The sequence below is a fragment of the Dendrobates tinctorius genome, unplaced genomic scaffold (assembly GCF_039654945.1).
Source record: "Dendrobates tinctorius isolate UK_male_01 unplaced genomic scaffold, ASM3965494v1 ptg000060l, whole genome shotgun sequence".
Taxonomy (NCBI): domain Eukaryota; kingdom Metazoa; phylum Chordata; class Amphibia; order Anura; family Dendrobatidae; genus Dendrobates; species Dendrobates tinctorius.
The window spans coordinates 54,476,995-54,549,083 of record NW_027361728.1 but is presented as its reverse complement, the minus strand read 5'-3'; the positions used below and the strand labels follow the sequence as shown (position 1 = coordinate 54,549,083).

The 72,089-nt window shown below is 44.1% G+C and overlaps 1 protein-coding gene across 1 annotated transcript; it reads left to right on the top strand.

Annotated features, from left to right (window-relative positions):
• The first annotated feature begins 30,507 nt into the window (after positions 1-30,507).
• OTOL1 (otolin 1) lies at positions 30,508-64,003 on the top strand. Its single transcript, XM_073578950.1, has 4 exons — positions 30,508-30,865; positions 45,384-45,473; positions 52,916-52,987; positions 63,102-64,003. Exons 1-4 carry the CDS (start codon positions 30,508-30,510, stop codon positions 64,001-64,003), a joined length of 1,422 nt encoding a protein of 473 aa, XP_073435051.1.
• The last annotated feature ends 8,086 nt before the right edge of the window (positions 64,004-72,089 follow it).

Genomic DNA, 72,089 nt, shown 5'->3' with positions numbered 1-72,089 from the left:
ATATCAGTGGGCCTCACACAATCCACAAGTGTCCAGTGTCCAAAAGTGTGCGCAGAGATTCAAAATCTCCATTATCCTCTCGTCACTTTGGTCACAGGCAGCTGTGCCATCGAGCGTGTCACATAGCGCTCAGATATCAGTGGGCCTCACACAATCCACAAGTGTCCAGTGTCCAAAAGTGTGCGCAGAGATTCAAAATCTCCATTATCCTCTCGTCACTTTGGTCACAGGCAGCTGTGCCATCGAGCGTGTCACATAGCGCTCAGATATCAGTGGGCCTCACACAATCCACAAGTGTCCAGTGTCCAAAAGTGTGCGCAGAGAATCAAAATCTCCATTATCCTCTCGTCACTTTGGTCACAGGCAGCTGTGCCATCGAGCCTGTCACATAGCGCTCAGATATCAGTGGGCCTCACACAATCCACAAGTGTCCAGTGTCCAAAAGTGTGCGCAGAGATTCAAAATCTCCATTATCCTCTCGTCACTTTGGTCACAGGCAGCTGTGCCATCGAGCCTGTCACATAGCGCTCAGATATCAGTGGGCCTCACACAATCCACAAGTGTCCAGTGTCCAAAAGTGTGCACAGAGATTCAAAATCTCCATTATCCTCTCGTCACTTTGGTCACAGGCAGCTGTGCCATCGAGCGTGTCACATAGCGCTCAGATATCAGTGGGCCTCACACATTCCACAAGTGTCCAGTGTCCAAAAGTGTGCGCAGAGATTCAAAATCTCCATTATCCTCTCGTCACTTTGGTCACAGGCAGCTGTGCCATCGAGCCTGTCACATAGCGCTCAGATATCAGTGGGCCTCACACAATCCACAAGTGTCCAGTGTCCAAAAGTGTGCGCAGAGATTCAAAATCTCCATTATTCTCTCGTCACTTTGGTCACAGGCAGCTGTGCCATCGAGCGTGTCACATAGCGCTCAGATATCAGTGGGCCTCACACAATCCAAAAGTGTCCACTGTCCACAAGTGTGTGCAGAAATTCTAAATCTCCCCTGTCCTATAGACACCTTGTACCTTGTTTTACATTACTATATAGTTTGTTGGATTTTGTCTACATTTCTACCAAAAATGAGGAAGGCTGGTGGAAGAGGCCGTGGAATTGGGCGGGGGTTGGCAGCTGGTAATGATGGTGTTGGTGGTGGATCTGATGGTAGTGGCAAGAGCAAAATAGGACCGAATGCAGGAGGTGCTGACCCTGCGTCATCGTCTGGCTACATAAGGCCTCGAACGCTTAGTTTTCTAGGAGTTGGCAAACCGCTTTTAAAGGCAGAGCATCAGGAAAAAGTTTTGTCTTACATTGCTGACTCAGCCTCCAGCTCTATCGCCTCCTCTTCTTCAGTTGTAAAAAGTAAAAGCACTGAGTCGTCATTGGAGGCTCATGTTCATGAACCACACCTTTCCTTGTGTCCTTCACCCCAACCAAGATTGAAGGATGACGCAGGCCATACTACTGATTACTCCATGGAGCTGTTTTCACATACCATGCCTGGATTATCAAGTGAAATGGTGAATTACCCAGGCCAAGATGAATCTGACATGGAGTGCACTGATGCACAGCCGCTGATGGATGATTCTGCTGGTACATTCACTCAGAGCACTACATTGTCCTCGCAGTGTACAGAGCCAGATTTTGACCCTGATGAGACTCAGGTGCCCCTTCCCGCACACTATACCACCATACACGGTGACACAGAGAAAGGTGCACATGACATAGAAGAGGAGGTGATGGATGACCCAGTTGTTGACCCAGATTGGCATCCATTGGGGGAAGAGGGTGCTGCTTCCAATAGCTCAGATGAGGAGCATCCACAGCAGACATCGACATCGCAACAGCTGTTATCTGGCAGGCCCGGAGCACTCCAAAGACAGGTTCCAAACATCAAAAGAGTTGCTGGACAGCTTGTCCAGAGGGTCAAAAGATCACAGCGTGCTAGGCCGCAAAATGTCTGCCAAAGTAGGAAGAGTGCAGTGTGGCACTTTTTTGAACAAAATCCTCATGATCACGCCAAGGTTATCTGTAAGAAGTGCGCAAAGACCTTTAGCCGAGGGAAAAATCTGAAAAATTTGAATACCAGTTGCATGCTTAGACATTTAACCAGCATGCACTTGCAAGCGTGGACACAACACCAAACCTCAAGTGCCACATGTGCAACTGATCACAACGAAGGTAGTCAGCAACGCTACATTGTTTCCCCCACTGTAAGCCCACCGGTTAGCACAGCAGCAAATGTTGAGGTGTCGTTGCAAGACCACAGCAGTCAGGGAATCCCACTGTTATATCAACGAAAGACTGATTCTAGGCCATCAGAAAGAACACCAACTCCATCACCATCATCAACCCTCTCTCAGTCCGCCCTGTCCACCGCTACTTCCACCATATGCAGCTCTCAAGTCCAGCTCACCCTCCCAGACACTATGAGTAGGTCAAGAAAGTACTCAGTCTCTCATCCGCGTACACTGGGTTTGAACGCCCACATTGCCAAACTAATCTCGTTTGAGATGATGCCCTTTCGGTTGGTGGAAAGCACAGCTTTCCGTGAACTCATGGCCTATGCAGTACCACGCTATGACCTACCCAGTCGCCACTTCTTCTCTCGCAAAGCCATCCCAGCCCTCCACCATCATGTGAAAGACCGCATTGTCCATGCACTCAAGCAGTCAGTGAGCGGAAAGGTGCACCTCACAACTGATGCATGGTCCAGTCGGCATGGCCAGGGCCGTTACGTGTCCATCACTGCGCACTGGGTTAATGTGGTGGATGCAGGGTCCACAGGGGACAGCGGTGGTGGGACAGTGCTGCCTAGCCCACGTATAGGAAACAGTTGGCTGTAGGCGTTCGACCCTCCTCCTCCTCCTCCTCCTCCTCCAGAAGCGAAAGCTCGTCCACAGAGCGCAGTCGTACGAGCACTCCATCTGCAGCTGCCACTGTTGCACACGATGTGTCCCCCTATCGAGCAGCTAGTGGAAAGCGTCAGCAGGCTATGTTGCAGATGATGTGTTTGGGCGACAGACACACCGCCAAGGTGCTGGCCGAGTACTTGAAGCGACAAACTGAGTCATGGCTGGGCAGTGTACATCTTGAGGCAGGCAAGGTAGTTAGTGATAACGGCCGTAATTTTGTGGCAGCCATAGCCCTTTCAAAACTCAGCCACATACCTTGCTTGGCTCACACCTTGAACCTGGTGGTGCAGTGCTTCCTCAAAAATTATCCGGAGTTAACAGCCCTGCTCCAGAAGGTGCGAAGACTGTGCGCGCACATCCGCCGGTCGCCTGTACACTCCGTTCGTATGCAGAAGCTGCAGCGATTGCTCCACCTTCCCAACCACAGCCTCATTATCGACATTGCAACAGGGTGGAACTCCACCCTGCACATGGTGGAGCGGCTGTGCGAACAGAGGCAGGCCATAATGCATTTGTGGGAGGATACACGGCCAGGCACTTTGAGAGCAGACATGGAGTTGACAGGCGTGCAGTGGTCGAAGCTGAAAGACCTTTGTAAAGTCCTTCAGTGTTTTGAGGAATGCACACGGCTGGTAAGCGCAGACGACGCCATCCTAAGCATGAGCATCCCACTTATGCGTCTGCTCATGCAAACTTTGACGCACCTTAAGGAGCAGGCGTCTGCAGCCAATGTTGATGAGGAGGAAGAGGAGGAGGGAATCCTTGATGACATTCAGCCATTGTCTGCTCAGGGACCTCTCCTGGATGAGGTGGAGGAAGAAGAGGAGGAGGAGGAGGATGATGGGGATGATTACTTAGGGGAGGAGGATGCATCTCGTGGGGCAAGTGAAAATGTTGGCGTGGCAAGGTCTGGTACAGGGTTTGTGTGTGACTGGAGGGATGTGGATTTGCCAGAAAGTGCTCCTCCACCCAGCACTCGCAGTGCATCATTGACACCGGGAACATTGGCCCACATGTCAGATTATGCCTTGCGGATCCTAAAAAGGGACCCCCGCATTGCCAAAATGATGAACGATGACGACTACTGGTTGGCCAGCATCCTGGATCCACGCTATAAAGGCAAATTACAAAACATCATGCCACAGGAGAACCTTGACCTAATATTGGCTAATAAATAGTGTTGAGCATTCCGATACCGCAAGTATCGGGTATCGGCCGATACTTGCTGTATCGGAATTCCGATACCGACTTCCGATATTTTTTCAATATCGGAAGTCGGCATCGGAATCGGAAGTTCAAAGTTGATTGACAGCCTGACGTCATCATGATGCGCGGTGTGTGCGCATCATGATGCGCCGTCATTTCGGGCCTTCCGGGGGTCTCTGCCGGCCTGCCGGGGGGCTGTGCCGGCCTGCCGGGGGGCTGTGTGGACTGCCCGGGGTCTGTACAGGCCTGCCGGGGGGCTGTGCCGGCCTGCCGGTGGTCTGTGCACCCTGTGGGGGTCTGTACCGGCCTGCCGGGGGGCTGTGCCGGCCTGCCGGTGGTCTGTGCACCCTGTGGGGGTCTGTACCGGCCTGCCGGGGGGCTGTGCCGGCCTGCCGGGGGGCTGTGCTGATGGCCGTGGGTCTGTGCAAGCATCGTCCGATGGGACTACAAGTCCCATCTGGCGATGCCTGCTACCATGACAGTGATTGACACATTAGCCAATGATGGGACAGTAGTAGTCCCATCATCCGGCTAATGTGTTAAATGTTAAAAAAAAAAAAAAAAATACTACATACAAACTACATGCATGCTACATACATACTACATGCTACATACATACTACATACATACTACATACATACTACATACATACCACATATATACTACATACATACTACATACATATTACATGCATGCTACATACATACTACATGCTACATACATACTACATACATACTACATGCATGCTACATACATACTATATGCTACATACATACTACATTTATACTACATGCATGCTACATACATACTACATGCTACATACTACATATATACTACATACATACTACATGCATGCTACATACATACTACATGCTACATACATACTACATATATACTACATGCATGCTACATACATACTACATGCTACATACATACTACATATATACTACATACATACTACATACATACTACATGCATGCTACATACATACTACATGCTACATACATACTACATATATACTACATGCATGCTACATACATACTACATGCTACATACATACTACATATATACTACATACATACTACATACATACTACATGCATGCTACATACATACTACATGCTACATACATACTACATATATACTACATGCATGCTACATACATACTACATGCTACATACATACTACATATATACTACATACATACTACATACATACTACATGCATGCTACATACATACTACATGCTACATACATACTACATATATACTACATGCATGCTACATACATACTACATGCTACATACATACTACATACATACTACATGCTACATACATACTACATATAATACATGCATGCTACATACATACTGCATGCTACATGCATGCTACATACATACTACATACATACTACATGCTACATACATACCACATATATACTACATACATACTACATACAATACATTCATACAATACATACATAGACATACAGTACATATAACAGAGTAACATACTTACCAATACTTGTCACATTGTTCCCCGAAGCCATTGTCTTTTACGGAATAAATATTAACATAACAAACCACAAAAATACTCACCCACGATCCGAAGCAGTCCATGAGTGTGTCCCACGACGATCTTGGGTAGAGAACTGCAGCATCAGCTGTTGCTGCCGTTCTCTACGGGCTGCAGGAATCCAATGACGGAAGGTAGGTATCCTTCCGCACTGTATTCCTCCGCCACTTAAAAAAAAAAAGTCCCTAGTCTCACTTTATGCCATTGCTGCGTGGGAAATTCCCACGCAGCAATGGCATAAAGTGAGACTAGGGACTTTTTTTTTTTTTTAAGTGGCGGAGGAATACAGTGCGGAAGGATACCTACCTTCCGTCATTGGATTCCTGCAGCCCGTAGAGAACGGCAGCAACAGATGATGCTGCAGTTCTCTACCCAAGATCGTCGTGGGACACACTCGTGGACTGCTTCGGATCGTGGGTGAGTATTTTTGTGGTTTGTTATGTTAATATTTATTCCGTAAAAGACAATGGCTTCGGGGAACAATGTGACAAGTATTGGTAAGTATGTTACTCTATGTTATATGTACTGTATGTCTATGTATGTATTGTATGAATGTATTGTATGTAGTATGTATGTAGTATATATGTGGTATGTATGTAGCATGTAGTATGTATGTAGTATGTATGTAGCATGCATGTAGCATGCAGTATGTAAGTAGCATGCATGTAGTATATATGTAGTATGTATGTAGCATGTAGTATGTATGTAGTATGTATGTGGTATGTATGTAGTATGTAGTATGTATGTAGCATGCATGTAGTATATATGTAGTATGTATGTAGCATGTATGTAGCATATATGTAGTATGTATGTAGTATGTATGTAGCATGCATGTAGTATATATGTAGTATGTATGTAGCATATATGTAGTATGCATGTAGTATATATGTAGTATGCATGATGCATGCATGTAGTATATATGTAGTATGTATGTTGCATGTAGTATGTATGTAGTATGTATGTTGCATGTAGTATATATGTAGTATGAATGTAGCATGTATGTAGTATGTATGTAGCATGCATGTAGCATGCAGTATGTATGTAGCATGCATGTAGTATATATGTAGTATGTATTTAGTATGTATGTAGTATGTATGTAGTATGTATGTAGCATGCATGTAGTATATATGTAGTATGTATGTAGCATGTAGTATGTATGTAGCATGCATGTAGTATATATGTAGTATGTATGTAGCATGTAGTATGTATGTAGCATATATGTAGTATGTATGTAGTATGTATGTAGCATGCATGTAGTATATATGTAGTATGTATGTAGCATATATGTAGTATGCATGTAGTATATATGTAGTATGCATGTTGCATGCATGTAGTATATATGTAGTATGTATGTTGCATGTAGTATGTATGTAGTATGTATGTTGCATGTAGTATATATGTAGTATGAATGTAGCATGTATGCAGTATGTATGTAGCATGCATGTAGCATGCAGTATGTATGTAGCATGCATGTAGTATATATGTAGTATGTATGTAGCATGTAGTATGTATGTAGTATGTATGTAGCATGCATGTAGTATATATGTAGTATGTATGTAGCATGTAGTATGTATGTAGCATGCATGTAGTATATATGTAGTATGTATGTAGCATGTAGTATGCATGTAGCATATATGTAGTATGTATGTAGTATGTATGTAGCATGCATGTAGTATATATGTAGTATGCATGTTGCATGCATGTAGTATATATGTAGTATGTATGTTGCATGTAGTATGTATGTAGTATGTATGTTGCATGTAGTATATATGTAGTATGAATGTAGCATGTATGTAGTATGTAGTATGAATGTAGCATGAATGTAGTATGCATGTTGTATGTATGTAGCATGTAATTTTTTTTTTTTTTTTTTACATTCAACACATTAGCCGGATGATGGGACTACTACTGTCCCATCATTGGCTAATGTGTCAATCACTGTCATGGTAGCAGGCATCGCCCGATGGGACTTGTAGTCCCATCGGACGATGCCTGCACAGACCCCCGAAGCCTGCACAGCCCCCCGGCAGGCCGGCACAGCCCCCCGGAGCCTGCACAGCCCCCCGGCAGGCCGGCACAGCCCCCCGGAGCCTGCACAGCCCCCCTGGCAGGCCGGCACAGCCCCCCGGCAGGCCGGCACAGACCACCGGAGCCTGCACAGACCCCCCGGCAGGCCGGCACAGCCCCCCGAAAGGCCCGTACAGACCCCAGAGAGGCTGTACAAGGGAAAAACAGGATTTTTCTTATTCCGATACCGGAAGTCCCATAGACTTGAATGGGACTTCCGGTATCGGAATCGGCGATACCGATACTTTTTTTTAAGATCGGCCGATCCATTCCGATCCGATACTTTGAAGTATCGGACGGTATCGCTCAACTCTACTAATAAACAAGCAACTCTGGTAAATCGGTTGCTTGAGGCATTCCCAGCACACAGCAGCGGTGATGGTTCTCACACGAGCCGTACGGGCCGGGGGCAGCTTGGCAGAGGTGTTCGTGGTGCACACAGCAGAAGTGGCGTTGGAGACAGGGGTTTCATGACAATGTTGTGGACTGATTTTTCAAATACCGCTCACACAACTGGTAATACTGCATCGATGGAAAGTGACAGGAGACAGCAGTTGTCAACTATGGTTACAAACTACTTTTCCTCCCATATCGATGTTCTCCCACACAGGTCATTCCCCTTTGACTATTGGGCCGCTAAACTGGACACCTGGCCTGAATTGGCCCAATATGCCTTACAGGAGCTCGCTTGCCCAGCTGCAAGTGTGCTATCGAAAAGAGTCTTCAGTGCAGCTGGATCAATCCTGACAGAAAAAAGGACCCGTCTGTCAACCCAAAATGTGGATGATCTAACCTTCATTAAAATGAACCACGCATGGGTTTCCAAGGATTTTGTCCCACCTTCCCCTGATGACACATAGGGTGACAGAAAAATGGCTTGCTTTGGTCCACCTCTTCCTGGTACTTCACCTATTTCGCCTTTTGCATCAGCTGAATGTCCAACATCAACATATGCCACTTTCTAAAACTCCCTAACTGTGCTGCCTCCCCCCCATGGCCGGGGTCACCACCTACCGCACGACACCGTGCGAGTGCCGTTGCCCTGGACAGGTGGGTAGGCCGACTCTTGGGCGCGGGCACTGGCACAGGGTCCCTCATAGTGGAATCAAGTGTCTCTGACGGTGGTGGTGCACACCCGCCGTCAGACACACCGCTGTACTATGAGGGGCCCAGTGCCAGTACCGATGCCCACGAGTGGGCCCCCCTTGCTTGGGCAGGGCCCCAGCATTTGCAATCTTTACCTCTCCCTGCTCCTCCACTGTGTAATCTGGGCCGTCAAATCCACACTGTGCCTGACACCGTCTGAGCCTGCCTCCTGAGACATATATTTTGAATGTGTACGCTATCCATACATGTTATCCAGGGATACGGTACCCTTTCTAACCTTTGTGCAATCATGTGCAATCCATACTGGGCCTAACACCGTCTGAGCCTGCCTCCTGAGACATATATTTTGAATGTGTACGCTATCCATACATGTTATCCAGGGATACGGTACCCTTTCTAACCTTTGTGCAATCACGTGCAATCCATACTGGGCCTAACACCGTCTGAGCCTGCCTCCTTATACATATATTTTGAATGTGTACGCTATCCATACATGTTATCCGGGGATACGGTACCCTTTCTAACCTTTGTGCAATCACGTGCAATCCATACTGGGCCTAACACCGTCTGAGCCTGCCTCCTGAGACATATATTTTGAATGTGTACGCTATCCATACATGTTATCCGGGGATACGGTACCCTTTCTAACCTTTGTGCAATCACGTGCAATCCATACTGGGCCTAACACTGTCTGAGCCTGCCTCCTGAGACATATATTTTGAATGTGTACGCTATCCATACATGTTATCCGGGGATACGGTACCCTTTCTAACCTTTGTGCAATCACGTGCAATCCATACTGTGCCTGACACCGTCTGAGCCTGCCTCCTGAGACATATATTTTGAATGCGTACGCTATCCATACATGTTATCCAGGGATACGGTACCCTTTCTAACCTTTGTGCAATCACGTGCAATCCATACTGGGCCTAACACCATCTGAGCCTGCCTCCTGAGACATATATTTTGAATGTGTACGCTATCCATACATGTTATCCGGGGATACGGTACCCTTTCTAACCTTTGTGCAATCACGTGCAATCCATACTGGGCCTAACACCGTCTGAGCCTGCCTCCTGAGACATATATTTTGAATGTGTACGCTATCCATACATGTTATCCGGGGATACGGTACCCTTTCTAACCTTTGTGCAATCACGTGCAATCCATACTGTGCCTGACACCGTCTGAGCCTGCCTCCTGAGACATATATTTTGAATGTGTACGCTATCCATACATGTTATCCAGGGATACGGTACCCTTTCTAACCTTTGTGCAATCACGTGCAATCTATACTGGGCCTGACACCGTCTGAGCCTGCCTCCTGAGACATATATTTTGAATGTGTACGCTATCCATACATGTTATCCGGGGATACGGTACCCTTTCTAACCTTTGTGCAATCACGTGCAATCCATACTGGGCCTAACACCGCCTGAGCCTGCCTCCTGAGACATATATTTTGAATGTGTACGCTATCCATACATGTTATCCAGGGATACGGTACCCTTTCTAACCTTTGTGCAATCACGTGCAATCCATACTGTGCCTGACACCGTCTGAGCCTGCCTCCTGAGACATATATTTTGAATGTGTACGCTATCCATACATGTTATCCAGGGATACGGTACCCTTTCTAACCTTTGTGCAATCACGTGCAATCCATACTGGGCCTGACACCGTCTGAGCCTGCCTCCTGAGACATATATTTTGAATGAGTACGCTATCCATACATGTTATCCAGGGATACGGTACCCTTTCTAACCTTTGTGCAATCACGTGCAATCCATACTGGGCGTGAGAACGGCTGGCGAACTGTTAAGCAAGCTACAGCACCTGTCCAGACAAGTACAGGGATTCCCTAGCGAGGAGACTTATTTGATTGTTTTCAATGTTGGGACAGCAATTTTTGGGGAGCACTATACTCTGGAGAATGATAGATGGGGCCCACCATACACTGGAACATTCCAAAGGTGGACATCAGACACTGGAGCAGCATTTACAGGGCCCATTATACACTAGAGCATTAGAAATGGGGCCCATTATGTTTGGAGCATTATTTGAGCCCATAAGACAGTGGAGCTTCATCCATGGGGACCAACATATACTGTAGCATTATGTGGAGCTCATCATATACTGTTTCAAACATTATATGGGACCAATGATTCTGTATGGAGAAATAGATGGGCCTCGTCATGAGATGTAAAAAGTGAGGTACTTTTCATTGTACTATACCGCTATTTATCTGCCGTATCGGAGCATGATGAGTTGTGGTATGTGTTAAAGGGGCGCTCTTTCGCCCAGGGCACATGAAAACCTGCAGCCAGCCCTCCCCCCCCACAACTTTAGCCAAATAACCCCCATTTTTCAGTGCGTAACTTGTATTATGAAGTTAATTAAGGTTGACAAGCTTAAGTAAGAAGAATTGATGCTTTTGGCATTCAAATGGGCACTGTAGGTGTGTTTCCTGTCCTCCTCTCACTGCCGACTTTTATTCCCCATTGACTTACATTGGGTTTCGTGTTTCGGGACGACCCCGACTTTTCCCTATAATTGGACGATCTTGCTCGACCCGACTTTTGGAAAAGTCGGGTTTCACGAAACGAAACGCGACCCTAAAAAACCAAAAGTCGCTCAACTCTACTGCTAAATACAAAAGAACCTGAACTGCATCATAGATGGCAAGAAAGAAGCAGCGAATAAATGCCCAAGTGCCCATTCCAGAGCTGCATTCATAATTTTAGAGTCATCAGAGCTGAAAGCACCTAGCGTTTGCATCACTTTACACACTTGAAATCTAGGATCTCTAGTTTGTAGCAATCATGAAACACTGGAAGTTCTCTGATGAAACTTGGGTGATCAGTGGTGCAGCATGGTAGGACCACAACTGCAGGTGGGCACAACAGTTTTACTTACTTTTTTCTCATTTGAAATGTTGCTGCCTTACAAAGTAACATTAGTAGCTGTGAAGAACCACAAAGCATGCATTACATGGACTTCTGGCCAGGTGTCTAGGATATCAAGGTGAGCATCACACTGAATTGTATTGGCGTCAAAATAATGTCATGAACTCCCTGTCCCACTCGCTATCTGGTAGGCTGAAGCTGCTGCAGACCTATTGCCTGGAAGATGTCAACTTCCCAACATATTTTGCCACCTGTGCTGGACCACTCTATGTTCTAGGTAGAGGAGGACAATGTCACCTGGGCTAGATGGGTATAAACCTAAAACAGCATCAAGGGGGGAACTCAAGGGGCATTAATACTTTCTAAGGAGGGCCATGAGGATGCATTATTATTGGGTTGCAGTGCGCAATACTGGCATTGTTCATGGTGATCCACATTATGGCACTGTGGGTAGTAACTGCGTCAGCGCTTTTGTCATAATGTGTTCTTTTACTTTGTCAAATACAATGTACATTCCACAGAATTTTCAACAAAGTTTTAATTTTTAATGGTTCTAATTTCAACTTGATGGCTGCTTTTTTTGCATTTTTTTTTTAACTTTGGAATAAATATGCAGCTGTAAGAAGAAGGACCGTACCGCGGGTACCTGTTCTGTGCCGTGTCCGGAACCTTCGGGGCTGTCTACTCTGTTGTCCGGGGGAAAGCTTTAAGGGTTCGGACCAATCCTTGCTGCTGGAAGCAGGGGGTGTAATTAAGGGGGTACCACAGAAGCGCACACGGAAGCAGACAGAGTTGGTGGGAACAGAAAGAGCACAGCAGGGAGCAATGAGTGCTCTGGCCCCGGAGCATACGTGCAGCACAAGCCAGAACTTCGCCACCCCGGCCGCTGGCAGAAACTGTAAGGAGTGACGTGCAGTGTGCCCATCAATTACCACAGAGCGAGGTGTCAGACGATCCAGGCCTGTGAGTACCATGCGTGTGCCGCCCAACAGAGACTGGGTGCAGGACCATTACTCACGTCCGGATTTCCCAGCATACATTTGCCAGACCATGGTGGTCGCAGACGGCCTGGTGGCCCACGCTCTCCCACCTGCATCAGTATATGGACTAGGGGTAGAGGAAGGTTTCAGAGACCGACTGTTGTTGCCAGAAGACGGATCTACATTATCTTTAGGACCCCCACCGGACAAAAATTATGCTGGCTGTTGTGGACATCATCCCCTGCTTTGCGATTCATCTCATCTCAGAGAACGTCTGACAGTTAAGTTGATCTCACACGAACTGCCGCTATCTGTTTCCTTGTTTTCATTGACTCTGCACATTTTTTTTGCATCTGAACTGTTTTTGTCCTCCCTTTAACTGTTGCCTCCCTGCGTGGAGTATTCCCCGTTAATTAAAACTGTTAACCCCTGCTCTTCCTCCTGTCTGTCATTGCATCCCGCAACCTGCTCACACAGCTCTGGCATTATGATGTAGTCATTTATTGATTTTGAAGATTCTAGGTTTCATAATTCATGATGAACTGCCTAGCTAAGGTACTAAATGATATAAAATAGAGAAGATAGGCTCAACAGATGCATTAAAATGTTTTAATGGATGGCAAGGTCATCTGAGCAAAGGTTCAGAAATGTGAAGCTAGGATATATGGTCATTTCTAAGTAGATTACCTGCAGGAATCCCTCTTATTGGATCAATAAGGAGGTAATATAAGGCTAAGTCTACACTTGAGAGAAACATTGCTTATTTAACTTGCATACTGGCACAAGTAAATCCCCAGTGGAATAATGTAGCAGGCAAAAAGATAAGACTTTACAAATCTTATGCAAATACTGTTGAATTTTTGACCTGCAGTTCTAATGTTGTGTGGTACAAATGTATGGACCAAACCATAGGTTTCAAAGCTGCAACGTGAAAGTCAAAGTCACATCTGATCTGAGTCCAAGTCTGTGTTGTTATCCTCTTATTAAGACCCAGGTCTTCATAGTCTTGCTTCTTTTTACTATATAAAGCCAACGAATACACTCCCATTCATAAACAAATTGCTCCTTTATTGAAAATACAGATCACACAAGACAAATAAAACCAATTAAAAAAGAAAAAGTCATGCTGCAGAGAAGACAGGTATGTATAAATGTTATGTCAGTACAAATAAATTTTAATCTCAATAAACATTAGAAACATATTTAATCCTATTTATGAGCAGTACTCGCTGGCTTTATATTGTTATCCACTACTATACACATATAGGAGCTTTTCTACGGTATTTTTCTCTTTACTATGATCTTGTCCTTATGAGCTGTGTCTCTCTTGGCCCAGTTTCCACTTCATGGGACCCATTCTACTTGACCAAGGCACTGCGTCTCAGGGTCCTAGTCATGCTACACCCTTCAAGGGCAATCAAACCGCACAGACCACACCTCTGGCCTTCCTCCTTATCTTATCTTTACAGATATGGCATATTTCACACCCCCGACTAGGCCTAGCTCATACAGCATACTAAGGCTAGTTTCACATTGGCGCCTTTTTGCGCAGCGTTTCGTGCGCACTTGAAACGCATTAAAAAAATGCTTGCGAGCGCATGTAAAAGCAGTGATTTGACGCATCAGCGTGCGCATGATGACAAAAACAGCGTTAGTATGCATTTTCATGCGTTTTTGTATGAGTTTGCGCTTTTTAGGCGCATGCGTTTGTAGGGAAGGTGACCTGACGGACGGACGGACTAGTCAGAGTGAAGAAAGATAGGTTTGCACAGTGTAGGTAGGAGTCAGTGATTACAGTGGGGAAACAACTAGGAAAGTGTAGTGGACGTGCAGTACCTTGGGATGACCATTAGATGGCAGGGAGGAGTGTGAGCAAAGGACTTTACAGCAGCTTAGGGCTTTAGAAACCGTTGGTCATGGGGGGCGTGGTGACAGTTAGAGTGACAGTTTCAAGGAACCGGGAGAGTTATAAATACTGAGGGAGGGTTCCAGAAGGTTCCAGTCCCCAGGGGGAGCCCAGGTGACAGGAGGACTACACCAGTCTGTGTGCCCTGAGGAGAATCCGACCAAGGGGACTGAGGAGAGGAAACGTCAGGGGGGTGGTCCTGACAGGAAAGGACCGCAGCAGAGACAAGGCTCTGGGTGGAAGACACCGTATGTGTAACGACGAAACTGACCAGTAAAGTGCTGATGGTGTACGGGCCTAAGGCGGCCACAGTAACCGAGCTGTCAGGATTGTCACAGTGTGAGACGGGACGGTACGTATAAATACGTCCCTAGTGTAACGTACGGTGTTGAAGCGGCCCTGGACACGGAGGGCAGAGAGAGAGATATCGCGGTGTACCGCGAGGACCGTCAGTCGGACGGTGAGCAATAAACTTGGACCTGTTGCACCCAGAATCTGCCTCATCGTGTCTCTGTTATCATCTCTGCGCGGTAAGAAGTGGGACCACCCCCTATCACCCCCCAGCTCGGCACCCCACCACCGTCACTACATTTGGCGTAGTCGGCAGGATAGACTCCGCTAATACATCATCTTCTGCGGCAGGCCTGCCTCAAAGACTGGAAAAGGACTTGGACTACTCTGTTTGGATTACAATTACCTGCGGATTACAAATGACCTACCTGTGGAATACAAATGGGAAGCGCTGTGGCGGATCTGTGTGGCCAGCAGAGGATCCGGGGCGGTACCAGGTACTGTGCAGTATGGCGGTGTTGCTTCAGCGCAGAGGAGAGGTCTGGGTGTTTGCAGTCATGTTGAATGGACTGGGACCCCCTCCAACGTATCCCAAAAGGAAGCAGTATGTGCCTGGAGATAGACGCTTCCATATATTGGACCCTGACAGGAGGGTGGAGAGGCCTGCAGACACCTCACCTCACAGAGGGAGTGGCACAGAAGAAAAACTTGGCTGCGGCTGTCTGATGCCATTCGAGTGCTGCCCAACGGACGGTATGAGACTCTGCAGGTGTCGGGGCATCGGCCGCCTAGAGTGGCAGTGGCGGCAGGGGATGGAGCTGTGCCAGAAGTCGCCCTCAGAGCCACGGGAGAGCAGCGGGATGCTGAGCTGGGGAGCGGAGCCTGAGTGGAGTCAGCAAGAACGGCCGCCACCAATACCAGCAGAGGACTTCTCAGCGGAGCCCCCGAGTTTAGGGGAAAAACCCGCGGGACAGTGGAGCGAGGGACGGAGGCTGCGGGTGAAGCCACGTATTGATGTGATGGAGGCCGCAGCGCCGGGGAAGGTGAGAGTACCCCCGGCACCACCAGTGCCTCCGCCAGCGGCCCTCATCATTCCGCCGCAGCACGCTGCCCCCTGCGCACCGGAAGGCCTGGGCACATCGGGCCCAGTGGTGTATGCAGAGTTGTGCGAGGCCCCTGCTCAAGTCCCTGAGGTACCCCGCCTGGAGCCGCCAGTGCGGAAGTCATCCAAAGAAGACGCTGCTGCGTTCCCCCTGCTGATAGCAGCTGCGTCGTTAGAACCGGCCGTTACTCCGGCTCCATTGGAAGTAGTGGATGCGGCCTGTCCTGAGGCCGCGGTTATGCCGCTGCTGAAGTCGACTGCGGCCGACTTAGTGGGCCTTGTGATTCCAGCCTCCAAGGACCCGGTTGTCCCCATTTGCCACCTGGCCCCAGCGGCTGTTGAGCCGCAAAAATCATCGGCCGCCTCTGATCCACGTCCTTCCTCGGTTAAGTCCCGCCCACCGGACTCCAGGGCTCATGCCGGACCCTCTGTTTGGGTCGCAGGAGTTATAGAGAAGAAGAGGGCCAGGGGGCAGGAAGTCTGGAACCTGCTCCATGAGAGGGGAGAGGCTGGCATGGCGGCTGCACGACCCCCGGGACGGCTCGTTTATACTATCTTGCAGAAAGGGACACTTCTTGCATCCTGGGAGCTCCACGGTTGTGGGGTCCCATACTACTGACCACCGAAAGGAGGATTGAACTGTCAGGAGTTCGTTGCACCGTTGTGCAGGTCAAAAGGACAATTCGCGGTCAGCTTTTAAAAAAAAAAAGAAATGTTTATCTGTGATTTTTATGTCTGTTTTTCTATGTTCCTCTTACAGGATAGATTGTGTTTACTTTTTAGACTGACAGAGCGCGGGATACTTAGAAGAGAGGGAGTGTCCATGTCCAAGGAAGGGAGGAGGAAAGGAGACATGCAATGTTATGTTATATTTTGGTTTTAAAAGCAAGAAAAAAAAAAAAAAAATTATAAAAATGGGTACTTGTGCTATTATAAAGTTGTTTAATGTATAATATGCCAAAGTAAATGCAACAGGTCCGGGTAAGGGAAGGTCTGCGGGACCAAAGGAAAGTGTGAGATCCGGTAGGGATCTAAGAGTTGAGGAGGTCTGGGAGACCGGGACGCCGACCATGACATGTAATTGAAAGAAGGAAAATTAGTTGGAAGACGTGAGAAAGACAGCCGTCCTAGGTCAGGTCCCCAACACCACAGACACCCCTGAAGAAGGAAAGGCGGGCGCCGGCAATGATCTGGTAGGTGATTGGCCTCGATCATGGCGTACCGGATAGTGAAAGGTAACAGTAGGGGAGAGTAGGGGAAAGATACACGCCGTAGAGAGAATACGGGTGTACCTTGCCCAATTTGAAAGACGTTGTCATGTGGCGTGCGCGCTGGTGAGTAGCAGTAGGCTGCTCAGAGCATAGTGCTCCCAGTATGGTTCGGCCCCCGCAGATAGTGGGTTTGGCTCAACTTCTGGTCCGACAACAGAATGTAGGTGTAGATTCAGAACGACGAAGGCAGGGATGACGATTGTCGAGGACGACAATGGACAAAGGAAGGGAGAGTGTAGGGAAGGTGACCTGACGGACGGACGGACTAGTCAGAGTGAAGAAAGATAGGTTTGCACAGTGTAGGTAGGAGTCAGTGATTACAGTGGGGAAACAACTAGGAAAGTGTAGTGGACGTGCAGTACCTTGGGATGACCATTAGATGGCAGGGAGGAGTGTGAGCAAAGGACTTTACAGCAGCTTAGGGCTTTAGAAACCGTTGGTCATGGGGGGCGTGGTGACAGTTAGAGTGACAGTTTCAAGGAACCGGGAGAGTTATAAATACTGAGGGAGGGTTCCAGAAGGTTCCAGTCCCCAGGGGGAGCCCAGGTGACAGGAGGACTACGCCAGTCTGTGTGCCCTGAGGAGAATCCGACCAAGGGGACTGAGGAGAGGAAACGTCAGGGGGGTGGTCCTGACAGGAAAGGACCGCAGCAGAGACAAGGCTCTGGGTGGAAGACACCGTATGTGTAACGACGAAACTGACCAGTAAAGTGCGATGGTGTACGGGCTTAAGGCGGCCACAGTAACCGAGCTGTCAGGATTGTCACAGTGTGAGACGGGACGGTACGTATAAATACGTCCCTAGTGTAACGTACGGTGTTGAAGCGGCCCTGGACACGGAGGGCAGAGAGAGAGATATCGCGGTGTACCGCGAGGACCGTCAGTCGGACGGTGAGCAATAAACTTGGACCTGTTGCACCCAGAATCTGCCTCATCGTGTCTCTGTTATCATCTCTGCGCGGTAAGAAGTGGGACCACCCCCTATCACCCCCCAGCTCGGCACCCCACCACCGTCACTACACGTTCTCTAGGTGGCCCATTTCACAGGAGAAAAATCCTTGAAAAATGCTGGAAACAGACTCCACCAATGGGACACCAGTGGGCGTGTGTCATGGGAATGCTTTATATAGACCCTGTTACAGCTGAATTCTTCAGATTTGGTTACTTTTTCCTTTGCGAACATAGATCTGCGTTGGAAGACTTTTTACTTTAACTTGGATTTGGATATCACGCTGGCTCAGTCTTTTGCATTTGCTTGCCAGCAACAAAAGGAGAGAGACAGCTAAGATGGCAGCGGGGGCGTTTGTGGATACATCCGATTACTGAACTCTGGGAGAGTCGTGGAGCATACCACACCCTCTACAGTGAGCTCCAGGGAAACCCGGAGAAATTTAGTGAGTATACCCGGATGTCCCAAGAAAGCTTCAGGGATTTGCTTGCTCGTGTTCAAGGAGCCATCTGGAGACAGGACACACAGCTCCGTTGTGCGATTCCTTCTGAGGACTGAGGAACGGCTCCTTGTCACATTACGGTATGTAATATTTAAAAACCAATGCCTGCATAATTGTTTTTGGTCAGCCATGTACTATTCCAAAGCCTGCAGAATTATTGGTCTGCCATGTACTAATATTTTAACATTTCAGTGTTTTACAAAACTCTAGATGTAAATATTAATTTTTATTCTCTCTCTGTTTGGCAGATTCCTGGCTACTGGAGAGACCCTATCTTCACTCCACTTCCAGTACCGGCTTGGAATCTCCACCTTGTCGGGAATAGTTGCGGACACCTGCCGGGCTTTGTGGGACGTACTCTGTCCAGAATTTATGCCCCTGCCCACTATGGAAAAGTGGATGCAAATCGCTGAAAGATTTTGGACAGTCTGCAATTTCCCCAACTGTTTGGGAGTGGTGGATGGGAAACACATCCGGATAATAAAACCTCAAAGAACAGGCTTTGAGTACTATAACTATAGAAAGTACTTTTCTACAGTACTCATGGCCATTGTGGATGCAGATTGTCTGTTTTTTGTGGTGGACATTGGGGCATTTGGCCGGGGGAATGACTCACAGGCTTTTAAGAACTCTGACATGGGCCGTAGGTTGTATGGTAACCATTTTAATTTCCCCATGCCGCGGCCTCTTCCCCACACTGAAGGTCTGCCACAGCCATTTGTAATGTTGGGGGATGAGGCATTCCAAATGTGCCAAAACCTACTGAAACCCAACTCCAGTCGTGACTTGGACCACACCAAAAGTCTTAGTTACTCACCGGTTAACGGTGTTTTTCGGAGTCCATGACAGCACCACCTGAGAGAGGGGATCCGCCCTTCAGGAACAGGAAACCTACAGATACAAAAGGGCGGCACCTCTCCCACGCATCAGTTGGATTACAGAGCACAACAGGACCACAATGGTTAATAGCATAATTTATATACAATACTTTTACACAACTATTCCTTACCAGTGTACATACAAGAGGAAGAAGTGCACACCCAAATTAAAGGGAGGGAATATATGGGTGCTGTCATGGACTCCGAAAAACACCGTTAACCGGTGAGTAACTAAGACTTTATCGGTCGTCCATGACAGCACTACCTGAGAGAATTACAGAGAGTAAAACTATTTAGGGAGGGACTACAGCCTGCAGCACCCTTATACCAAAGGAGAGGTCTGTGGAAGCACCCAAGTCTAGCCTATAATGACTATAAAAGGTGCACGGAGAGGACCAAGTAGCCGCCTTACATATCTGGTCAATGGAAACTTCTGATCTCTCGGCCTACGAGGTCACCATGGCTCTGGTGGAATGCACCCTCAGCTTCCGGGGAGGCGACCTGCCTTTTGAGGTGTATGCTATTGAGATCGCTTCTCTAATCCACCTGGCTAGTGTACTTTTTGACGCTCTACAACCTTTCCTAGGGCCTTGATGGGAGACAAATAGGGCATTATCTTTTTTCCAGGGATCGGTAACTGCCAGATATTCTATGAGGCATTTCCTAACATCCAAGGTGTGAAGTTTCTCTTCCTTCTCATTAGCTGGATTAGGGAGGAAAGATGGAAGGACTATCTCCTGTGTCCTATGAAAGCTGGAAACTACCTTAGGTAAATACGCCGGATCAGGTCTGAGTATTACCCTATCGTCCTTGAACTGTATATAAGGAGGACGTCTAGATAATGCCTGGATGTCGCTTACCCTGCGAGCTGAGGTTAGAGCTACCAGGAAGGCTACTTTGAGGGACAGGTTTTTTATGGAAGCTGATGAGATAGGTTTGAATGGAGCTTCTGTCATAGCCGTGAGGACTAGTTTCAAGTCCCACGTCATGAATCTATCTTTCGCTATTGGCCTGGATCTACCTGCTGCCTTAATGAATCTACCGATCCAGTAATTACCCGCGATGTTGCAGCTAAAGAGGGCCCCCAAGGCTGATACTTGTACTTTAAGGGTACTAGTGGAGAGCCCCATATCCAGACCTTTCTGAAGAAACTCTAAGATTTGGTTTACAGGTGCCGAACCGCCAGCGACCACTCCAGAGTTCTGCAGGAATTTTTTCCAAATTCTGACATAGATTTTGGTAGTGATGACTTTTCTACTTTTAAGTAGGGTGTTAATCAGGTCTGGGGAGAAGCCTTTTTCTCTCAGCAGTGTCCGTTCAAACTCCACGCCGTCAGATGTAGGCCAGCCACCTGAGGATGGAACACTGGGCCCTGGGATAGGAGATCCGGGATGTCCGGAAGGACCCAAGGGTCGGACACCGACATGGTCCTGAGGCAAGAAAACCAAGCCCTCCTGGGCCAAAATGGAGTGATAACTATCACCCTTGCTCTGTCTCTCCTGATTTTCTTCATCACCAGGAGTAGTAGCGATAGGGGAGGGAAGGCGTATGCTAGTCTGAAGTCCCACTTTATCAGAAAGGCATCTACCGCCAGGGGGTTCTCTCTGGGATTTAGGGAGCAAAATTGTTTTAATTTCCTGTTTTCCCTGGTAGCGAAGAGGTCTACCTCTGGTTGTCCCCATTTTTGTACAATCAGGTCGAAGATGGAGGTGCTTAGGGACCATTCTCCTTGTTTTAGTGGATTGCGGCTTAGGAAATCTGCTGTGATATTTTCCTTCCCTTTTATATGTAGAGCTGTTAAAGATTGAAAATGCTGCTCTGCTAGCCGGAACAACCATTCTGCCACATTCATCAGGGGTTTGGAACGAGTCCCGCCTTGGTGGTTGATATAAGCCACGGTGACCTGATTGTCGGAGAACACTCGCACATGATGGCCCTGTAGATACACAAGTAGCTCCTTAGCTGCCTGCCCAACTGCTGTCAACTCTTTCAGGTTAGATGACATTTCTATCTGATGATGCTCCCATAGGCCCTGGACTAGGATCTCCCACATATGAGCCCCCCAACCGGTAGGGCTAGCATCCGTGGTGATTATGCGGGATATGTCATACTCCCAGAGGACCCCTTTGGATAAATTATCCCTGTCTAGCCACCACTCTAGGGACTCCCTTGTGTTTCGGGACAAGGTTAGCTGGCCCTCTGAGTAACTCTCAAGGATTCTTTGATGCCTTAAGACCTCGCCCTGCAGTTTTCTTGTATGAAACTGTGCCCACTGGACTGCCAGGATACAGGACGAGAGGGAACCCAGAAGGGACATGGCTTTCCTGAGGGACATGGTGGGGTTATTGCAAGTGTTCAGGACCTGATAGTGTAGGCGAACAAGCTTCTCCGGGGGCAGACGGCATTCCTGTTTCTCAGAATCTAGGATCAGGCCCAAGAATTGTTGGACTCTCACCGGCTGTAACTGAGACTTTTTAATGTTAAGCAGCCATCCTAACCCCTCTAGGGCAGACATTGCCCTTTGTAGCTGATCCAAACAATGTTTTGCTGTTTTCCCTACGATCAGGAAGTCATCTAAGTAGGGGATCACAAGAATGTCTGATTCACGTAGATGGGCCATAACTTCCGCTACTACTTTGGTAAACACACGGGGAGCGACTGCCACCCCAAAGGGGAGGGCCGCATATTGGAAATGTTGGACTGACCCATCCAGCTGAACCGCCACTCTGAGAAACCGCTGATGAGCTGCATGAATAGGAATATGGTAGTAAGCGTCCTTTAAATCTAACACCACCATAAAACAGTTTTGAAACAGCAATTTTATTGTTGATTTAATTGTCTCCATCTTAAACGGGCGTATGACCAGGAATTCGTTGAGGGATTTAAGATTTATTAAAGTCCTAAAGGACCCGTCTGGTTTACGGACCAGGAACAGGGGGAGTAAAACCCTTTCCCCCGTTTCTCCCTCTGGGACCACCGTTAGGACCCTCTTGCGGCAGAGATCATGCATCTCGGCCTCCAGGGCAGCTTGTTCTGGTGTGGAAGACCTGAGCGGGGTGACCTTAAATTGATCTTGGGGAACCCGGGCGAATTCTAGGCGTAGACCCGCAGCTATCACCCCCAGTATCCATTTACTATTGGAAATCACGGACCAGGCTGGGTAGAAGGCAGCTAGTCTCCCCCCTACCGGAGCAACTAGTCATTGGGGCGGTTTTTTAGTGTCACGTGCTGGACCTTCTTGACGCCCCCCTCCTCCGAACATGAAACCTGTACCTCTCCTTCTTTTGTCTTCCCATCTGCCCTGATCTCTGGATGGCCTTCTACGGAAATAGCCTTTCCTGGTAAAGGGACGTCTGTAAGAAGGATTCGGTAGACTGGGGAACTTCTTTTTATCATCCCCGGCTTTCTCTAAAAGTTCATCCAAGACGGGGCCAAACAGATATTCACCCTCACATGGAATGGAGCAGAGTCGTGATCTGGCCTGGATATCTCCCGGCCAGCATTTTAACCAAAGGGCCCTTCGAGCTGCGTTAGATAAACTCGCAGTTCTAGCTGCCATCCTCGCAGAGTCCGCTGAAGCATCAGCCAAAAAAGCTGCCGCACTTTGGATGATTGGCAGCATTTTCCGGATAGATACTCTTGAGACTCCGTCCTTTAGTTGGGAATCCAATTGGTCTAGCCAGACCATCATGGATCTGGCCGTACATGTGGCAGCTATCGCTGGTCTTAGAGCACCTGCTGACATCTCCCATGTTCCCTTCAAAAAAGAATCCGCTTTCTTATCTAGCGGGTCTTTTAAGGAGGCCATGTCGTCGAAGGGTATGGAGGATTTTTTGGAGGCTTTGGCTACTGCCGCGTCCAGCTTATGGGCTTTATCCCATCTGTTTACCACTGGGTCGTCAAACGGGTACCTCCGCTTGAAGGCAGGAGGTAAGGAGCCCCTATTTTCAGGTCTCTTCCATTCCCTATCTATTAGGCTCTGGACCTTATCATTTAATGGAAAGGCCTTCCGCTTCCTGGGATCTAGACCCCCGAACATCACGTCCTGAGCTGAAAGTTCCGGCTTTTCCTGATTATGTCCCTCAGGCTTGTGGTGAAGTCCGGCGTTTCCTCCGCTACCTGTATGGATGGGGGAGAGTGTAAGGGCCTGTCAATCTACCCCTGGGCCAACGTCCCCTTCCACCCCTACCGTTTGTCTCACGCATGGCTGACACAACTTTTTAGGGTGGCCGTCCGGCAAGGGGCAACTACAGAGAGCACATTCCCTGTGCTTCTGTTTTCCCGTAGCTTTCCTCCCCTGCGAAAAAAACATAAGGGAACACTGCATCAGGGTACATTCACGGAGATCTCTTACCCATGCAGATGAGGCAGGTACCGGATCACGGAGGGAGGCAGGAGGGTCCTTTAGCCTGGAGGAACTTCTGTGGCTTTGTTCGTCCATTTCTTCTTCTGCTGGCCACTCGCATGTGGTTCTCCTGCTTTTTAAGGCCTCCTTGTCCGGGTCAGCAGGGTTCTGGCGCGGCACCTCCCACCCGGGAACCCCCCCGCGACCTCCCCCCCGCATGCTCCTGTCATCCCCCCCGCCCCGGGCACCGCGCGCCGCCCAGTACCGCTGTGCACACGCGGCGCACGCTGGAAGCCGGCCGGCTCCCAACTTCCGGTTTCGGCATCCCCGGCCCCGCCCCCTCCGCCGCGTCACTTCCGCCGCCCGTCTGAGGCCTGCGGGGAGCGCGCAGAGGGAGCCGGCACGGCGCCCCCGGCTCAGGCAAGGCCACAGCCCCGGAGGCGGCTGTCCACCGGACCCTTGGCTCCACCTGCTCTTACCACCGTCGTGGCGACCTACCCGGCCCCACCGTAGTGCTTCCAGGGACCCGAGCTTGACCGAGGTAGGAGACCCCCTCGCTACCTGGGTTGGTCAGCCGGCCTGGGAATCCCTCGGCGACTCCATGATGGACGATCTGAAGGAAGTCCCATCCTCTAGGAACAGGAAACCAACTGATGCATGGGAGAGGTGCCGCCCTTTTGTATCTGTAGGTTTCCTGTTCCTGAAGGGCGGATCCCCTCTCTCAGGTGGTGCTGTCATGGATGACCGATAAAAAATCTTTAATTACAGACTGACCAGGGCCCGAAGAACTGTAGAGTGTGCTTTTGGTATTCTTGTCTCCAGATGGCGCATTCTTGGCACAGCCATTAATCTAAAGCTGGAAAAAGTGGATAAGGTGGTGAAGGTGTGTGTGGTTCTTCATAATTTTGTGATGGCTGAAGAGCACCCTAACTTTGAACTCGAAGAACCAGCTGCATACCCGTTGCCTGAATTCACTCAGCACCCTCTCCGGTCATCCGTTGAAGTTGGCCAAATGAGGGACCAATTTGCGGCCTACTTTATCTCAGATGTAGGACGTGTGGAATGGCAAGATCAAATGGTGTGAAATAGATTTCTTGTGTGTATGTTAATAAAAAAACTATTTTGATACCTGTACCAAGTGCAGTCTGTTTTTATACACTCCAATACAATAATCACCTGCTCAGGTGTACCAGTGAATTCATGATGCTGTGTTTTGTTCATCATGAATGTACTAGTACTCATGGCCATGTGACTACATACACACAAGTTGTATGACCTTTATCATCTCTATAGTTTGTGCTCAATTTGCAGCGACGGTGGAGATAATACAACTAATATTTGTATCACATGGCCTGATGTTACAAATATTGCTTTTGGGATGCAATTTTATCCTTCACTTTATAAATATTAGTTGTAGGATCTCCACTGTGACTACAGTATGAATGCAGACTGGAGAGATGATAAAGTTTATACAACTTCTACAATCCCCAGGCCGGGTGTCATGGTGGTGTTATCATACCTGGGCAGGTGAATACACATATGAGTTAAACTACAGCATCGCTACAGTCTGCGTGCAATAGATAATGCAGACTGAAGCGACGTTGCAGGTTAACTCAAATGTGTATTCACCTGCCCAGGTGTGATAAATAGTTATGATACGAGGCCAGGGTATTGTACATATGATGTGTATTTTCTCCATCATCTCTTCAGTCTATTCGCCACAGACTGAATAGATGATGTGGTTAATTACAAGGTATATCTAGAATCTCATGGCCTTGTGTCACAAAGAGTGAAATGATGATGGTCAAAACACATCATCATCAATTCACTCTTTATGATACATGGCAAGATAACAATAGATATGCCTTGCACTCAACACCGTCCTCTATTCAGTCTGTGCAATATTAGCAGACTGAAGAGAGTGGTTGTGAAAATACAAGTCATATAGTGGTGTTTTTGACTACACATATCTCCATGAATGACACAAGAAACATGTGTCAGGTAATGGAGCTATGTGGTGGCAAAAACACAAATTGTACGTTGCAGTGTGTGTACAGCGCAGTGTGTGTAGCCGGTAAAATACATATTAATCAAATATTATTATGGTAAACCATAAATTCACATTTATTTGAAAAAAACAAGCAAAAAAAATTTATTTGGACTGACGTTTTGGGGAAGATGGATGGAATTTTGGGGTGTGGAGAGATGAGGAATGGTTTAAAGGGGGGAAAGGGGTTCTAGGGGAAGGGATGACAAAAGTAGTGGGGGAAGAGAGTTCAGGGATGGAACTGGAGGCAGGTTGAGACATAGTGGGAGGTGATGGGGAGGGAGGGTAAGAGTCCTCTTTTTTTGTCTCCTGTTGCCTTGGGGGTCCAGCCTGGAGAGCCTGCTACTTGTGGACCTCCTTGTGCTGGGTGACCACCTGGAGCTGGTGGACCTGGGCCTGGTTTCTGCAAATAGTGAATGCAGGTCACCCCTCTGCTGCTGATGCTCGGTGGTGGCGGTGGCAGTGATGGTCCAGGCAGGAGGAGCAGTGGTGGTGGTGGTGCTCAAAGCAGGAGTATCGGTGGCGGTGTTGGTGCTCATAGCAGTAGGAGCGGTGATGTGCTCCTATCTGGGGGAGCGGTGGTGGTGCTCATAGCAGGCAGAGCGGTGGAGGTGCTCCTATCAGGAGGAGCAGTGGTGGTTCTCCTATCAGGAGGAGTGGTAGCGGTTCTCCTAGGATGATGAGCGGTGCCGGTGCTCCTAGCAGGCGGAGTGGTGGCGGTGCTCCAAGCAGCAGGAGTTGTTTCGGCGGAGGTGCTCCAAGCAGGAGGAGTGTTTTCTGCATCGGTGTGCCAAGCTAGAGGAGTGGTGCCGGTGGCAGTGCTCCAAGCAGGCGTGGTGGTGGGGGTGGTGGTCCAGACAGGAGCAGTGCTTGCCATGGTGGTGGCGGTGGAGTATCCAGCAGCACTCGGACTTGGGGTGGTGTATTGTTGTCCGGCTTGGCTTGGAATGCAGGTAGCCATTCAGTGGTATGCAGCAGAAGTTGGTAGTGACGTGAAGCGAGTCAGTGGTGGCACAGGTGGAAATGTCACCACTGACTGCTGCCCGTACTGACTGTGCTGCATAGCCTGCAAGAAAGCATTTTTGCAGGCCTGCATCACAGTCAGCTGGAGATCTGGACTAAGGTGTTCCACCATGGCCCGTTCAATTTTGCTGAAAAAATGGTGCACTGGTCTGTTGAGGTTAGCTTCCAGACGGTCAAGGCGACTGTCGACAGAGTGGAAGCGGTGGTACATGTGGTTAAAACTGCGTTCCATGAGGGCAAAGCCGCTTTCCACAGTCTGCCAGCGCCTTGAGGCCATTCTGAAAGGCCGAGCTCAAGTGAAGGAATCGGGCATGACATTCCTGTCCGAGGCCCTCTGCCGTTGGCGGGAAGTGCCCGCAAAACCAGTGGCAGAGAACTGGGACAGGGGAAGACCTGACATACCAGCTTCGTGGTCTCCAGTTGTCTGTGTTGCTGACCTGCAATATGCTTCCTGGCTGTCGGATGGCTGGGACAGGTCCGAGGTCATTCGATGAAGGACCGCTCCAGGGACAGGTTGCAGTGTGCTGTTCCAGGTGCTGTGAAAAGAAAAGAAAAACATTAGTATCATGCATTTACAAGTGCCAACTGCTGTGGAATAGAAAAGCATGATTAAAAAACAATACAATACAACAAAATACTTACGCTCTAGTGGCAAGGACTGGTCTTAGGAGCGCCAACTCGCGAAGATATCGGTATTTTGCTCTGATCCTTGCCGCTGAACCACTGCGAACCTGGTCCTCATCACGCAGATCCCTGTTGAAGTGGTCCTTCATCGAGTGCCAACGGGTTCTGACTTTGTTCACTGTGGGAAAAACAAAGAAAAAAAATTATACAATGCACTGATGGCAAAATCTCTATCATGACACACATCTGTGTGATCATGGCCAAGAGTCAATACGGCACCACACAGCAATAGAATAGACAATGCACTCACTGTTGGCCATGATAACACAATTGTGTATCATGCTAGAATATATCTAGCATGAGACACCCCTGTGTGAACATGGCCAACAGTCAATGCGGCATCACACAGCAATACAATAGACAATGCACTCACTGTTGGCCATGATAACACAATTGTGGCGACACGCGTCGGGTATTCCATTTTACCTCACCCACCACCATGTGTGTTCTTTTGGGCAGTTTGTCAATGCTTTTTACAGACTAGCTATGGTGCTTGACTTGTCATATCTTCTCTATAGGTGCTCTTTCTGGGCCACTGTGTTTATCTACGCTACCAGACAACTTGCTCACTTTGGCTTTTTGGTAGGGGCTTTTTGGTAGACCATGCGCCCGCCATGTTAAACATAGGGGCGCATGGTGCATGCGGCCAATAGCGCACGATGCGCGGCGCGCAAAAACGCTAATGTGAAACCAGCCTAAACTGGTATTATTGACTAAACTATAGCAGACTTCCCCAAAGCAAACCAGACCTATTGTAAACAGAGCATATGCTGCTTCAGCAGGAACTTGCGCAAAACACTGCAAACTACCCCCTTCTAGGCCATTCTGGCCCCACACACATGGTCCCAGCATAAGCTCACCATCTGCTTCCGTGACAACCAGGCCCTGCCCTGTGAATCATCTGTGAAAAATGTTTTTATTTATATTTTTGGCACCTGCAAAACTTTGCCAAACTACATTTAACTCAATTAGCAATTTTGTGTAAACTTATTTAATCATGGATCATTGAAGCAGGAATAAGACACCAGTGCACAACTATTCTACAGTGAAGGAAATAATTATTTGATCCCTTGCTGATTTTGTAAGTTTGCCCACTGACAAAGACATGAACAGTCTATAATTTTAAAGGTAAGTTAATTTTAACATTGAGAGATAGAATATCAAAAGTAAAATTCAGAAAATCATTGTATAAATTAAATAAATTTGTTTGCATTTTGCAGTGAGAAATAAGTATTTGATCTCTCTGGCAAACAAGACTTAATACTTGGTGGCAAAACTCTTGTTGGCAAGCACATGTCAGGATGAATTTTAGTCCACTACTCTTTGCAGATCATCTCTAAATCATTAAGATTTGGAAACCTTGCTGGATGGATAATAAATATGACTACAGGGGTACATTTGCTGCAAGTTGTTTGCTATATAAGTGCAATGACGTGGCTGAACGCTCCCTGTTATCCACCCCCACACGGTGTCCACAGCCGAAGGAATTATGACACACACCGGTCTCATGGATAACGGTTGCTTTTACTTCAGCAGGAATGGGAATTATAACTTGGAACAAATAAGGAACAGTCTCTCATGGGTAGTCCACTGCAATTTGAGTTCACCCTTAGATGCTGACATGTGATTGGGGTCTGGAGCTTTAAGAGCACTGGAGAGTCTTTTGGTGTTTTACAGAAGGAGGTAGACGCAGCAATTAGAGGTTACAGACCTGTACTCGGGGTTAACTCCACAGTGTGTCACGGCACGTGCACAAGTACTTATAGGTGAATGTAGAAACTGGGGAGAATCCAGTCAGAAAGACTTTAAATGTGGTGAATCCAGTCAGAAAGACTTTAGATATGACGAATCCTGTCAGAAAGACTTTAGAATAATGTCTGTACAGGTTAGAGAGGGAACCAAAGTAGTGTCAACCAAAGCCCCCATTACAGGTATAATCATAACCAAAGCTTTTCTACATAAATTACTCCAAATAAGTACACTAAGATCCAGGGGTTCTTACCATACCCCATTCAGTATTCTCCCATCAAGGACACCCAACACACTGTCGCATCCAGCTTCAAGAACCTCTTCTAACAGGTAGTATCATCCTCCAGCGTACCATACCTAAAACATCTCTACACCCCTAAGACTCGTATATGTGCATCCAGATCTGCTCTTCTGTGCAGGGCTACTCACAAAATTCACCATTTTGAGATGTGCGCCTCATACCTGTTTGCAAGACCTGGAGCTAATGCACCAAGCTGGCAGACAGTCGCAAGCCACAACTCCTGGGACCACGAGCCACACGTGGCTCCCGAGCTACAGGTTGGGGACCCCTGCATTATTGTATACAGTATAAAATGTATACAAATTCAGAACAAACTTTGTAGATATTTTTGCTTACTACAAATGTTTATACTCTGAGATTTTCATTCCCTCCCATGTAGTTTTCTTTTCTTGTCTGAAGATTAGAAGCAGTCTTTCAGGGATGGATTTAATGGTAAGATTCAGTCCATTTTCAGCATTACTGTAATTCTAACTCAGCACATTTGTCTACGTCGGCCTAACGTCTCAGCACCATAAATGCTACAGTACAATAAGCTGCCTAGTTGGAAATGTCAGGCTAGAGATCACAGACGGGATTGGCACAAAGACCTTGCATATTGTATACACATATTAAATCTAGTTTCCATAATACCATATTGTTAAGAGAAACCCATAGAAATATAGGCTCCTGGTATGAATAATGCATTTGTCTCTTTTTTGACAGATACAAAAATGGGACGCTTATCTTGGCCGACAGCTACTTTTATAACTGTTGTCGCTACTGTTTATTTGGAAGCAAAAACGACTCCGCCAGCAAAGTATACTAAAAAAGTCTATAATATGGAGATTGCCAATGCGTTTGAGACTTCATTTGCACCACCAACAGAGGAGACTGTCTTCACCGAGTTATCTGAGACAAGTGACACCACCACTGAGCCGGCCACTTTACACCCTGATTTTAGAACTGCCACCACTTTATACCCTTTTGATAATTTCACTCTTGAAACAGCAGATTTCTTCTTTAACTGCTGTGATTGCTGTTCACCTATGGCTGGACCAAAGGGGGAAGCTGGACCCATGGGACTCCCAGGTAAATGAATACATATGCAACTGAAAGCAAAGAACGGATTCTATTAATGCAGCACATGCCAATGAACAAATAGTATGAGAACTGGTCTCAGGTACTAACGACTATACCATATAATTTAGTTCAATACGTCCTTATTCCTCTACAAAAATAGAGTAATTAGCTCATGGTTCATTTAAAAAGTTATCTTCATTTTAATTTCTCTCATTTATCAATAGTACACGAGAAAATAAGAAAGTTCTGTAATTGCTTATTTAGGATTTAGCAGAGATTGTTTAGCTCAAAGCGCAAGATTGCAAGCTAACATCCAAGATCTCGCTCGCAGTTTCACTGCGAGGGGGACAGCAGAGAGTTGTTCACTCTGCTTGTAGGGATTCAACAAACCAAATGTTTGGACCCAAGTTGGGGTGTCATTTTTCGACACTGGACAGCATTTTTTTGATAGATGTTAATCACTAAAATCACCATTATTTGCCTACCAATTGTTTTCTTAAACAATAAAAGACAGCCATGAATTGGTGATAATTACACATTAAGAAATGCGCATGCTGTAAACTCTACAGAGGCTTTAAAATGTAAAGCTTAACAGATTACCCTCCTTTGGTATCAATTTCCTATATACTATAATGTGAAAAAACAACAACACAAGTTTCTGCTCTTTCTTCTATTCATTATTTTAATTAAAAAAAAAATTCTGCCGACTTAGCACTTCAGTCCATACCAAAAAAAAAAAAAAATAGCATTTGGAATGGATGCGAACAGAAGATATTTTATTAAATAAATTACTTCTAGCCTGCCCATAGTGTAGAAATACCTGGTGTAGGGATTTGCTCTGGTAGGCAGTGGCGGGGCCCCAGTAATGAGGCAACACACAGGCTTAGAGTCCAAACTTCAGTGGTTTAATGACACTTTAAACACTAAGTATCAGAAAGTAAGGAAAAAAACACAAACATATGGAGAACCACTGGAGAACCACTGGTCTCCGACTCACCCTTGCACGAGACAGGCTTAACTAAGCAGCTGCCAGGTCAGCGACGTCCGCCAGGTGTCATTCCCTGGGTTGCTATGAGTCTAGACGCAAAACCTTTGCAGCAGGTGTAGTCCAATAGAACAAGTTCAGGCTAACTCCAGCCCAGCTCCTCATACCCTGCACACACAGACCATGTGCCAAACAACAAACTCCATTATGTAGCCCATAACCACACCCACCTTTGTGATTGTGACATCACTGCAGGTCCTCAACCTTAGGCAAAATCCAGGCCAAATTGTATCCTGCTGGGAGAACACATATACTCTGCATTACTGTTCTAAAATGGCAATACATTGTAATCACCTTGCACAAGATAGTGCAGCTGTAAGCAAAGAGAGTTGGCTGCAGACACAGCCAGACTTCCCAGAGAGAAGATAAGCATATTTTATTACCATGTTTACCTTCTTGATTTCCTTACACTCCTTTACGCTGAACCAGCATTTGGGTATATAGATTAGGAATGCAGTACACTGACAGTGCTTCCTTCTCTGAACCTAGTGAACATTTGAACACTGGATGTAGTGAATGAGCAAAACCTTCTGGGTCCTTTGGAGACCCAGTCAGCTCTACTATGCAGCTATGAGGCTGAAATATCCCTATAACAGGGGCTAACATACCAGCCCATTACAAGGGAAAACAGCAATTGACCTTAAAGGGAATATGACAGTTGATACATGCTTCACAATTCATGTACAGCATGTATCAAGCACAGGCTGTACAAACTCATCCAGGTATCCCCGTCAGCTTTTCCTGACAGCTGCCCTGGATTGACAGGTCTGTCAATCCAGGTCAGTGGGCAGGGAGATGCCATTTGGGGTCCACAATCCATCTAGTCTCAAGTGTTGTGAGTTCATTTTCCCCTCCACCACTGAGGCCCGATGAACTCCCTCTTCTGGTAAAGAAAGGTAGTGAGCCTGATTATCAAGCAGCTGAGACTAATGATGATGACTGGCTGAGTGGAGTTACTGACTGGATATAAGGCCGCCGACGCCCTTCTGCCCTGCGGGTGATTTCTCTGTGGGACCCTTGGAGACCAGTCTGAATTTAAACTAGAACAACATGGGAAGGGAAGCAAAAGACCAGAAAAAGCCATACACCTGACAAATGCTATTGAGAACTCTGCTATTAGAAGTGGAAAGAAAGAACAAAGATGAAAGAATCTAATTAATAAAAATATTGGAGAAAGAGAAACCAATCACAAACTAAAATGTTTCTATACTAATGCACAAAGCATGGGCAACAAACAAAGAGAATTGGAACTACTAACACAGGAAAAGAAATATGATGTCATTGGAATCACTGAAACTTGGTGGGACAATACACATGATTGGAATACAAGACTAGAAGGATACAACTTATTTGCAAGAAACAGACTTGATAAACGAGGAGGGGGTGTCGCATTGTATGTTAGAAATGCGTATATCTGCACAGAGATTGAAGCTTCAGAGACTGGGAGTTCTGTGGAAACTGTTTGGGTAAGAATACAAGGACAGAACATGGATGGGAAATCTTGAAAAATGAAATTCTCAAAGCACAGTTGTTAACAATTCCGAAAAGAGGGAAGAAGGAAGCATTTAAGGAAACCAGGATGGATGAACACAGAACTTAAGCACATGCTAAAAAGGAAGAAAAAAATGTTTATAAAATGGAAAGAGGGAGGCATATCTAAAGAAGAATATAATGCTGTCTGCACAACCTGCAGGGCACAAATCAGATTACTAAAGCTGACAATGAATTGAGGCTTGCAAGAGATGTCAAAAGCAATAATAAAGGATTTTGGGGATATGTCAAAAGTAAAAGATAAGTCAAAGATGCTATAGGATTTTTACAGGATGAAAATGATGAAATGGTAAGACAGGATGTTGAGAAGGCTGAACTTTTAAATTCCTTTTTGCATCTGTTTTCTCTGAGAAAGGAAATGTAACATCAACTGTTATTCACTGTCCTATTAAGGGAATAGAAGAATCCAGGATATCTATAAACAGAAAGATAGTGAGGAAACACTTAGCTAACCTAAATGAATTCAAGTCTCCAGGTCCAGATGAATTACACCCCAGATTACTGAAGGAGATAGCAGAAGAAATTTTTGAACCCCTCTCCATAATCTTTGAAAATTCTTGGAGAACAGGAGAAGTGCCAGAAGACTGGAGAAGAGCAAATGTTGTTCCTATCTTCAAAAAGGGGAAGAAGGTGGACCCAGGCAACTATAGGCCGGTGAGTCTGACTTCTATACCAGGAAAGATCTTTGAACAAATTATTAAATAACATGTATGTCAATACCTGGATAAGAATGAAGTGATTAAACAGAGTCAGCATGGGTTTGTAACTAATAAGTCATGTCAGACTAACTTAATTTCCTTCTATGACGGTATCACTGATTGGGTGGATCAAGGAAATGCTGTAGATATAGTATATCTTGACTTCAGCAAAGCATTTGACAAAGTCTCTCATACAATCGTTATTGAAAAAATGACTAAGTATGGAATGGACAAGGCAACTGTTAGGTGGATTCATAGCTGGCTTAGTGATCGGACCCAAGAGTGGTCGTAAATGGCTGCACATCCAGTTGGAAGAATGTCTCAAGTGGGGTACCACAGGGCTCTGTCCTGGGCCCTGTATTGTTCAACATCTTTATCAACGATTTAGATGAAGGAATTGAGGGTAAACTGATTAAATTTGCTGATGACACAAAGCTAGGAGGGATAGCTAATACTAGAGAAGAGACAGAGAGGATTCAAAAAGATTTAAATAAACTGGAGAAGTGGGCAGCAACTAACAGAATGGTTTTTAACAGGGAGAAATGCAAAGTACTACATCTGGGCAATAAAAATGAAAAAAGCATATATAGAATGGGAGAAATAGGGCTAAGTGACAGCACATGTGAAAAAGACTTGGGTATACTAATAGATCACAGACTGAATATGAGTCAACAGTGTGATGCAGCAGCCAAAAAAGCAAATGCAATTCTAGGATGTATTAACAGAAGCATACAGTCTAGATCACGTGAAGTCATTATTTCCCTCTACTCCTCTTTGGTCAGACCTCATGTGGAATATTGTGTCCAGTTTTGGGCACCACATTTTAAAAAAGACATCAACAAACTGGAGCAAGTTCAGAAAAGAGCGACCAGAATGGTGACCGGTCTGCAAACCCTGTCTTATGAGGAAAGGTTGCAGGATTTGGGAATGTTTAGTTTGCAAAAGAGAAGACTGAGAGGAGACTTAATAGCTGTCTACAAATATCTAAAGGGCTGTCACATTGTAGAAGGATCAACTTTATTCTCATTTGCACAAGGAAAGACTAGAAGCAATGGGATGAAACTGAATGGGAGGAGACACAGATTAGATATTAGAAAAAACTTTTTGACAGTTAGAGTGATCAATGAGTGGAACAGGCTGCCACGAGAAGTGGTGAGTTCTCCTTCAATGGAAGTCTTCAAACAGAGGCTGGACAGACATCTGACTGGGATGATTTAGCGAATCCTGCTTTGAGCAGGGGGTTGGACCAGATGGCCCAGGAGGTCCCTTCCAACTCTACGATTCTATGATTCTATGAATTCCTGCTCTTCTAAAGCTAAGTTTTCTGCTCAGCTTTTTGCATTTGTGCTTTGACTTTGTTTTGTGCTTTGCTTTTCTGGATTTCTGCCATTCCCTTCTGGGGTGAGCTGAATTCCTTTAGCTCTGTCTTCAGAAAATACCTGAGTGCTGATATAGTTTTGAAGCCTAGCTGCTTCAGGGTCTTTTTCCATATCAGCCTGTTGGCTTATGTCTTTGATAGGGTTTTGGCAGATTGCAGACAGCAACCTTCCTTTCCTGTCCTGTTTAGTTAGCTTGGGCCCCAACGTTTGCTCAGCCTATCTTTCTATCTTTGTGAGTGTTTTTTCATCTTGCTTCACCTTCATTATATGTTGGGGGCTGCCTTTTGCTATGGGGTCTGCTCTGGGGCAGTTCAGATTTCCTTTTCTGTCTTTAGGCTATTTATCTCTCCGGCTGTGATCGAGGGGTCTAGGGCTCCGTAGGAACCCCCCACGGCTACTGCTAGTTGTGTTGATAGGTTCAGGGGTCTGCAATCTGATAGTTGCCAACTTCTCTGGTTTTCTGGACGTAGCTTCTATTTTTGTGTCTGCCTCCTACGGTGACTCTATCATAACAGAATCACCCGCCATACCGCAGATCCTAGGGTACTCAATAGCAAGAAAGAATTGTAAAAAAAAAAAAAAAAAAAAAAAAAAGAAAAAAGTGTGTATATTTTTTCCTCTATATCTCTGAGGCCGTAGGGGGAATTTTTTTCTTTCTCTCAATGGAGATAAAGCAATTGTCTGATCGTGTGGAGCAGCTCGCTGCGGAAGTGCGGGGAATTTCCGCCTAACTTGCTCATTCACATGCTGCTGAACCAAAGATTCCTACACCTGATGTATTTTTTGGGATCGGTCTAAATTTTTGAATTTCAAAAATAATTGTAAATTGTTTTTTGCCTTGAAGCCTAACTCGTCAGGGAGCTCCACGCAGCAGGTTAAAATTGTTATCTCTTTGCTGCGTGGCGATCCCCAGGATTGGGCGTTTTCTTTGAAACCAGATGATCCTATTCTGACTAATGTGAACGCATTTTTTCAAGCCTTGGGGTTGTTGTATGACGAACCTAATGCTATTGATCAGGCTGAAAAGACCCTGTTGGCATTGAGCCAGGGTCAAGATTCTGCAGAATTGTACTGTCAAAAATTCCAAAAGTGGGCGGTCCTTACTACCTGGAATGATAATGCCTTGGCAGCTCTCTTTCAGAAGGGTTTGTCAGAAGCCGTAAAAGATACTATGGTGGGATTTCTTGTTCCCTCTGGTCTGGATGATTCTATGTCATTAGCTATTCAGGCTGATCGGCGTTTGCGTGAACGCAGGATTGCACGAGAGGTGTTGCCACCAGTTGAACAGGTGTCTGAACCTATGCAATGTGATAGAGTTTTGTCCAGAGAGCAGCGTCAGGAGTTCAGAAGGCGTAATAAGCTGTGTTTTTTCTGTGGAGATGCCTCGCATATTATTTCTGTCTTTCCTAAACGAGAGAAACGCTTTGCACACATGTTTTCTGTTGGTGGTGTTCAACCTAAGTTTCTTCTGGCTATTACTCTGATCTGCTCCCTGTCCACATTTTCCGCCAAGGCTTTTGTGGATTCAGGAGCAGCCCTAAACCCAATGGACTTGGATTTTGCTAAATGTTGTGGATTTCCGATGACACCCCTGCAGACGCCTATCCCTTTGAGGGGGATTGATGCTACTCCTTTGGCGAAAAATAAACCTCAGTTTTGGACCCAGGTGGTAATGCGGGTCGCCCCAGACCATCAAGAAAATTGCAGATTTTTGGTGTTGCATAATCTGCATGATACTATTGTTCTGGGGTTTCCCTGGTTACAAATTCATAATCCAGTTTTGGATTGGAAATCTGTGTCTGTGGTGAGTTGGGGTTGTCGGTGTGCCTTTATTGAGGCTCCGGTGTTTTCCACCTCTCCTCAGTCGCATGATGTTCCTGACTATTTGGCAGACTTTTATGATGTATTTAGTGAGAATGAGTCTGCGTCTTTGCCTCCTCATAGGAGTTATGACTGTGCAATTGAACTGAGCCCGGGGTGTAAATTTCCCAAGGGTCGGCTCTTCAATTCATCTGTACCCGAGCACGAGGCTATGCCATCCTATATTAAGGAGGCATTGGAGAAGGGTCATATTAGACCATCCTCGTCACCCTTAGGTGCCGGTTTTTTTTTTTGTAGCCAAAAAGGATGGATCATTAAGACCTTGTATTGATTATCGTGCCCTCAACAAAATTACTGTTAAATATCAGTATCCGTTACCCCTGATTTCGGATCTATTCTCTAGAGTTAAAGGTGCTTGCTGGTTTACCAAGCTTGACCTCAGGGGGGTGTATAATCTTATTTGCATTAAGCATGGGGATGAATGGAAGACGGCGTTTAATACTCCGGGGGGACATTTTGAGTACCTGGTGATGCCTTTTGGGCTCACTAATGCCCCTTCTGTCTTCCAGTGCTTCATGAACGATATTTTCCGAGATTTTGTCGATAAATTTTTGATTATCTATCTGGATGATATTTTGATCTTCTCCAAGGATTGGGATTCTCATGTGGAACATATTCGGACTGTGTTCCGGATCTTGAGGGAGAATTCCCTGTATGTCAAAGGATCTAAATGCCTTTTTGGAGTACAGAGGATTTCTTTTTTGGGATTTATTTTGTCTCCATCAACTATTGAAATGGACCCGGCCAAGGTACAGGCCATTTACGATTGGGTTCAGCCCACTTCTTTGAAGGCCCTCCAGAAGTTTTTGGGTTTTGCTAATTTTTATCGGAAATTTATAGCAAAATTTTCTAGTATTGCCAAGCCATTGACTGATTTGACTAAGAAGGGTGCTGATGTGTTAAATTGGTCTCTGGAGGCTGTTTCTTCCTTTCAGGAGCTGAAGCGAAGATTCACCTCCGCCCCGGTTTTGTGGCAACCTGATGTCTCACTTCCGTTCCAGGTAGAGGTGGATGTTTCTGAGATTGGTGCAGGAGCTGTTTTGTCCCAAAGGGATCCTGTAACATCTAAAATGAATCCCTGTGCTTTCTTTTCCCGAAAGTTCTCTCCATCTGAACGTAACTATGATGTGGGGAATCGGGAACTGTTGGCCATGAAATGGGCATTTGAGGAGTGGAGACATTGGTTGGAGAGAGCTAAGCATCAAGTCGTGGTCCTCACTGACCACAAGAATTTGATTTACCTGGAGTCGGCTAAGCGCTTGAACCCTAGACAGACTAGGTGGGCCTTGTTTTTTACACGTTTTGATTTTGTGGTTTCTTTTCTTCCTGGAACTAAGAATGTCAAGGCAGACGCCCTCTCTAGGAGCTTCTTTGCTGATTCTCCTGTGGTGACCAAGCCTGCTACCATCTTAGGCGAAGGGGTAGTTCTTTCTGCCATCTCGCCCGATTTGAGACGTGCTCTAGAAGAGTTCCAGGAGGACAAACCTGAGCGTTGTCCCAGTGGAAAGTTGTATGTTCCTGACCAGTGGAAGAAGAGAGTGATGTCTGAAGTTCATTGCTCTGCTTTGGCTGGTCATCCAGGTAATTTTGGTACTAGAGATCTCGTGAGTCAGTCTTTTTGGTGGCCCTCCTTGTTTCGTGATGTCAGGAATTTTGTGCAGTCCTGTGCGACTTGCTCCCGGTCTAAATCGTGTTCTCGCTCTAGTTGGTTGTTGATGCCTTTGCCTGTCCCCAAGAGGCCATGGACCCATATTTCAATGGATTTCATCTCTGATATGCCTGTCTCTCAAAGGATGACTGTTATTTGGGTGATTTGTGATAGGTTATCTAAAATGGTTCATCTTGTACCACTCCCAAAGTTGCCGTCTTCCTCTGAGTTGGTGCCCCTGTTTTTGCAACAGGTGGTTCGCTTGCACGGGATTCCTGAGAACATTGTATCTGACAGAGGAGTTCAGTTTGTGTCTAGATTTTGGAGAACTTTCTGTTCCAAGCTGGGAATTCAGTTGTCCTTCTCCTCTGCTTTTCACCCTCAGACCAATGGGCAGACAGAGAGAACAAACCAGACCTTGGAGTCGTATTTGAGATGTTTTATTTCCGCTGATCAGGATGATTGGGTTTCATTTTTGCCCTTGGCCGAATTTGCTTTAAATAATAGAGCTAGTTCTGCCACTTTGATGTCACCTTTTTTTTGTAACTTTGGGTTTCATCCTCGATTTTCTTCAGGGCAGGTGGAGCCCTCTGCCTGCCCAGGTGTTGACACTGTGGTGGAGAGAATGCACCAGATCTGGGACCAAGTGGTGGATAAGTTATCTCTCTCCCAGGAAAAGGCCCAGCGGTTTTCCAACCGACATAGGACCATTGGTCCCCAGTTTAAGGTTGGTGATATGGTTTGGTTATCATCAAAAAATATTGCTATGAAGGTGGCTTCTCCTAAGTTTAAGCCTAGATTTATTGGACCTTACAAGATTTTGGAGATTATTAATCCGGTCTCTTTTCGTTTGGCTCTTCCTGTCACATTTAAAATCCATAATGTGTTCCATAAGTCTTTGTTGAAGAGGTTTGTTGAACCTGTTGTTCCGGGGGTGGCACCTCCAGACCCTGTATTGGTTGAAGGTAACATGGAATATGAGGTAGAGAAAATACTGGATTCCCGTCTTGCTAGACGGAGACTCCAGTATTTGGTTAAGTGGAAGGGTTATGGTCAGGAGGATAATTCCTGGGTCTCTGCCTCTGATATTCATGCCAAAAGATTGCTGCGTGCCTTTCATCGGGCTCACCCTGATCGCCCTGGTGGCGTGGCTGAGGGTTCGGTGACCCCTCCTCAAGGGGGAGGTACTGTGAGTTGTGAGTTCAGTGAGTTGTGAGTTCATTTTCCCCTCCACCACTGAGGCCCGGTGAACTCCCTCTTCTGGTAAAGAAAGGTAGTGAGCCTGATTATCAAGCAGCTGAGACTAATGATGATGACTGGCTGAGTGGAGTTACTGACTGGATATAAGGCCGCCGACGCCCTTCTGCCCTGCGGGTGATTTCTCTGTGGGATCCTTGGAGACCAGTCTGAATTCCTGCTCTTCTAAAGCTAAGTTTTCTGCTCAGCTTTTTGCATTTGTACTTTGACTTTGTTTTTTGCTTTGTCTTTCTGGATTTCTGCCATTCCCTTCTGGGGTGAGCTGAATTCCTTTAGCTCTGTCTTCAGAAAATACCTGAGTGCTGATATAGTTTTGAAGCCTAGCTGCTTCAGGGTCTTTTTCCATATCAGTCTGTTGGATTATGTCTTTGATAGGGTTTTGGCAGATTGCAGACAGCAACCTTCCTTTCCTGTCCTGGTTAGTTAGGCTGAGCAAACGTTGGGGCCCAAGCTATCTTTCTATCTTTGTGAGAGTTTTTTCATCTTGCTTCACCGTCATTATATGTTGGGGGCTGCCTTTTGCTTTGGGGTCTGCTCTGGGGCAGTTTAGATTTCCTTTTCTGTCTTTAGGCTATTTATCTCTCCGGCTGTGATCGAGGGGTCTAGGGCTCCGTAGGAACCCCCCACGGCTACTGCTAGTTGTGTTGATAGGTTCAGGGGTCTGCAATCTGATAGTTGCCAACTTCTCTGGTTTTCTGGACGTAGCTTCTCTTTTTGTGTCTGCCTCCTACGGTGACTCTATCATAACACTCAAGCTTTTAAAGTATGTTTTTCTCTGAAACACCACAGAGTTTCAGAGTCAAATATACCTGGCTGAATTCATAGAGTCAGTGCCTGATACATATTGGATTGGGTATCATGTATCAGCTGTCAGGTTCTCTTTAAGATTGTATGAGGGGCATAGTGTGTAAAATAAAAAAAATAAACACTACTAGTCTACTAGTCTGAAGAGTTTTTAGCTCTGCCCCATTGAAAAAATATATAGCAGTTCTTCATGGCCACAGTCAAAAATTTAAAAAGTGAAAAATAGACATGTATTTCCTATTTTCCTTACATATTTCTCTATATAAAAAATGAATATCAAAATTATATAAAATTAAACCCCATGTATCGCAAAAAAAGGGGGAAAAAATCATTTGTATATCGAAACGAGAAAATATTTTTGGAGCTGCTGAAAGTGCATGTACAATAAAACCTGAAAAAGTGCTTGATCCTTTGATGGATCAGAATAGCGATAAAAATGATAAAGAAGAACTAACCAAGGTAAGTTCTTTTTGGTGTAAATAATCTTTGATATATTGTTTGATACTTGCGGACCATTGTGTACTCTTTGAGAAGGTGAATAATTGTTAACCCCGCATGATTTACCATACAAAGAAAACTAATCATGGTGTAAAAGAAAAGCAATTCAATGACAAGTTAGCTCTTCTGCATGTGTATCTGTTCAGCAAAGATGTTCTATAACCTTTGTACACATTCACTAATATGTTCCCTTTTTCCTTTCATCTAGCTCATATAATGAAAGAAGTGCATCTTCTAGTAGTCAAAATTAATATTACAGTTGAATTGATATTACGAAGATGAGCATTTTCTTGGTGAAATATTCTTCAGATTACTTATGATGTATAATTACTTTTCACTTTTTTTATTGCTTATTGACGGATAATTCAGATTGTGTTTTGTTTTCCATTATTGCATTTGTTCTGAAACAAAAGAGGGAAAAATACTTCTAGATTTTTATTGGATCCACAAATCACTAGGAGAACCAGCATTTGAAACACACTGTTCTCAGGCCAGGCAAGATTTGAAGTCTTGTATATCGTAAACTATAGGGCAGCCTAATAAAAGCAAAGACTCTGTTCTTTCAGTTTATTGAAAATTACAAGTTGCTTATTTGGTTTTCTTTTCAAAAGTTTTATAGGTTGTTACATCTTTGGTTGTGAACTATTTATGGAGTAATATTGAGACCATTTAAAATATTCTTCCACTATATAAAAGGTTGCGGGATCCCTCTTATATATTGGTTAGCACTGTAAAATGGCTGTAACGTAGTATTGTATAGGCTTATTACTGAGCTTATTAGATTTGCAATTTGCTGAGAACACTTGTATTACTGAAGGGCTGAATTCCGTACATGTGCGTGTATTAAAAAAGTCTACAAAATGCTGACTTTTTGTTAAAACTTGTAGTTTTAAAAAATAAGCAAATTACTGTAAATTATTACATTACTATCCTTTTGTTGACAGCTATCTTTCTGGACTTCCCCATATACAAGGACTCTAGGCTCCGCCAGACGTTTCGGTATTCTCTATGAGAAAGTCACTTCCAGAATTATCTGGTACCGGCACATCTCCCCTCTAGACAACATGATCGGCAATTGAATTCCAACTGCCTGATCTATATACCCTTTCACAAAATCTTTTGGTAGACCATCAAAACCCCTATTCACAGTGGATGGTCATTCACTCACCACAAAGTTGGCTGAATTTGCTGACTTTTATGTAATGTGCATGGTTGTCTTAAAGATAAAATATAGCAGAGGATGAGACAGAAAGAAACAAAGGGCCAGCAGCCCTAATCAACATCTGATTCCCAAAACTCACATAATCTAGCATATAGTAGCAAGGTGAGAAAAGCAAAATTTAGCTTTTAATCTATAAGTATAAAATCACATAGAAGGTAGTGTCAAAGGAAAACACCTTTGTTACACATAGGTAAAATAAATGAATAGACAGCCACAGTGATGGACAAGTCACTAAGAAAGAGGAATACGCACATTTGTTTCACATAGATATTGTATATTGAGAAGATAGATCTGTGGATAGAAACTCCGCTACTCTGCCTCAGAATGACAGTGGTCACAAAGAGAACTTTTAGCATATGGAGACAAATATCATTATAACACACTGTCACATGGCAGAAAAGGAAACTTCTCACCCAATATGTGACGCACCTAGAGTAAAGTAGAAGATACCTTATGCAGTATATCCAAGGACACCATCCTCATTAGGTCTGCAAATGGGTAAAAGCAGGAACATTGACCCTGTTAGGTCCTGTGGGTCAAAACAATAGTCCTAAAAGCTCCATAGCTTCCGCCGTTACAAGGGCAGTACACAGCTTTCCCTAAGATGTAATTGCCCTACATAGCCGTGCTTTCCTCCCGACGCATTTTTCCTTGTAGGTTCTGCAGGGGAGGACATGTGCGCGCATATAGTAAGAAAAGGCTAAGTGTCCACTGCCCACCCTGCTAGTTGTCAGAATAGTGTTGCTTAATGATACCATTTATTGGGTAAATTATATTCCTGCAGGTTAAAGTTAGGCAAGTCCTGGTAGGCAGTGGTGTAATTTGGTGTTCTTCACTCCAATGCAAAACCACAAGTCATTTTCATTTTACTGGTCCTCTTATTTAGCTCAAAAAGACCATTTTGGTTTTCTTTTTCAGAGACCAAGAGTGACTGAAACCCATGCACTCACTGTAGTTGCAGACCTTCTGGCAGGGAATAAGCCTCTAATGGTGGAGGCCAGGGAAGAACTAGCAAACCACGCTGCCTTGTCCAATCTAGCTGCAGCACTGGAATTGTCTATATTATAGTGGTGCAAGGAAATAGTGGTGCTACAGTATGTTGGTGTGTGTGCTCTTCCCTGAAGAACTGCTCAGTAAAAGGCTTTAGATGGATAGGTAGGAGTCTACCATAGATGTGACCTGTAAATCTGTGTCAAAGTGGCAACTAGCATGTATCCTCAGCCCAGCCTCATTCACCGTGCGTTTACTGCTTGCGGCAGGCCGTGCCACTGAACTTGTTTTTTATCTGTGCTCCTTTATGTTGCTGCTGCATGTGGAATTAATCTAGCCTTGGGGGGGAATAGCCAGTCTCTGCAGGAAATTAACCCTGCTGTGTACTGCAGAGCTTTGGTTCCCCAGACCTATCTCTTGCTCCTCTGACCCTTCGGTCACCTGCTGCAGTCCCGTGCACTGTCCTGGAGGGGTACCTATCTGAACACCAGATAGTCGTTTTATCATGCCACTCCAGGGTACGCCCAGCCTGTGACACAGTGGATCCACACCCACCAGCATTACAATATATACAGGAGTTCAATAGCATAGGCGATCCAACTACATCCTTAAAGCAGCCTCTGACTGATTTTTAGATTGCATGCAAGGATGCAAATAATACAATTGTTGGCTCACAATTACTAAGGAGTGGCTAGAGTTACAGTAGATAATGGAGCGCTCTATGTGGAGAGCACTGGGCCCATATTCTGTTCTTACACAGAGGTGCTCTACTATTTGTGTCATTGATAGAGCATACATTTTTTTGCACTATATTGTGGGGTTATTCCTCCCGGAAGCATCACTCAGTAATATGATATCAGATGACACAATTTATTTTCTGCCTGAATCTGGATGAATGAAATAAAATCCTCCATATGGCTCCTTATAAAATTGAAGACATGCAAAGGTAAAGTCACTAATGGCACTGATTATAGCTTTGCATATACCCTAAATTAGAAATACACCTAAAGCCTTCCTTCCCATTTCTTCCTCGCTGCTAATAAGCATAAGCATCATCGTTATTATTCCTACCTCAAGAAAAAAGGAACAGCTATGAAATGTGGGCATTCTGCCAGGGGGCAAAAGCGTAGACTGCTAAGGCGAGTTACAACACCAACATAGCGTGGCAGCCATCAGGTTGGCAGCTTCCACATCTATATTCCTAATTGCATAAGGATTAGGAATATATGGAATGTCATTATTAGTCGCACAATTACTGGGATTTGCTTAGTACAATTGACAATTTGCCAAGCCGCAGCTGCATTTATACTTGATTTTAACAAACCTTTTATCAAAAATGCAAAATTCTGTTCAGAGGTGTTCTGAGAGCGGGATTCTTCACGATGTCTGCTATTTGTTTCTTGATCTTGGAAGGTGATTTTTGACTACATATTGATTTCATTCCTCTGGATCAAATGACATTAACAGTGCCTGTGAACTGTCAGACGATTTTCTATCATTGAAAACCACTATGTTAATTTTAATCCAAGTGCGGCTTTTCATTCTATTTTGCAGGTCCTAAAGGAGACACTGGGGACATAGGATTGCCAGGACCACATGGAGCAACCGGTCCCCCAGGCCCAAAAGGCTATAAAGGAGACAAAGGTGTATGAAAATTACATTATATTGATTTAACTCAAATTTAATGGAAGAGAAAAATAGGATAAAAATTAAGGTTCCTGTAATATAACATGTTAGTAAACCACAAAATCGCAACCTGCTCATCTTCCAACTGGCATCACTTTTTATAGTGTACCTCTGGTAAAATACAGTAAACTGAACAATGCTCTTGTCTTGAACCTTTGAAAGATATGGACATTTTGAGGGTGGGAATTTTTCTTTAAAATACATGTATTTTTTAGCTTTATTTATTTTACTCACTTATATAGCGCCATTCCCTATTAGTATGTCTGGAGGAAACCCAGGCAAACACGGAGACATGCAAACTCCTTGCAGATGTTGACCTTGTTGGGATTTGAACCCAGGACTCCAGTGCTGCAAAAGCAACACTGTTAACCACTGAGCTAAACCAGAATGATGCAGAATGAGTAAACTGTAAATTTGACAGTGAGCTCATCTCATGGCTAAAAGTTGCAAAAGTCCCTCATACACATAAGAGCTCATACTCACTTGCGAGAGACTCGCACGATTCTTGTGCGAGTCTCTCACATGAAAACCTGGCACTGCCGCTGGCACTCGGACCGGAGCGTGTGGTGTGATGGCCAGGAAAGGCAACGTCCGAGAGTGGACCCTCTGGATCGCGGAACTGGAGCTCCCGAGGGCGAGCACGCCAGGTGGAGCCGACCCCTATACAGGGATCATTAGGGGCAGACCCTCGGAAGATAGAGACCGCGACAGCTAGAACCAAGATGGGCAGCTCAAGGGACCAGAGAGCAACGGGTGAAACAAGAGCACAAAACGAACCAGAGATACAGGATGGGTCAGGAACGCAGGGCAGAGCACGGAGCACTGGACGGAGTAAGGAGTACAGGACTGAGAGAGGAATGCAGGGCGGACACGGGGGACAGGACTGAGTAAGGAGCACAGGACGGACACAGGGCACAGGACTAAGTAAGGAGCACAGAACTAAGTAAGGAGCACAGGACAGAGTAAGGCACGGGGTACCAAAAGGAAGTTGTAGGGAAGCCCCCTACAACTTGGCCAGAAATACCGCTAGAGGAAGCACACGATAATCCACCATCTTCGAGACGCCTGATATACCATACGCTGCCGGATGATTGGGCGGCCAGGGCCTCTGGGCGGGCGATGCAGGGTTAAGAATCCTGCAGAGAGCGCGCCCGCGGCCTAAGGTGCCTTCGCAGGACAGCCATAAGCCGGGAGGACGGGAGCAAGGGGGAGGCGGGCACAGCGCGGCGAGGCATGGGCTGGTGAGTTGAGGCGGCGGCGGACCCCGCCGCTGCTGGCAAGGTGGCGGTGACTGCTGCCGACGTGACAGTGTGGCTACATGTATTTCTATGCAGCCGCACGCTCCGGTCCGAGTGCCGGCGGTAGTGCCAGGTTTTCATGCAAGAGACTCGTGTTGTGAGTTCATTTTTCCCTTCACTATTGAGGTCTGATGAACTCCCTCCTCTGGTGAAGGAAGGTAGTGAGGCTGATTATCAGACACCTGGGCAGCTAGATGATGACTGGGTGACTGGAATTGAGGACTGGATATAAGGCTGCCAACGCCCTTCTTCCTGGCTGGTGATTTTCCTGCTGGATTCTTGGAGACCAGTCTGATTCCTGCATCTCAAAGCTAAGTTTTTCTGCTCTGCTTTGTACTCTTCAGTTTGTTTTTGTTTTGCCTTGTTTTTTGGGAGTTCTGCCATCCCCGGCCGGGGGTGAGCTGAATTCCATTTTTGTCTCTGATCTTTTGATCTTTTGCTCTGTCTTCAGAATATACCTGAGTGCTGATATAGTCTTTTGAAGCCTAGCGACTTCAGGGCCTGTTTTTCCTATCAGTCGGTTGGCTCATTTTTATAGGGTTTTTGCGGATGGCAGACAGCAGCTTTCCTATCCTGTCCTATGTAGTTAGCTTGGGCCCCATCATTTGCTCAACCTATCTTTCTATCTGTGTTAGTGTTTTCATCTTGCTTCACCGTCATTATATGTTGGGGGCTGCCTATTGCTTTGGGGTCTGCTCTGGGGCAGTTTAGTTTTCCCCTTTCTGTCTTTAGGCTATATAGTTCTCCGGCTGTGATCGAGGGGTCTAGGGCACCGTAGGAACCCCCCACGGCTACTGCTAGTTGTTGTGGATAGGTTCAGGGGTCTGCAATCCGATAGCTGCCAACCTCTCTGGTTTTTCTGGACTTAGCTGGTATTTTGTTTTTTCCTCCTTCGGTGACTCATCATAACAAACTCGCATGAGAATCTTGCGAGTCTCTCGCAAGTGAGTATGAGCCCTTAGATGAAAGTTGACTGATCCCACCAATTATGGAGCAATTGGCGGACCACCTGATATTTCCTGACAAAGTGTCTGAAAACACATAAATGCTCAACTGATCAGAGTGCTCATGTATTTCGTAGAGCCATCTGTGTGCTGAATGAATATTAAAGTGGACATTTGACTTCTTACACTGTAACTTCCTGCAGAAAGTTGCAGGAATATAGATAACATTTTTTCCTATTTTCTTATTTCTCATATCATTCAACAACACATGTCATTTATTTCAGCTTTGTGGGTGTGTCATTTCAACCCTCTATGATGCTGTCAAATCATAAAAAGGCAGCGCCTTATGGAGGGAAAAGTAGATGTCCACAGTTCTGACCGAACTGAAACACCTGTACAGATGGTTAGGACTATGCCACTGTGATCACCCAAGTCTTCATCTATCTCACATGACCACACCTTCAACCAGTGACGTTATAGCGATATTGCTAGCGATATTAATTAGTGTGACAGGCCCTTAAGTCTTATCTCTGCTCTCATGAATGACTTTCTGAGATGATTATCTTGGTAGCAAAATCCCCTTTAAAGAAGACCTGTCACCAGGTCAATAATGGCTGGGTTTTACTCACTTATTCCCAATGCTGTCTAGTATTTTTTTTTTTTTAATCTGCCAAACATCTCCAGAGGTATGGGCCTTTTCATTTAGCACTAATTGTCTGGTGCAGGGTACTAATGAAGAGCAGCCTAGAGACAAGCCCCTGAGAATCATAATTTTTGGCTCTAAATAAAAAAATCTGTGCTTCTGGAGTCGTATGATGGAATAATAAAACAGACAAAAAAAAATTAATTCTCAGGAGACTATTGTAAGGGAGGGACAGGACTGTAGTTGTGACCCGAATAACCGCAATATCGTGGTCCAGTCCTTCCCCTACAGAAAACTGTACTCTTCTCTCTGGCATACCTGCATCTCCAGATTCAGCTTCCTCTGGGCATTTCCCAGGCAATGATGGTCCCTCTTTCAGGCGACCCCCATCAATGGACACACCGTCCAAGTTAACTTTAACACTTTCTTTACTGAGTACTTCACATGTTACATCCACAGCTGGTACATTATGACATTTACTTGCTTCCTCATCTTTCCCTTTCTGGCTGTTGCTTCTGTGCAGTAAACACCCGGACCGGAATGTCCTAGACTGACCCCAGTTCCTTCCTAGCCTAATTCCTTCTGCATGTTTCGCCCCAGACTCGAAATCATCAGTCACCAGGTTTGGTTGCCTCTGGTAAAGCATCCGGCCGGTCTGTACCAAGCTCGTCGAAGCTCCAACTTCCTTCACCTCAGCTGTCCAGCCGACTCCTGCCCTAAAAGCATCACCCCAGGTGATAAGTCACCACATCTTTCCATTTCTGTACTGGCCCACTGCTATGACACACAGTGGCTGTGGTAACGTGGGCTGCAGTGCTTGAATGTTGCATGGCTGTCAAGCCATCTGAGCATATAGCCCATGTGGATACTAGGGCACCCTGGCCCCATCTGACCTAACTTCTTACGAGGTCCCTGCTTACTACCCGGCAGCCCCTCCTACAATTAACCCTCTATGAACATCCTATCCGCTAAACCTATAAGGCCCACTAGTATGCCCCCATCTAGTGGCCCACAACAGAACAACACTAACCCATAATTATGTAAACTATATACTAAAGTGCCCTCCTCTAATGTCCACAAAAGGATGCACTAACTTACCCTAACTATACATGCACAACAAGCACACTATATTATACAATAGCATAGCACAAAACAGGAGACAATATATTACAGCTGTCTACACAATGGTAACACATACATGTGGCAATACCATTAAAGATGAGCGATAATACATATTTTTTTATGCAGCAGTACAGCAGACATTTCTCATAAACATTATCAATTAGCAATCTATACATAATAACATACGAAGGGGCAATCTGAAGAAGGGAAGCCAGAAAGACATCATATCTCGCTCCCTTACACTATGAGGAATAAAACAAAAGTAAAAACTGGCCACATTCTTCAATACAGCTGCTGCTCTTCTGATTTACTGGGCAGGGGGGGGTGTTCTGTGAGTGTCCCTCCCAGGATCCCAGACATTACACTGCACAGTGTGAGAGCAACCAAGCCTCAGCTTGATGCAAAATAAAAATATAATAAGGTAAGTTTTTACAGCAGACTAAACATAGCATTAGAAAAAACACATCTACATAACAAACAAAACAACCACATTCTACATAGACTATAATAACCACTGATCACATAATGTAGCATGGGTAATTACAGTGAACCTGCCATCTGAGTCCAGTGGGCATACTGGGCAGTATGAATCAGATCCTGAATGCACAATTGAAGCCAGGTACATTGAAACGCTCCATCATTTCAGAGAGAGTATACTTTAATTATTCAGCTGGCCACCATAGCCGAAGACTAGACTAATCTGGCTCTGTTCCATCTGATGCCTCCCAGCAATGCTGCAGGTTACTGACAGGACTCTCGCCATTGGAGAGACCTATTAATCTGTCCTATAGGTGCTGGGAAGAACCAGTCAGGTACATCACTAGATTAGTTTACTCTCCAGCTATAGTGGTCTAAATTATATTTTCTCTGACACAGCAGAGCATTTCAGAGTAAAATATACCGGGCTGGAATCATGCAGTCAGGTTTTGATTTATGCTGCCCTGTCATAGAACCTGAATCAGATGACCGATTCCCATTAAATGTCCTGCCAGTTTGTCTAATGACTATGAAAATGGCCAGCTTCTACATCATTTTATTCCAAAATATTGGGTGTACTTGGTTGTAAAGACCCTTGTAGGGGTTTCCCAGTACCTTAAAACTAATGGCCCATTAAGAATGGTCTAATGGTCATCAATATTAGATAATTGGTGGATTGACTGTTTGCTCTCCCACTAAAAAGTTGTTCGACAGGGCATTGCAGCTCGTCCATTTCTTTCTTTTCCAGGCAAAGATCTATAATCTTAGTAATGGCTGTACAAGTGAATTAAAGGGAGACTGTCAAGCCAGACTGACTCTTCAAACCAAACACAAGCGCTCGGTGCATCATGGCGAGGCCAAACCTTTAAACACACCTTCCCACCTACTTGTTATACCTCTCCTCCACCTCCAGCCCTCTTCTTTGATTGACAGCTCTGGCTTTATAGAGTTAGAGAAGGGCAGAGATAGAGAAAACAAGTAGATGGGAAGGTGCACTTAAATATTTGGCCATGGCAAGGTGGAACTGGTGGAACAAGGTTTGAACTGTCATTTTGTGCTGACAGACTCAATTCAAATTTCAATTTAATGGAACTTAGCTTTAAAACCAAGGAAAATCACTAATAAAAGTATAAATTTGTGGTATGTGGACCAGTCAGGGGCATAACCACCGCTGTTGCCTCTGCAACCGGGTCCGGCGATGATGATATCATAGTGGTTGCCATGGCGATAATGAGGTAATAGTGATTTGCCATGGTGACGATGATGTCATAGTGGTTGACATGGCGAAGGTCTGCGCATCAATACATGCTGCTGGCTAATCAGAGGCCAGCAGCTAACATCTGCATGCACGTGACCGGGGAGCATGTCAGTGACATCATGAGACCCGTCTCTTGCACGCTGAAGTCAGCTGCTAGATTCAGAAGAGGACACAGCCCAGCGGGGGAGCTGAGGAAAAGAGAGTATTTATTTATTTTTTTAAAATCAGTAAGTACAACGAGGTCATACTACTACATTGATGACTATGTGTTGTGCATTATAATATATGCAAGACTATGGGCTGTGCATTGTACTATATGGATTACTTTGGGCTATGCATTATACTACATGTATAAATATGAGCTATGTATTAAACTACATGTATGACTATGGTCTGTGTATTATACTACAAATTTGACTATGGAGGTGCATTATACTGTTTGTAGTTCTATGGGATGCATTGTACTGTATGGAGGACTATGTATGCATTATACTATATGGAGGAATAGGGGGGTGCATTATTCTATATGAAGAACTATGAGAGGTACATTATACTATATTAAGGACTATGGGGGTGCATTATACTGTATGGAGGATTATGGGGGTGCATTATACTACAGGGAGGACAATGGACTGTGCATTATACTATATGGAGAAATATGGTGAGTTCATTATACTTTTGCTATAGTGCTCCATGACTTCTATGAATGATGATTATAATGTTTTCTTTTCTATACATTAAGATAAGATAATCCTTTAATCGTCCCACCATGGGGAAATTCAGAGCATTACAGTAGCAAGGCAGGAACAAGTACAGATACAGATGCATAAAGGCATTACATTGACAGTAGGTAGGTACATATACGGGGAAAAAAAAAAAAAAAATTTAACCGGACTGTCACAACTTTGGATCTATCAGTTCACTGATAGATCCAAAGAACAGTGACAGAACAGGGGACATATACTAAGATGGGATATGTATATATATATCAGGATGGGGCACAGATTAAGGGACATGAACCATGATGAGGATATATACTAGGATGGGGTCAGGATGAGGCACATATATACCAGGATGAGGAACATATATACTAGGATGGAGGGCATATATATCTCAAGAAGGGGGCCACAATCCAAATCTTGCACTGGGGCCCATTGGACTCTAGTCACATCATTGGGAGCAGTGTAACAATGAAGGGATGGGGGGAACCCTACCTAGTGGTCCTTTCAAATGGCTAATTGGCTGACTGCTGGACTCCCTGATGAACCAATATTGATGACTTAAGGAAATAACTGACCAAACAAACAAAAGTGTAGCCTATTGGCAATCAGGTTACAGCTTTCATCTTCGCAGTGCCAATTTTAAAATGAAATATGGAATCTCATTTTTTCTTAAAACACTTCTTCAGCGTGAGACTCCATCTTATTGTATTTTACACACCTTTGTCCTGAGCTCCAATAATAACAGAAGATTTTCGGTGATGTGTTAGTACATAGTGATATGTGCGGCCTGATCAGCTTACGGCTAGACCTTGATATTCATAGTGTTATCCATAACTGTATTTTCCATAGCGCTATAGTCATATTCCAGTTTATGCCATCATCCGGGGATAGAGATCTCTGCTGTGTCCCAATGTTAATGCAGATGTTTATATGTAGGTGAGAAAGGTGAACACGGTGACCAAGGAGCTAGTGGGATTCCCGGATTCCCAGGAAAGCCAGGAGAAGCAGGTAATGATAATGAATGATGCACAATTATGTTTGTCGGTCTCTCGTTCTACATCTCTTGTAATGAAACTCTGCTCTGCTGACCTCTGTTCAAATTGATTCTGCTGAAGGAGAAACAATCTCCTCCGAGATCTGTCAGATACATACATTCTGCAGGTAGCAGACAGGCATACATTGATAGTTGCCTGTGTGACTGGAGAGCAAACATGTGCTTCTGCTTAAGAAATGCTGTTTAAATAATTGATTTAACCCATTAGCTGCCAGGGAAAGACCCCTAAACAGATTGTTACACTTGTTCCCTCTGGCAAAGAATGCGGTGTGTGTTCTTGATAACTGTATAGCAATTATAGAAACACAGATGCTTTTCGAGTCTGGTGCTAAATTTTGTGGTATTTTAATTACTGCAGTCCTACAGAATGTGTGCACTCATCACTGGAGGAACAGGACCCACTTAATAACATATACGCTTCACTGCCAAGCGGAACATTCTAATTTGGGAAAGTTATGGTGAATTGATGGGATAAATTCTTGCTTAATGTTGCTAGGAAGAATTGCTTCAAGTTTTACATAGCTGTCGGAAGAAGAGGTAGGCGATGTGTAATTTTATCCAAGCCTTATCAATACAGAGGGAAAATAGCGTCTCTGCTTATCTTTTATTATGGATGACATCACTAAAAGCTAGTTCCCCCAATGTGACCCATTGTAACCACGAGACAATGATTTATGGCTGGTTGGTCTCGAATGTTGGTATCTTCCTAATGCAATCATTGTGACTGAACTAACATTTTTTTTCTTAAAGGTGCTTCATATTTAAAGAGGATCAGTCACTTACCATAAACGTATACAGGTGCTTCTCACAAAATTAGAATATCATCAAAAAGTTAATTTATTTTAGTTCTTCAATGCAAAAATCACCAACATTAACAGAAATAAACACTTGAAATAGATCACTCTGTTTGTAATGACTATATAATATGAGTTTCACTTTTTGTATTGAAGAACTGAAATAAATTCACTTTTTTGATGATATTCTAATTTTGTGTGATGCACCTGTACGTTGTTATTTTACTTAGTCTAAATGCTGCGGTTCTTCCAGATCTGGAGTTGTCTTTTTCATTCTTGTGTTGCTCTGTTTCTGAGACACGGCCCTATATTTCTTGTATAATAAATTTAGGGTGGATTCTTCATGTCTTCGATGTGGGCACCTTCTTGACTACAACACCCTCTTGGCTATTAAGATCAGCTAAGCATACAACAAAGACATACTGATTGTGAACCCCATTGGGGACAGTGACGATAATGTGTGCAAACTGTAAAGTGCTGCGGAATATGTTAGCGCTGTATAAAAATAAAGATTATTATTAGGGAGAATATAGGAAATTAGGAGAATAAGGAGTACTCTGGTGAGTGAGATAAAAAAATTCAATTTTTATTAGACTGTAATATAAAAATTAGAATGTGACATGACACTTTGCAGGAATCAACAGAAGCCATGGGGTTGCTACTCACAAATGCAGCAATATTACCCATGTCCCGTTCATCCAAATAAGGAATGCTAAAGGTGCTTCTGTGCTAATAGGTAAATCAAGGCAAGTAACCACCAAAAAGAATAATATCCTGCAGTGGGGAGGTAGTTAGAAAGCCCATGTAGGGCAAGCTCTTTCCAAGACAAGATGAGTAGGACCCCAGGACAGGTGGCGATATGGAGAATATACCAGGAAAATACCATACAATCGGCTTCATATTGTCACAGTCACGTGTGTCTGGACGCAGCGAGTACCGCAAGGCGAACCCATGTGACGCACGTGACCCTGGATACACCGCCTTCAGTGGGGCGAATTTAAATAATAAAGGGGGAACCTGGGTAACATTAACAGTGGTGGGCCCTGCAATAGGGAATAGGGAAGTGGAGACCTCCTGAGCTCCCCTGAGCCAGTGTCCCTGCACTCCTAACGTTCCCTATGCCGGTTCCACACCGGGCGCGCAACAGGAACCTAAAAATCCTAGCTCGCCCTGACCTAAACCCTCACTAGGGAATTGGTCGGTGCAGAAACTAATCCCACCACTGCACTAAAACACACATGAGGAAAGATGACAAAACAGGGGAAACACCACTTAGCAACAGAGCCCACCACCTGCGTGCATCTTCCCCTCCACCCGGATCCATCATCATATCTGGATCCTTCACCATAGTGCAGCCTTGAAGCAGAGTCCACCACCAGTTGCAGAAGTCCAGTAACAGAGTACCAAAGATGAGTTCAGCTCCTGCCCAAAAAGTCAAGCATGCTTGAGTCCAGCTCTCAGCAACCAAGTCCTGCATGCTGAGTGCAACTCTCTCCATAGTCGTCACTCCACCAAGCCATGCAAGCACTTCCTGCCGACACCATAAACTGTGACTCCACCACATCATGCCAGCCCTTTCACCTTGGGGAACCCCAGACAGCACCATGGGGACACCAATTCCACCCACCTGTCTGGTTACGTCCACCTGTATGAACAAGTCCCGCTCACCAGCAGCGACTCAAGGGGGCTTTTGCCAGAACCGCAATTTGCCAAAGCCGCCATTTTGATTTCCTGGTTACCTGAGCAGAGGCCCGAGACCCAGATAACTGCTGCTGCAGCGGCTCTAACACACCTTGCCGCTCCCCACTCACCTCAGTGAGGCCCGGCAGCAATTACTCACAGGTCTCCACATGGCCAAGGCTCACCAGAAAAAAAAAGTAAGGTTGGTGATAATGTCATGGTCACGTGTGTCTGGATGCAGCGAGTACCGCAAGGCGAACCCATGTGACGCCCGTGACGCTGGATACACCGACTCCAGTGGGGCGAATTTAAATAATAAACACGTGCAGCTGGATACACTGCCTCCAACTGGCGAATTTAGACATTACACGTATATACAAGTCTGGAAACCCCGCCTCCAGTAAGGCAAATTTAAATAATAAAGGGGGAACCTGGGTAACAATAACAATGATGGGCCCTGCAATAGGGAATAGGGAAGAGGAGACCTCCTGAGCTCCCCTGAGCCAGTGTCCCTGCACTCCTAACGTTCCCTATGCCAGTTCCGCACCAGGCGCGCAACAGGAACCTAAAAACCCTAGCTCGTCCTGACCTAAATCCTCACTATGGAATTGGTTGGTGCGGAAACTAATCCCACCACTGCACCAAAACACACATGAGGAAAAATGACAATACAGGGGAAACACCACTTAGCTTTGCTCTGTTGCGTACGCTCCTAGCAACAGAGCCCACCACCTGCGTGCATCTTCTCCTCCACCCGGATCCATCATCATAACTGGATCCTTCACCATAGTGCAGCCTTGGAGCAGAGTCCACCACCAGTTGCAGAAGTCCAGTAACAGAGTCCCAAAGATGAGTTCAGCTCCTGCCCAAAAAGTCAAGCATGCTTGAGTCCAGCTCTCAGCAATCAAGTCCCGTATGCTGAGTGCAACTCTCTCCATAGTCGTCACTCCACCAAGCCATGCAAGCACTTCCTGCCGACACCATAAACTGTGACTCCACCACGTCATGCCAGCCCTTCTTGCAGACCACCTAGCTGCCACTCGTCCCCTCTGGCTGGGCTGCGCAGGACTCAGGTTCAGCTCCTTCCTCACCCAGGCTTGCTTCCCAAATGACGAACACAATCTCACCAACAGTGATTGAACCCACCTGGCTCCCTTTTATAGAGCCTAACGCCTGATTTGTAATTGCGTGCACATTAACCCTAAAACTAAGGTGCGATACCACTCACCACCACCGGGCAACTTAGAATGAATGACACCACGTGTAATAATTCTAATGGCCACCGGGGGGCAATCAACCCACTTTGGCACCAAGCCAAAGGAAAAAAAGTTAAATTTGTGCATTTAAACTATCAGATCCAGCCTGGATCATGACACATATATTTTGGGAAAAAAAGAAAAATATCACTAACCCCAAAAACATAATGAAAATGGTAAAAAGCAAATAATCATTTTTTATTTTTCAATATTGTGCTGTAGACATAAAATTAATATTTAAGTTTTTGATCCCCTTCACTCAAAAGAAGCGACTGAAAATGCTCTTTCTTACATGGGTGGAAAAAATAAATTGGGGAAATAGTGATATAGCTATGCTATGCCTTGTACAGGACATGAAGGGTCTTGCATTGCCCCTTCAGGCTGTGAACCATTGATAATATTGGACATGAATTACGGACACAGCCTAGCCAAGCTTGGTTGTCTGTGTTGTTAATGGACTATGATTAGAATGGAGAAAGCCTTGGATATACATGCTGGCCTCCATATTCAATCAGTGTGTCCATGTGGCCACCTCACTGGTGGATCGGAGCTTAGCAGACCTCTGACCTTATTGTTGAGTGTCATACCTATCAGACATTTATGCACATTTTACCTACCTTGCAATCATGCACAGGGGAAGCAGTATTATTTTTAGCTGCATGCTAAACACATTTTTTTAAGGTCTCCATAACATTATAATTTAGGTAGTTTTATTTTTTTTTACTGCCTAACGCCAACAACTTGTGGATGCTGGAATTGTTGATCTTTGCTCTTAGCTGTTAATACAGTTCAGTAACTGCTAATTACATATGTTCCATAAAGTCATTTAGTTCTTAAAACCATCTAATGATATACCTAACTCAGTGCACCTCCTGTGAATTTTCATTATTTTCATTGGAATAGTAACCACCCATAACAGTTTTGCAACTTTTTTAAAGATATTTATAAGACATGTTAATTGCTATAATTGAAAATCCTTTCTTTAGCACCTTAGTGCAGCATAACATTATTTTAAGTTTAGCAACTTCTAAACTGCTAGAGGTGAAGATTATAACTTGTAGGCTATTTTATTTTTTTTTTACACTCAATAAAACTTTAAGGGTGGATTTACACACAGTTTTATGAAATGTGAAATACAGGATACGGACAAAAGTATTGGGAAGCCTACACGTGATGCCTACAGGATATTGTGTCGTCCTTTTCTAAATCCATAGGCATTAATGTGGCATTGGTTTGCCCTTACAGCTAAAACAGTTTCCACCTTTATTGAGGCTTTCCACAGGATTTTAGATTGTTTATGTAAGAATTTTTGTGTATTCATCCAAAAGAACATTTGTGAGGTCAAACAATCATCTAGGACCAGAGCGCTTTGCTCCTAATCTCCATTCTAGTTTATCCCAAAGGTTGAAGTCAGAGCTCTCTGCATGCAGGTTATGTTCTGCCACACCAAATTCACCAAACCCTTATAGATCTTGTTTTGTGTATTAGTGCCGTCATGCTTGAACAGAAAATGACCTATCCCAAACTGTTTCTACAAAACTAGGCTACAAAGCTACAATTGTTCACAAAGTGTTGGTACACTGAATGATTAAGATTTCTCTTCAGTTGAACTGATAGACCTAGGTTATCCCCTGAAAAACAACCCCATAGCATGATCACTCAACCACCAAACTTTACAGTTGGCACACTGCAGTCAGGCAAGTAGCGTTCTCCTGGCATTCAGCTATCCCAGACTTGTCCATCAGCATGATTTATTATTGTACAGAACTTGTTTCCACTGCTCCAGAGTACAGTGGCGGTGTGCTTTACACCACTATAATCAATGCTTGGCATTGTGCTTGGTAATGTAAAGCTTGCATGCAGGTGCTCATCTGCGGAAAGTTTTTGTGCTGATGTTAATGGCACAGAAGGTTTGGGACTCTGCAGTTATTGAGTCTACAGAACATTGACAGCAAAAAAACTATGCGCCTTGACAATTGTCTACTCTGCTTAGTAATCCCCATTTGTGACTGAGCTGCTGTGGTGCCTAAATGCCTCTATTTCCAATAATACCACTCACAACTGATCATGGAATATTTAGAAGGGAATACATGTCCTAGCCTGGCTTGTGGCAGCGGTGGAATTGTATTCCAGTGAGCTCTTTGTAACAACCCATTTTTTCACAAATGTTTGTAAGAATACACGGCTGGATTTTATACACCTGCATCAATGGGACTGACTGAAGCAAAAAGCAAATTTCTTGATTAATAGGGCTCTTACCTCAGAGAAGGACTGTTCAAATCAGGTACAAGCACTCAGTGCATCATGGTGTGGGCATTTAATTACACCTTCCCACCTGCTTGTTTTCAATTTATGGCCACCTTTCTATGGCCCTATAAAGCCAGAGCTGTCAATCAAAGAGGAGGAGGAAAAACAAGCAGGTGTAATTAAATGGCAATAAGTTTAGCCGAGGTGTGAAGAAGCGGAATTGCCTCCGGGTAACGATTAGCATAGTCTACTACTACTAATATCTGATGGTGGCCATGAGCTGACTTTACAAAGGGCCCCACCAGATCTATAGTAATCCGTTCAAAAGGTACCTCTATAATAGGCAGGGGAACCAATGGACTATGAAAATTTGCGGTGTGTGTGGTCAGCTAACACTCTGGCCATGAATCCCAAACCTCTGAATAAATCCTGGACCAAAGTACTGTTTAAGAATAAGCTCTTGTGTCTTTTTAACCTTAAGTGACTATCCAGCATGAGTTTGTGGGATATCTTAAGCACCACCCAGCAATAGGAATGGGGCACTAAGGCTGTTCCACTACTTCATCCCTGATTTTGTCAACTCGATATAGCAACTCCTGGTTGACTGCCATACGCGGAAAAAACGCATCTGCCCCCGATTGCTGAGCCATTCCATTTACCTCTATCACCTTTCCCCACACTTGAGTCAAGGTGGGATCCTGGAGCTGAGCTGTCCAAAACATTCCCAGTGAGACTTCCAGCTCCGGGATTGATAAGGTCTCCTCAACTTCTCCTTCCTACACCTCTAAGGAAAACCTATCGGGTTTACACACTTTCCCTATGAGGGTGACCCCCTACGGCAGGTATCCCTGATCTTCGTGATCCATGCCCGAACAAACCTTTACCCTGGGATGGTTTATTTCACAATTCCACAGAGATTAGAACAGGGGCATAACGACCCTCATAAATGATTCTCTTCACTGCCTCACAATGCGCATAAATGAACATCTACGTAATACAAAGAGAAAATCTGGGAATCGTCCCTTATCTAAACATTATACTATGAAGCATGGGGTTATGCTAGAGGGCACAGAACTGAGGGCGGTCTAAAAAATGGAAGAAAACTGCAGAGGAGGCGAATATGTTAAACGTATGTCATGGTTGGAAAACCAGTGGATTTTTGAATTAGACACATTAAAACCTAAAGGGTTAAACAGCGAGATTGAGTTGTTTGCCTGTCAGTGAATTATCCAAGGATCAAGGTGTAGCTGGATATGGGAGCTATATAAAGGGTTAAGATCACCTGATGGATGTCTTTCTGAGGAAGGAAACCGTAGTTACCAAAACTTGTTGGATTGAAGCTGAAATCTCTCCAGGATTTGTACCAGTAACGTGACATCACACTACGCTCTACCCCACTAGTGATTTACCTCCTTTGCACTCCAACGACTAGCACTTCCATCGGATGTGCGCTGCTGTCTGTGGCCCCACAACGGAGCTTCAGATTCAGATCCTGAACTGCCATTTCGAGAACCCTGCTACACCTCACATTATGGACTACCTATTTGTTAGAAGCATATCGGTAACATGCAATGAATTAACCAGACTCGACAACACACAGGCAGGTAACAAGTACTGAGTATACACTATGAAATCATGCCTGCAGGTCGAATAACTGCGAGCACAAAATCGTGATTGTAGTCTAAACAGATGTGATACTATCTTTTTTATTGAGCAACCTCTGAGTATTAATTGAAAATCTGCTGGACATTGTGCACATAACTTGGTTTTGAAAGGTATTAAAATAAAAAAAAACAAAAAAAACATGTTTTTTGCACTCCTATAGATATAGGAGTTAACATAGGGGTTTTTATTGTTTATTTGTACTAGTAGTAGGATAAAGTTGTATATCATTAGTCTGCGATTTGCATTATATATTGTTTATTTACTCATGATTTGTGGCAATTCTATTGTATGTTTCCAATAGCTGGAACATTTACTTGGTAATAAAATTATTCTAAGGAGCAACAGGTGGATTTGTCACATAGTTTGCTAATTAAGCAGTAGGGAGTTAATAGCGCCATTGTTGATAATACTATATTAACTTAGGGATTGCCCACTTTCTCTTTTTTTGCGCAACTTTCCACAAAAACTAAACAGCACTAATGTCGATAAAGTGGCTGCCGTAGGAACAACTTGTGACAAGACCTGCCCATCAGCCCGAGTTAATAGAAAATCCGCTTTCCCACGTGAGGCGTTTTATAAATGAAGCAGGCTAATTGACTGATCTGGTCATATGCGCCTCCACCGGCAGCCACTTAATGAATAGACGAGCTTGTCAATTTTTGAGGAAAGTGCAATAACAAGAGAAAGTGGCCAATTCGTTTGAACTTCTCCTTCCTGTGTAATCTGCTTCTGGAATCGATTGAAAAACTGCTTTGCCAAAGGAAAAGAATACAGAGAATTAGGATATATGAAATGATTTTACACAGTTATAAATGAATATTGCAAAATGTTAGTGTATCATAAAAGTCAGAAAACTTGTAAAGAAGCTTACTAATTTTTTCTACGGAGGAGCAGTAAGAGCAACTCTAAACCCCAAATATTTGGTAGATGCACTACTGGCCTAAGCGGCAAACATTTTATCAAATAGGAGCTCACTTGTATACAGTGTGCCACCTGTAAGATCTGACATTAAAAGGAATATTAGCTGTGCCATATTCCTCAAAGTGCAGCATCAATGGGATCCCTACACAAAAATTTGCTAATGGCATACCATTTGGCAGCACGCCTGTGTTAAATCTTTAACCCAATGTATATTACCAAGTGATAACACTTTATACTGACATATTGTAACATACTGTACATTTATATTTGTATTAACCTCATGGCCTCTTTAGCAGAGTAAGCACTCCGGCAATTCAGCAAGGCCACCAGGGAAATAAAGGGTCTGTAATATGGATCCAGAAAGATTATACCATTTGTTACATATCTATTAAGGTTACTGTTAGAAATAGAAGCCACCATTCCAGTGTGAACAGTGTTTCACTTCAGTATAGATTTAAAGCATTACTGATAAATAAGCTAAATAGAGTAAAATCAATATGATATGTACTAGTAAAGAAAAATGGCTGTGTCAATATGAGTATCATATTTGTAATGATTTGAAATCAGGTAACCTCCTTGTGGAGAGTGCTAAGTGAGAGGAGACTTATAGAGCATGCAATACTGGAAAATGAAATATGCACATATTCTCTTTAGAGAGGAAGAGGAACTCTAGTACCTCCTATTGGGGTAGCAATCCTAAAAATCCATATTGACCTCTTACAAGTTTTGACACATGACTTGGAATAAAAAGCCAAACCACACACACTCTATTTAGAGACCAAATGGTTTAGGGTGTTTGCCCTCAACAGGGCAAAGCTGGAGCTCCGATTTGGCTAAGTAACAAAGAAAGACCCCTGTCAGATGCCTCTCTCTTAGCCAAATCAGACCTACTCTGTACTAATGAGGGTCAAACACCCTGAAACAAGTTTCTTCAAATTGAGTGTCTCTTGGATTTTTATCCTAAGACATGTGGAAAGGCTCATTAAAGGATCAGCCTTAACATTTAGAATTGCTACCTCCAATAGGTTTAACTAAAGTTCAAGTTCTCTTCCTCTCTAAAGAGAGTATTTGTATGGTGTATAAGTCTCCTTATGTCAGTTTGGCACTCCTCACAAGGAGAAATATTTTTCCTTAGACCCTCAGATAAAGGTCTGTCACTTAGCCAAATCAGACCTGCTTTGCAGTGATGTGGGGCACACACCGAGAAAGATGTGTCTGCAAACTAAATGTCTGGTTTGGCTTTTTATCCTAAGTCACATAGCAAAGTTCCTTAAAGCATTAATATTGACTTTTAGGATTGCTACCCACAATAGGTGGAACTAGAGTTTCAGTCCACTTCCTCTCTGAAGAGGATATGTGCAAATCAGGTAAGACATGGGGCTTTTCCTGCCTATTCTTAGTGATATACCGATATACCCAAAAGCACAAGTATTAATATGATACTTCTTATCTATTGTACTTCATAGCAATAAAACAGCTAATGTTGGCTTTTTGACTTTTTTTAGGCGAGATTGGACCTAAAGGTGAAAAAGGAAACCTTGGACTTGCTGGTATGAAAGGACAAAAAGGAAACAAAGGCGACATGTGTGAAAATGGCACAAAAGGGGACAGAGGAGAAAAAGGAGAGCAGGGCTTAAATGGCATTGATGGGGAAAAAGGAGACAAGGGTGAAATGGGAGATATAGGTGAGAAGGGTAATTATGGAGAAACTGGAGAAAAAGGAGATATAGGAGAAACTGGAGAAAGAGGATTAAAGGGAGACAAAGGTATTAAGGGTGATGCTGGGCTAAATGGTATGAACGGTTTTCAAGGAGAAATTGGAGAAAAGGGAGAACCAGGACAAAAGGGGGATAAAGGTGAAATTGGCCCTCCTGGTTTAATAGGCTCGCCAGGTCCAAAGGGAAATTTTGGCTTGAAAGGGGTTAGAGGCCTACCAGGGAAGAAAGGATCCAGAGGTCTCAAAGGATCTAAAGGAGATAATCATAAACCCACAAGATCTGCTTTCACTGTAGGTCTATCAAAACCTTTCCCTGCCCCTAATGCTCCAGTTAAGTTTGATAGAATATTGTACAATGAACAGGATGAATACAACCCTACAACTGGTAAATTTAACTGTACAATCTCTGGAACCTATGTGTTTGCATTCCACGTTACGGTCAGGGGACGGCCTGCGAGGATTAGTATTGTTGCTCAAAATAAAAAGATGTTTAAGAGCCGTGAAACTCTCTATGGCCAGGAGATAGACCAGGCCTCAGCGATGCTGGTCCTGAAGTTAAATGTTGGGGACCAGGTTTGGTTAGAGGTTTCCCGAGATTGGAATGGTATTTACGTGAGTAATGATGATGACAGCATATTTACTGGATTTCTGCTATATCCAGATGACACTGTTGAAACACAATTAACATAATCTGATTAAATATTATCAGAATAAGGATTTTAATCAGGCACATGTTTTTGGATACATTTTAGTTCCATTTAATTAAAACATAATAATTTCCTAATATCTAAATTTAACATTGATTTCTTATGACCCATTAATTAATTATGGAAATTCGAAACATTCCCTACTCTGTATTAGGGATACAAATCTTAAGTATCCATTGAATCATCAACATTTGTCCTGTGCGTTTTTCAGTTTTATTTTTCCAATCAAGTAATTCTACTGTGAATAGAACAAATGTATAGCTGTAAATATATATTTCACAATTTCTCAAATTCTATATACAACTAAATAAATTGGATCAATAAACATTTGGAAAGAAGCGTAAGAACATTTGTCATTCATTACCAACTGAAATATTAATGAATTATTATCACTTACTATCAACTGATATACCACTTGTGTGTTGTATAAAGGGCTTTTTGCCATTTATAAAGGGAGAGATTCTCATGCTGCTAAATTATAAGGGAAGAGCCAAAGTTGGATTTTGTGTACTCTCAGTAGTGGCATAACATAGGCTGCCAGCACCCAGGGCAATGAAAGTATTTTACCCAACTTAACCGGTGGCCCATTACCAGTCTTCCAGCGCCTTCTACTAGTCCAGTATTTGAACTCCTTATTTGCCAAGGACATGTATTGTAAAATACAGATGTAATTAAGAGAAGACTTAAGGTACTGTCACACTTAGCGATGTACCAGCGATCCCGACCAGCGATATGACGCGGTCAGGATCGCTGGTACATCGCTAAGTGGTCGCTAGTGAGCTGCCACACAGGCAGATCTCACCAGCGACATCGCTGGGGACGGGGATCGCTACTTACCTGTCAGACGCGGCGATCCTGCGTCCTCCCGCCCGGCTCCACGTGTCGCTCGTCCTCACAGCAGGAAGCGCAGCAGGAAGCTGACGACGAGAAACAGTCCTGAACGTTCTCGCGCGATCAGCGATAACCAGCGGGGGAGCCGGTCGGAGGCAAGTATCAGACACAGAGATATCGCTAGCAATATCGCTATAACGTCACTAGTTATAGCGATATCTCTTAGTGTGACATGCCCTTAAGCTCACATTTCTGTACTTTCCGCTTGTCTGCTCTTATCAGAGAAACCAACAAAATTCATGTGCACCTGTATCAATTTGTATCAGTTACGTAAATGGAAGCAAAGAGCCCAATTATTATATAGTCCATTTGGGTTCCTTTTTATGCCAGTCTTTAGAATTGAAGAAATAGTTCTATAAGTGGGTCTTTTTTTCAGCTCTAAAAACTGACAAAATGGAATCCAGGAAAGGTGGGGCACACGTCTACTTTCGTTTTCATCATTAATTAAACAGATCCTTTTTGCACATAAATATCATTTGTCTGATCCTCTAAATAGAACAGACAAATTGATTTTCAGCCCTGCTTCCTGCCCAACACCAATCTACCCACATTTCTAACCAGCCTGCCTGCATATATTGATATAAGAAAAGCTGCATTTGATGCTAATTCTCACTGTGTCTTGAGTTTATTACCACAATTGAGTATAGTGCTTTGGCGAATTATAACGAGGGCAATCTGGGCTACCGCCTGGGGCCTGTGACTCTGGTGGGGCCCATGGTCAGATTGCCCTCATTCTAATATTTTTTGCACCACCATAGAAGGCGCTTATTGCCAGTAGGGAGGGTTCCTATGTCTCTGCTGCCGGCAATAGAGAGACAGAGTGTAGCTGCAGCCCATCGCCTACTCTATGACTCAGCCAGAGCAATGATGTCATTGCACGGTAGCATTGTTTACCATGTTAGCCCATGCAAGAAGAGAAAGGGAGAGCGCTACAGGGGAGGTGAGTTATTCATGAATTGGAATAGGAGATGGGTGAGAGAACAGTATGTTATAATGAATTGGGATGGAGATGGGTGAGAAATCAGTATGTTATGATGAAAAAGGATGGGGATGGGTGAGAGAACAGTATATTATAATGAGTTGGGATGGGTGAGAGAACAGTATGTTGTAATCAATTGGGATGGGGATTAGTGAGAGAACAGTATGTTATAATGAGTTGGGATGGCGATGTGTGAGAGATCAGTATGTTGTACTGAATTGGGATGGAGGTGGATGAGAGAACAGTATATTATAATGAGTTTGGATGGGGATGGGTGAGAGAACAGTATGTTGTAATCAATTGGGATGGGTGAGAGCTCAGTATGTTATAATGAATTGGGATGGGTGAGCCGCGACGGCCAGGAATGAAGAGGATGGCATCGTAGGAAGATGGGAGGCGCAGGACCGGACCACGACTCCCTCCGGACCCGAACTGGAATGCCCCTGGGTGAGTATAATCTAACTCATTTTTCTTCTATTTCAGGTAACATCGGGGGCTTATCTACAGAATGCTGTAGATAAGCCCTTGATGCCGGTGGCCACAGCTGATAGGCAAAAAAAAAATTGATGACAGATTCCCTTTAAGTTTGGGGTATGTAAATAGAATGAGTCAGGGATATCACATGTACAGTATTTATAATGAATTGGGTAGTGGTAGGAGCTCAGTGGAGGGTTGAGGATGCAGGAGAGTGACTGGTATTGAATTGGTGGAAGGAGCACAGGGGCTAATTAATTCATATTTCTATTGGGTGGGAAAAGTGACTAATTATTTGGAAAGCCATGTACACTCACTTTAGTTGATTTATTTATATATTTTATGCATCCATAAGGGTATTCAGTGAAATATTGGCTGAAATTATTCTTCCATTGTTTTATTGTTTTAATTTTTGATTGACCTTAACAGGTGTTTATTACCTTCATTTTACTTCTTTCCCCTGATAAAGCTGCTACTAGTAGCGATACTCATGGGGTCACACCCATGGCATTATCATCTCATCTTGGTCCTTGATGCTGATTTTCTCCCATACGTTCTGGATACCATATTATGGTTAACAAGGGAAAATGGATTCAGCATGTAAAATGTAGAAAAAGCTTTATTCCGGTATGTCAAACTGTATTAAAAACATAAGAAACACCTGATGCGTTTCTGGCGCATGGCTAGCGCCCTTACTCATAGGAAGGTGCTAGCCATGCACCAGAAACGCGTCAGGTGTTTCTTATGGTTTTTCTACATTTTACATGGGCTGGTGTGCCGAATCCATTTTTCCATGTTTTCCTGCTTTGCTGAGCTCACCAGCGGAACGAGCACCCACCCAGTTTGTACATTGGACTCAACTTCATTTGGAGTTATCTGGATAAAGTTTGCAGCTCTGTACTTCTCTCTCCTACCCATATTATGGCTAATATATATATATATACACACAGTATATATGAACAACGACAGAGAAAAGTCCAGCAATAACGTGAGCAATCCAGGATGCTGTTAAAAAATTATTTTCTCTTTCTTTTTATTGATAAATCCATTAAAATACAATGGTCCAAGCAGTTCAAAACAGCAATAACGCAGGAAAGTAGTGCAGATAGGACTACGCATTTCAGCGGTAAAACCCGCCTTCTTCACAGTCCAGAATCTGATCTGCTTTCCAAACATGGAGCCTTATATACATCCCACTCCCATTAGGGTAATTATAGACATATGTGAGAGACTAAAAAACATGTGTTATAAAAGCAGATCAAACATATAAACTATCCACATATTGATCAGTATACAACATGCATAAGAATTATAAAGAAAGGATTCAACATATTAGAGAAAAATACATTAGGAATGTCCAATATCCTGACCAAAAGATTTAAATGGTACAAAAACATATAACAATAGTACTAACCAGTATTGTATAGTACAAATATATCAATAGTGCATAATGATATCCAGGCGGTTATTAAAGCCCTGTGGCATACGTGTCCCCAACTCAAATATCCACCTACTTTCTCTTGCAAGCACTTTTTTGTGAAAATCTCCACCCCTCAATGGTTTTTTACATGCTCAATGCCCATAAAGGAAAAAACATGTAAATCTCCATTATGTTTTTTTGAAAAATGTCGGGATACTACTGATGCACCAACCATAGGCAGATTACTAGCATCTGACAGGTGTTTGCGGATTCTAGTTTTAAGGGGATTCATCGTACAACCTACATATTGCATACGGCATATATTGCAATTAATTAAATACACTACATTCTCCATATTACAGTTTATAAAAGAACAAACATTAAACTGTTTTTTATTGGAGATAGATGTAAATGTTTTAGATTAATTAGCAAAACCACAGCACTTACAGATATTGGCACCGCATTTAAAAAATCCTGTTGTTTTTAACCAATTGCTAGGGGAAATTTTATCCGGATCTTTAAACATGCTGGGTGATAATAATGTAGCTAAAGTCGGGGCTCTTCTTGCCACAAAGGCAATATCATTATTTTCCAAAACATCGTTCTGAGACAACAAAGGAAGAATAAACCGAGGACTATAATTGGTACTGAAAACCACCCTAGATTTTTTAGAGTCAAATTGTCTTTTTTTCTCAGTAGATTCCAACAGCTTAACCCTATCCATGCCTGCTACCATTTTCTTGGCTCTCTCCAAGGACCAACTAGGATACCCCCTTTTTTTTAAATTACTACAGGTCGTTTCAATTCCTTCCTCCAATTTGTCCCCAAATGTAGTATTCCTTTTTAGTCTAACAAGCTCCCCCACAGGAATATTCTGAATGACATGTTTGGGATGATTAGAGGAAGCCATTAAAATACTATTACATACAATAGATTTTTTATAGGGAGATATCAGAACCCCATCATTGTCCAGATCTGCGGTCAGTTTCAGATCCAAGAAGTTAATTGATACCTCATGACCACTACTAGTAAATTTTAAGTTGAAATCATTCAAATCCAAATAGGAGAAAAAACTTTTTGCAGACGAGAGACTACCCCTCCAGACAAATATCAGATCATCAATAAATCTCCCCAGCCAAACAATATTATCCTTGTATGGGTTATCAATATTAAAGATATAGTTTTCTTCCCACACAGACATAACCAGGTTAGCTAGGGAAGGTGAGAACTTAGCGCCCATGCTCACACCCTGTGTCTGGAGGAAATATCTCTCAAACAAAAAATAGTTGTGGCTTAAAAGAAATTGAATTGAGGAAACAATAAACCTCTGGATGGAATCCTCATAATTACTGTATCTGGACAAATAATATGTGATGCATCGTATCGCGAAGTGATGGGGGATGGAAGGATATAACCCGACCACATCGCAAGATAACCACACATAATCAGATTGCCAGTAAAATTTTTCCATAATCTGTATTATACTTTTGGAATCTTTAAGATGACTTGGTGTTAATGGCACTAAAGGTTGAAGATAAAAATCCACCCACTCCCCTAGTTTCTCACTGAATGATTCGATCCCAGACACAATGGGTCTGAGAGGGGGAGGATAAACCTCTTTATGAACTTTAGGGAGTGAGTGGTATATTGGAACAATCGGTGTTTCACAAAAAATAAACTTTTTAATTCTGTCTGAGCTAGCATCCATACTAATTCCCACCTGTAATAGATGTAATAATTCAGAATTAAACGAATTAGTCGGATTGGATGGCAATTCAATATAAGTGCTACTATTTTCTAAATCCAGCAAGTTCATTTTCTTATATAAACCAGCATTGAGAGCAGCAATAGCTGGTTTATATAAATCTAGGGTGGTTTTCAGTACCAATTATAGTCCTCAGTTTAATTCTATTGTTAAAATCATCAAAAAATATCTTCCTTTGTTGTCTCAGAACGATGTTTTGAAAAATATTGTGGAAAATAATGATATTGCCTTTGTGGCAAGAAGAGCCCCGACTTTAGCTACATTATTATCACCCAGCATGTGCAAAGATCCGGATAAAATTTCCCCTAGCAATTGGTTAAAAACAACAGGATTTTTTAAATGCGGTGCCAATATTTGTAAGTGCTGCAGTTTTGCTAATAAATCTAAAACATTTACATCTATCTCCAATAAAACAGTTTAATGTTTGTTCTTTTATAAACTGTAATATGGAGAATGTAGTGTATTTAATTAATTGCAATATATGCCGTATGCAATATGTAGGTTGTACGATGAATCCCCTTAAAACTAGAATCCGCAAACACCTGTCAGACGCTAGCAATCTGCCTATGGTTGGTGCATCAGTAGTATCCTGACATTTTTCAAAAAAACATAATGGAGATTTACATGGTTTCTCCTTTATGGGCATTGAGCATGTAAAAAAACCATTGAGGGGTGGAGATTTTAACAAAAAAGTGCTTGCAAGAGAAAGTAGGTGGATATTTGAGTTGGGGACACGTATGCCACAGGGCTTTAATAACCGCCTGGATATCATTATGCACTATTGATATATTTGTACTATACAATACTGGTTAGTACTATTGTTATATGTTTTTGTACCACTTAAATATTATGGTCAGGTTATTGGATATTCCTAATGTATTTTTCTCTAATATGTTGAATCCTTTCTTTATAATTCTTATGCATGTTGTATACTGATCAATATGTGGATAGTTTATATGTTTGATCTGCTTTTATAACACATGTTTTTTAGTCTCTCACATATGTTTATAATTACCCTAATGGGAGTGGGATGTATATAAGGCTCCATGTTTGGAAAGCAGATCAGATTCTAGACCATGAAGAAGGCGGGTTTTACCGCTGAAACGCGTAGTCCTATCTGCACGACTTTCCTGCGTTATTGCTGTTTTGAACTGCTTGGACCATTGTATTTTAATGGATTTATCAATAAAAAGAAAGAGAAAATAATTTTTTAACAGCATCCTGGATTTCTCACGTTATTGCTGGACTTTGCTCTGTCGTTGTTCACATTTGTATGGATGGACTCCTACATCCAGATCCGGGCACAACGGAGTTAACCAGGTCAGCTGAGGTCCCAGGTAGTTCACAGGAGTGAGCTGGTCTACATTGTTGGATTTATATACAGTATATATATATATATGTACTTTGTATCTCTCCCATTGTTTCTATTATGTCATGTTTATGTCCCAACCTCATTGACTGCACTTTATGCTTCAGACACCTTATTAATAATTACATAGATAATTATAGTTAGTGTGGGGGCACAGTGGTGGTTTATTAATTTATATTTTGAATGGTGGTTTGCACAATGGATAAATATATATTAATGGTGAGTGCATGTCTGTATTCAGCAGGGGATTCTTTTTTCATTAAACAAATTAATATATGCAGTATATATACTGTACATATGTGTAAATATATATATATATATATATATATAATGAAGGACATATACTGTATATTTGACTGTTTTATTTTTAGGGTCACGGTGAACAGTGCATGAAGCACTGCAGCTGCTACATTATGGTTTTAGGATGTTGACAAGAAGGTTTGTGAAGAAGGAGAAGAAACAAAGAAAATGTCTGTAATCAGACAAGACGTTAGCTGTAAGTTACTGGCTGCAAATGTTTATTCATGGTACACCATGATCATTGTCCTCGGCAGTGCAAATCCTGTTGACAGAGGATGATGATCTTTTGTGCTTCACAAAAAATCATTTCACCCGATGAATAAGAATTTTGCTTATTCATCAGGTGATCGTCAGCCTGTTCACACTGAAGGGATATAGCATAAGAGCACTTCATCAATGATTGTGATTATCTTTCAGTGTAAATGCAGCTTTATTTGCAGAGACTAGATGGCAATAATGCTTTTGTGTACAAAATATTATATACTTCCTTATTATGTAAAGTGCCGTCCATTAGTTTAGAGTTTATTTTCTTGTTATGTTCAGTGCTGTACATATAGGAAATACTAATGCCCTCTTAGCATCCCCTCTTGTTATGAACAGCCCATAATACATAGCATCCTCATACTATCCGCTATTGCTCTGTTTAGCACAGTATGTAAGGGAAATCATTTGTTGACTACAGACGTGCACAAGAGCACCAGTGTGTTCATCACGGGACCTCCCAATAATTATGTGACGGCGCTGCCCGGGCATAGTAACTAACTGTGGATAGTTATAACAAATTATAATTATCCTCCATCCCATAGTCCCGTGCCAATATACCCATCATACATATCCACCATCCCATAGTCGAGTGGCCATATACTCATCA

Bases quoted from the DNA above. Each gene is read 5' to 3' on its own strand.
- OTOL1 (XM_073578950.1), top strand. From the start codon at position 30,508: ATGGGACGCTTATCTTGGCCGACAGCTACTTTTATAACTGTTGTCGCT. The intron at 30,866-45,383 runs GTAAATGAATAC...TCTATTTTGCAG, and splicing joins TGGACCCATGGGACTCCCAG to GTCCTAAAGGAGACACTGGG. The intron at 45,474-52,915 runs GTGTATGAAAAT...GTTTATATGTAG, and splicing joins AGGCTATAAAGGAGACAAAG to GTGAGAAAGGTGAACACGGT.